Consider the following 72,089-nt stretch of genomic DNA (forward strand, 5'->3'; position numbering starts at 1 on the left):
TTTGATTTGATTATCAATTTCCTATTGTTCGTTTTAGTCTAAATCAAGCCCAAAAGGGAATTGAATTTGTATCTTGAGCCCAAAATACGTATTGTCTAAGATTGAATCTCGAGTTATCTGTTACTGTTCATCATTATGATTGAGCCCAATTGTTGAATTCATCACTATTCATTAATCAGAAATTTGAGTCCATATCTTGATATACGATTTTTTTTACATCTGGTTTATCATTCATCGGTAAGATTCGTGAATATCAACATAAATTTGAAATTTGTCGGTTATATGTTCTGAATCATCGATTGATGGATTGTGCATCGTAATCGAGTTCTTGAACTTGAATCTAGATCATTGACGTCTCATTCGATTTTAATTTCAAGTTCACAGATTTCTAATTTTTTTGACAAATCGGTTCTTCACTCATGTTGTAATTTAATTTGTTTGTTCTAAACGATAATCAATCATATTCTATCACCGATTTGGAATATTTGGTCTTTGTTGAGTATGATTCTGACCTAACAAGTGAAGAATTGAAAATTTTATTTGATTTTCAATGGCGATGTTGATGAACTCTTTGACAAACACAATGAATATGGCGATGTTGATGAACGAACAGGATGAATTTGTTGATTTAGCGAGTTTAATCCAAAAATCTATTTGAGAAAAAGGATTTTGGTGTTTGACAATAATCGATTTTGGAAGTTAACTGTCAAAACGTCAAAATTGGAGCATCAATTTTTGGATAATCATCGTGAATGTCAAATCTTCAGAATGAATGATCGAATGGTTTGGTTTGATTTTTAATTCTTACAGATTGTTAATCGATAATTTGGTTGGGTTTGACAATGAACTGGAAAAAGGTTTTGAGTAATCGATTTGAGGGTTGAAGTGAGAACAAATTGTCGATGCTTGGGTATCAAATTCGAATGGTTGTAAGCAGATGATGAATTGGAGTCGCAGGTTTATGAATGAACAGATGATGTATGTCGATTTGGGGTAATTTTGGATTTTGATCGTTGATTTACGAAGGGCTAATGATCGATTTGGGTTAAGATTCGAAGACTTGAATGTCGATCTTTGATTGTGGTTTTGGTGAACTGGAATCGACCTTAATTTGGATCGTTAGATACGAAGGTTTGGAACTGAGATGTGAAATCTTGAGTCTGTGGTCTCAATTAACGAAGGTTTGGTTAATTGTTTTCAGAGACTGTGATTGGTGATTTTGATTCGAAGGATGTTTGGATTTAGATTTGAAGGGTGTTTATGAATAATCTAAGGGTTGTTTCTTTGGGAAGAACTATAAGGAACTGACTGTAAGAAACGAACTATGAATGGATTGCAAAAACGAAGGGTCTATTGCAAAAAGCGAAGGGTAATAGATGATTGAAAAAATTTTAGGTTCACATCAAAAAGCGAAGACTGGGAAGTTTTGGGCTTTATTTTCGAAGGGTATGAATTTACGAAGAGGAGAGAGAAAGTGTCCGACACTTCGTACGTTTGTGAATTGGAGAAGAAAACAAATATTTTCGAATTGGGTCCCTGATCTTTTATCAAAGTGACTCAAACAGTCTAACTTCGAATGTTGGGGCAAGGCTTCGAATATTTTGGGGAATCTTCGTATGTTTGGAACACAAAGAGCAGAATTTTCGAAAATGGTCCCTGAAACTTCGAATTTTTGGCAGTTTGCACCCAAATTCGAAAAAGGACTATTTTTTGCTGAAAATTGAAGAAAGTGCATTTCAGGCCCCTGCAGTTTGTGCAAATTGACGCTTTCTACCCAGCTTTGGAAAAGGGGGAGAGTTTTGCATATTTTGTTGTTTTGGGCGCAACGGGTCACTGCAGAATTTTGAAATTGACAATTTCTACCCAACTTTGAAAAATTTTGTCAAAGGCGATCCGTGAACGACAATAAAAGTTGAATATTTTTTGGACTTTCCGGATTGAAGCACAAAGTTTATGCCACATGTTAAGGGGGAGTTTTGACACGAAAATTCCGAATAGAGCATGTTCTTTTTCCTTTGGAGTTTTATAATCAAATTTCGATTATAAAAGGGGGGGGGGAAGTTTTATATGGAAATTCGAACTTGAGTTTTTCATATTACGCGGATTTGAAGACCGAAGTGATCTTGAAGTTTTGAAGCCTACGAGATGATGCAATTGGAAGTTCGGAAATGATGTATTCGAAATGGGTATGGTTTTATTGAAGATTTTTTGGGGTGTGTTTTTATTCGCAACTTTTGGGTGATTATTTGGAGTTTGGAATACTCTTAATCATTCGTTGCTGCTCGGATTGTATGGTCTCACATCCTAGAGCCCAAATTGAAGAGTCATGGAAGAATTGAAGATTGAAGTTCGTTTCGACATGTGTCACCTTTGAGGCTCGAACTGCGTAGTGCTTGATTTTGGAAGATTTGAAGTGGGTCATTCATTCCTAACTTTGAGGGGGAGAATGTTGGGGTACAAAGTTCTTCATTCATGACTTTGTAAATGTTTGACTTTTGTAAAACCCACTTGCATGTGGTGCTTTAGCCTTTAGACCCATTTGTTAGAGAGTGAGAGAGAGACATGTAAACACCTCTATAAATAGTGGGTTTGTCCACTTGTAGAAGTGAGTGTGTAAGTGTGTGTTAATTATGTAGTCTAGATCTAGATCTTTTTTGTAACACCATATACATTCAATATATCTCTTAAACACCCAAATCACCATGTTCAATTGTGCAAGCTTTAATTCCGCATGTCAAACCATGTTCTTTGTCACTACAGATCCTCTCCACTAGAAACACTTAAAAGGACAGATATTAAACTCTGGAGTGCAACAACTCATAAAGCCTCAAGCTTTGGGATCAAAAACCCTAAAATGGACCATATCATGAACAAAACAAAAAGGATGGGAAAAGCTTTGAGCTTTATACCTTCAAATGAATCTTCTAACTCAGACATGCTCAGATCCAAGGCCTGGACTTCTCACTCCTTCTTCTCCAAGGCTCCTCCTTTACTCCAAGATCACATAAAATCACTTAAGGCTCTCAAATGCACTCACAAGCTTCATGAACAAAGGGTTAGGTTTTTATAGGGTTTATGGATTGAGGATGGTGGCCAGGAATAAGGCCATCTCATTCTTTATATAGGGACACATCCAAAGTTAAGGTTTCCACTGTGTGCCTAGTACACCCAACGTACTAGGTGGCTCCGATTAAAAATAACGCTCATGAGCACGCTAAGCGTACACATATGTACACACAGTGTACTCAGCTGCCACCTTTCTCAAATGAGGGACTTATCTTTTATCGCTTCCTCAATATAACCTCGATTCCCATGAACCTCATTCCTACATAAAGGTGACGAGATGCCCTATGCTTCTAGCAACTCGTTGCAACCCTAAGACTTCCCCATGCTGAGTTTGGAGCCCACGAACCCTAATCACAGACGATCCGAAACAGGATGTTCCAATAGGATGTTGTTATGCGGTAGTGATCTGTAGATCTTCCTGTTCGTCTGCTGACTGGTTATATGTTTATATGTTGTAAGATATATGTTATTTGTTATGTATATGTCGACATGATATGGTGCGGTTAATATTGTACTGCTCTATGCTATCAGTCAATAGACTGGGACATTCCAACGAAAAGGTTATGGGTCGGGGTAATCCAACCAGGAGGTTGTAGACCCAATATTTAGAAATCGAACCGAAAGGTTGTGGGACGGGGCATTCTAACCAAAAGGTTGTGGACCCGATATCTGTCTGGTCATATATTTGTGTGGTGGTACTTTGGGGGAAGTCACTAAGATTTGGCTTACAATTTCATTTTATTGTTTCAAGTACTTTAGATGATTGTGGCAAGGCGAAGGCGTAATCGTGCACATCCTTCAAATTTATGTTATTTGGATTTTGGGACATTCTGATTATTGATTAACACTTTTGAAACAATGGTTTTTCAAACATTTATGGTTATTGGGATGTTTTTGAAAATTTTAAATTTACTCTAATTTTTGGGATGTTGCAAGAAGAACTCAACATAAAATTTGTACATGTTATTAAGCTTGTTCGGAGTAGCAGGGAGAATGGTATAACATGGCCACCTTCCACCCCTCCACCACGTCAATTACTCTCCTCCTTCACCACTATCAAAGAGGTTTTAACATAAGAAAGACAGAGAGAGAGAGAGACAGAGAGAGAGAGAGAAATAGAGAGAAATAGAGAGAGATAGATAGATAGAGTGTGTGTGTGTGTGTGTGATGGGGGGATATCAAAGTCTCATCAGGATGTAGAGTCTGGGGATATAGAAGTCTCATCGGGATGTAGAGTCAATTACTGATCCTCCTCCATTGAGGTTGATGAAGCCTCCTCCATACTACAAGGAGGGAGTGCGACCTTGTATTAGACTCCATCTATTTAAATCTATGGCTAATCGAGGTGTTAGGCCATGGAAGTCTCATCAGGATGTAGAGTCTGGAGGGTGTATTATAGGCCTCGGCTCCTTGTCAGAGTCTTCTCTCATTTCTTCTTTCCTTTGTTTTCCTTTGGTTCCTCTTCCTCTCATTCCCCGTCTAATTGTCTCCAGGGTCTTCCTCCATTATTTCTTCAGGATCCTCTGTGGGAGTTGCTTCATTCTAACCTCCATTTTCCTGGTTGGGCGAATAGGGATCTCCTGGTAGTTGAGCTCTTTCCAGGTTGTTCTTGCGAGAATGGGGGTAGAAGAGATAGTTATTAGACATCTAATCCTTCAACAACTTATAGGGGGTGATCCTTATTAGTCACTTCTATAATCACATAGTGCATACCAGTTGTACATAATCTGAGATAAAATAGACTTTCGAATAGACGACTCTACTCTAAATCCATAACCAAACAAGGAACAGGAAGTCGAGCAATAGTCATAGATTCTGAGTCTATAATATCTTTGATTATGTATAACTTTAGCGTATGCACTTAGTCATTTTAGACCTACTAATAGGGTCTTTAGTTTTCACATAAGTTAGTTATAGTTCCACAAAATACTCCTATAGTATTTTAAATGTTTGACTTATGTTCTCAATGTTTCTTGGTAAGATTTATACTTGTTGCAACACCACAACCATTCTTGGGCGTATGCTAATCACTTCTAGGATAAACATAGTTGATCAGTCTATGTCATACCCAGACCTGACTATACATCCATCCCCAAGCCTACTTGTGCCTGTTCAACAATCACCACTTTTGTTCTGTCCCACCATGATACTGACCCTAGTGTGTATGCAGGTACTCATACTTTTTAACGAGAAACTATTTGTTTAAAAAAAGTATAGTTATTTGGAAAATGTTAAATCAGAGACTTTCAGTCCCAATGCATTTATACTTCGTATATCTTATATGGTTCGATATACTTAGTTCACTATAAACAATGCTCTGATACCAATCTGTCACACCCCCAAACCAGAATGACGGAAACGTTCGGGGGTGGATGACTTCATGTATAATATCATCACAACGAGTATAATAGTGAAGAAAGAAAACACAACCATCATCAATATAATTGAAAGAGTTACATCATATAGTAAGTTTACATGTTTCAAAATCAATTACTTCATGATGAAAAAAAATAAGTTTTAAATTTAATGCTTTAGTGTCCCGTCCTCGAAAGCAGTTGATTACCTATTTAGTGATTTCCTGAGAATACAAGTTGTTTGAAAAAGTGTCAACACAAAGGTTTGTGAGTTCATAAGAGTTTTAATTGAGAAATAAACTGTTTTCCCTTTGTAAAATCGATAAAGTTGTTCCAAAAAATCCAATATTTTCCTTAAAGAGTGAACTGAAAGTTTCTATGTTATGAAATAGTGCATCCTAGAATTCCCAATAATTTCCTTCCATAATCTCCAAGTGTATATAAGTTATATAAAATTAAAGTTAAATAAACCGTCGAATGTAATGGGTCTACCCTAGGCCCACAACCAAACAAGGAACAAAAAATAAAGCGGACCCACCAATTCTAAGTCGATCACGACTAAATTCTATATAACTCTAGCATATACCCTTAGTAATTATGGCTGAAAACTAACAATTCTAGATAGAATGTAGTCTAAAAAACCAAAGACCGAGACTATGCCTATCATAGTTCATCAAGTGGTGGTAATGGACATAAACTATACATATCATAATTCACCAGATAGTGGTAGTAATAGTGAACATGAATTATGCATATTATAGTTTATCCAAAAGTGGTGGTGGAAGTGAACATAAACTATACATATCATAATTCACCAAATAGTGGTAGTGATAGTGAACATGAATTATGCATATTATATTTTATCCAAAAGTGGTGGTGGAAGTGAACATAAACTATACATATCATAATTCACCAAATAGTGTTAGTGATAGTGAACATGAATTATGCATGTTATGGTTTATCCAAATTGTTTGTAATGCAATGCAACCTAACTATACCTACTATAGTTAGCGTATTTGTTGGTAGTGTACACTTATTACAGTTTATTGTAACTACTAGTAGTAGTGGCAAACCTTGGTATATGATTCGTATCTTCAAGATAAGGTAAATAATATGTATTATCATTCACATGTATTCAATTAGTACTATCCTTGTCATGGTTTACCAAATGCTTGTATGTAATGGATGTAAACTTTGTTTATGACAATTTATTATTTCACCATACTTAATATAGTAAAAACCCATTTGTTTTCTGATGTGTGTCTACATACCAAGACAAAATGACACATAATGTAATAATATATAATCACATAATGATACACACCTTGCTCAACAAGTTACAAGGTGTGAATGGAAGTTGTAAGCTGTCAACTTGTTTTTAACATTTCTGTACTGTTTTGGAAAAATCCCAGAAAAACCATACGAAGTTGAAAACTAAATCCGTAAACTCTGTGAGTTCAGAAAATGTGTCTAGTTTTTTCATAAATTTTATCATGATTTTTAGATGTCTCTAACATGTGTGAAAATGTCCATATTAACCAACTGGTCCGGATTCGTAGCTATTGTGTTAGGCAGTTTTGTAAAAATCGCCAAAAATTGTAGAAAAATCGTATGAACATGTGCAAGTAGTCATTTTAAAGCTATAAACCTGAACTATTTGCATCTAATATAGTTTTGAAAACTAAAATGCTTCAGTTGACCAAAACAGTCTGTGGATGGAGTTAAACTTTCTGATGAAAGCTGTTGGAAAAGTTTAGTTGTGTTCTTGGTGTTTTAACTTGTATTCCCCCCCCCCCCCCCCATTAAAACTTAAAAAAACATGAAAATATAGGGGTATGAACTCACCTTATGTGATTTCAGTGGATGAATGTCGAAGAAGAGAAGTGTTCAACTCAAGAACACTTAGAAGGTTGCCTTGAAGATTCGAGAATCTAACACCAAAATGATGGAATTTGTGTAAGCAATCCATGATTGGAGTATAAGGAAGTGTAATAATCATAAGGATGCTGAAGATACTTACCAAAAGTAGAAGGAAACCCTTGTAAAATGCCTTGGAAATCTCAAAATTGAGAGAGAAGAGTTGAGAGAAAAGTGTTTGGTCTTTTGGTGGCAATGAGAGAAAATGAGTGAAGTGAGGAGATTGGGTGTGTTTTCCAGCCCTTAGGACGTGGGGAAGGCTGGAAAATGATGAAAAAGTACATTGACATGACTTAGATATGGTGGAAGGAGTGTGGCTGGTCAAGGAGTGGGTATGGGTGGTTGCTTGTGTCATAAAGCAAAGAAAAGTCAACAATCCACCTCTTGTACTTCACCCACTCTTCTTGGATAAGATTTATCCCCAAAAAACGTGATTAATTAATAAATATGGGGACTTATATGTTAAAATAAAGTTTTGGGTGAAAATCCTGCGTTAAAATAATTAAAAACGGGCCTAAAAAGAAGTCGTAGTCGAAAACCGTGAAGAAATTTGCCTACCTGCAAGACCTCTCGGTTCTAGGTCAAGGTTCGGTCCTAATGCTGCTGGGCCTAAAGGCGAAATGGAGCGAAAGAGGTAAGAGGCGAAGGCGAAGGTAGGGTTCGGTGCTCAGGCGAGGTTCGGTCCGAAGGGACCTTTGGGTTCGGTCCTTGCGAGGCTCGGTCCGACAAGCAGGTTCGGGTTCGGTCCATTGGGGTTTCGGGTTCGGTTCCTTGGTTCGCAGGGGCTTCGGGTTAGTAGGGTTCAGTCCCTATAGGGGACTTTCGACTTTAACAAGGTTCGGTCCCTTAAGAGGGGTTTCGGGTCCTTAAGTCTATTTTACCTGTTTTTACCCCGTTTTAAGCGGTTTTTGACCCGGTTAAGGGTCGGGATGACCCGAATGATTACCAAAAGTTAAAGGAACTTTTGAGAGAGATTTGGGAGAGATTTTTACTAGAGAGAGATAGAGTGAAAGAGATTGGGAGAGGCTTCTTTTGTGACCTCTTTGAGTGCTTGGCTCCGCAACGCAAGGTCCGTAAGCCCCATTAAGCCATGTTTAAGGATCTTACACAGTCCCGATGAATATGCAACATTGTTTTATCGGTTTGGTTCATTACTTATGATAGTTTTAAGTTAATGAAATCTAGATATACGAACTTTTCAATTGATGATTTCTCATTAGGATAGCGAGTTGTATAGTAATTACATAACGTAAACCCTAGTTATACAAGGGTTAGTTGAGTTGACCGGTTTGACTTGTTGACTTTTCTTGACTTTGACTTGACCAGAATTTGACGGTTGTCAGATATACAATTTTAATATTAATACTTAATAGTTATATATATATATATATATATATATATATATATGTATGTATAAGAACAAATTCAATCTTACCGTTAGTAGGCCTCATTCACGAAGCCGGTCTATAAGGGGGATGTAACATCCCGAAATATCAAGAGTAGAGTGGAAGGGCTAAAAGAGTATTTGGGCATGAGTGACTTGGCAAGTCCATTGGTGGACTCGGCGAGTAGGGTCGCGACTGGGTCGCGTGTTAAGTAGCCGACTCGGCGAGTCAGCATGATGGACTCGACGAGTAGGCGCTGAGTGGAGAAAACCCTAATTCTCGGGGTTGAGCCCTATATAAAGATCATTATGTTTTCCTCCTAGCCTCTTTGTTCCCCCTTAAGTTCCAGAAACCCTAAAATCGTGGAGAAGCACCATTGTTGAGCAATTTGGAGCTTGAAGAGGTGGTTATTGAAGAGATTCCAAAGAAAAAGAGGCTTGGATCAAAGGGCTTTGCAAGGATTCGGGAAAATCTTCTCCTGGAGCTTCCTTTTGAGGTATCTTTCCATTGTTTGAGCTGCTATTGTCTAGATTCTTCATTTTAGGGTTGTTGAGATCATATCCTTTGGATGTATTGGAGTTTAGAGGCTACATCTGAGGTTGCTACCTTAGATCTGGGATGGAGAAGAGTTAGAATGCATAAAAGTTCCTGTGTTGAGTGTTGGATGAAGCTATCTTGTCCCAAACCTTAGCCCTAATGTGTTATATGCATAGATCTCTTTGGATTCACGTAAAGTTTGCCACTTTACGTGATGGATGAGTTGTAGGAGGCTAGATCTATGTTTTGGAGCAATTGCATGGCCTGGAATGCTTCTGATTGGATTCAGACCGGTGGTACTCGGCGAGTCACATGGGTGTACTCGACGAGTTGCTTGAATATGAGCTGGAACTCGACGAGTTGGAAGAACAACTCAGCTAGTTGGATGAGGATGGCCTGGAACTCGGCGAGTTGTATGAACAACTCGGCGAGTAGGTTGAAGATAGCCTTAGAATCGGCGAGTCTGTTCTTGGGCTCGGCGAGTCTTGTCGAAGAGTCCCAATATTTTCTGGTCGAGTCGAGAATCGGTGAGTCAAGGGATGACTCGGTGAGTTGTATGTGAGCGGACTCAGAGTTGCTGGACTCGGCGAGTCTCGGGGTGACTCGGCGAGTTGGGTCGCGGATTGAGTAAAGTTCTGAGTATGGGAACTCGGCGAGTCATAGGGTTGACTCGGCGAGTAGGGTCAGTCAGGGGTTGACTTTTACCTTGTCTTTGACCAAGGGTTGACCAGTGGTTTCCAGGGGTATTTTGGTAATTGCTAATTGTTGTTTTGAGTTCAGTGCATTGGCGGTTGTCCAGTGGTAGAGATCGTATCCGTGATCGGAGCAGTTCGTGTTATCTGTTCAGTCGGCAGTTTCGAGGTGAGTTATCCTCACTATATCAACGGGGTCTAAGGCACCAAGGCCGGCCCTTATCGGATTGAGATCCGGGTAGTTGTTGTTATGTTATTGATATGTTGTTGCTGAGATATGTTTGCATCCTGAGAGTTAGGATGGTATATGTTAGAGGCCTGATTGAGATCGGTATCCTGAGAGATAGGGAGGCGCTATGCTAGAGACCTGTTAGGTCAGTATCCTGGTTAGGATGATGTTATGTTATGTGATCTGCTAGATCTGCTTGTGGACTATGATTTGCTTTATGATTGTATGTATGTATGTGCACATGGTTGCTCGGACTGGAGTTGGGTTGAGGCGGGTCCTGCTGTGTGCAGTAGGCCAAGATACCAGGGCGGACCGGTTGTCCCATAGGCCCAGCGAGCGGTCCGGATAGGCTGTAGGTCCCGATAGGGGCGGACTAGATGTGCCGAAGGCTCGGAGAGTGGACCACACAGACTGAAGGCCTGGTGCGGGCGGACCAGTCATACTGTAGACTCAGAGAGTGGACCAGGTTGATTGAAGGCACGGGAACGGGCGGACCAATCACACTGCAGACTTGATGTATGCAGATAGACTCAGAGGGTGGATCAGATGGACTGTAGGCCGGTGCGGCGGACCATTCACACAGTAGACCCGGAGAGCATGGTTGTTCTGTGATCGGATATGTTATGGCATGTTATGCGTGTATGGTATTTGTGGTTGGTATTTTGGGGATATCTCACTAAGCTTTCGGGCTTACAGTTGTGGTTTCATGTTTTTCAGGTTCTTTAGGAGATCGTGGCAAGGAGAAGGCGTGATCGTACCGCTCCTCATGATTTTGTAGTGTTGTGATTCTGGGAACACGTTAAATGTTTTGTATTGAAAATCATTTTTGTAAAGAATTATTGGAATCGAGATGTTTTTGAAAAATTTAAAATTGGTTGTATTTTTCAGTCGTTACAAGTTGGTATCAAAGCCTTGGTTTGAGTGAATTGGAGAAACACTCGTGTGACTCCAGTCTCAAATCGAGGAGAGTTTTCAAAAGAGTATTTAAAAATGGTTTTCAAAATGAGTAAAGGAGGACGTGGAGGTACGATCAGCCGGAGCCAGTAAGTAACCCTAAAATACCATGCATGTTATTTGTTTTTGAGCTTTGATAGAATAGCATGCTAGTGATAGGCTAGGGATCTTCAGGATTTCATGATATGTTGCCTGATTTGTGATGCCTATAGCCTAGGGTCCCTTATGGGAGATTCTCAGTGTTCCTCTAGTAGTGAGGGTTGATCGTTGTTATGCATGTTCTCTAGGGTATTGTGGTAGTACTTCATGCAAATGTGGGTAGGTGTGGAAGGTAGTATGGGCCCGTACTACTGAAAGCACAGGACCCATACGCGTATCAGGGAAACCATGATCTCTTGGGTGGGTTGAGAGAGAGTTGGATCCCAAGGTGTGGGAAGAGTCTGAGATTTTGTGTGGTGTTTCTTTTCAGTATGGAGATTCTGAGGCATGATGAGAGAGGATCCAGGTCAGGATCGGGAGCTGGAGAGAGAGTTCCGGGCGAATCGGTGCCGCCCGAGGTTATCTGACAGATGAGCACGAGTGAGTTGGATGCGAGGATTCGTGAGATCCTGCGTGACGAGATTGCTGAGTTGTTCCGGGCTGAGTTGCCAGAGCTTTTTGGGTCGATTAAGACCGCCATGGTTGAGTATTTTTATGAGCGCTATGCGGCTCTCACCGAGACGGCTGCTGCGGCGGCTACAGCAGCTGTAGCAGCGGCAGGGGGAGGAGCTAGTCGGGGTTTTCAGTATCGAGACTTCGATAAGACGAAGCCTACCACATTGGACGGAGTTCAGGACCTGATTGTTGCTATGAGGTGGTTATCAGCCGTGGAGGGGTGTTTCTTCACGTGTTCATGCCCTGCTGATCATAGGGTGAGGTGTGCTCTGAACCTGTTGAGGCTCGGGGCGAAGGATTGGTGGAGATTGACCACGGGGTCATTTTCGGATGTGCAAAGGGTTGCGGTTTCGTGGGATCAGTTGAGAGAAATGTTCAGTACTCGTTATGTTCCGTAAGTTGAGAGGGAAAGATTGGCTCAGGAGTTCCTTGAGCTGAAGCAGGATTCGGAATCAGTGACTGAGATCACTAGGATGTTCACTGAGAGGGCGATGTTTTGCCCAGAGTTCGCTTCGGAGCAGGCCCAGATGTCCCGATATCTGAGCATGCTCAAGAGGGACATCAGACAGTTTGTGTCTGCGCAGAGGTGAGAGACCTTGTTGGAGTTGCAGGAGGCCGCTAGGCGGCGTGAGTTAGAGATTGAGTTGCAGATGTGTGAGTTGAGGCAGGCTCCGATGCAGTCGCAGCCGGCGCCAAAACGGTCCAAGACCGTTGATGTTAGAATGGGGGATTTGAGCAGCCACACTTGTGGGAAGTGTGGGAAGGGTCACACCGGGGTTTATAGGACCAGTGGTGCATGTCGCAAGTGCGGAAGGGATGGGCACTATGCGAGGGATTGTCGGCAGTCAGCGCCAGTTCGGGATTTGAGGATCTGCTATCATTGTCATCAGGTTGGACATTTGAGGGCCAACTGTCCACAGTTTGCTGCAGGATCAGTGCAGACTCCAGCATCGGCCACTTTGAGGATCACATGTGGAGGTCAGGGTGGAGCAGAGCCCCCGAGGGCTCAGGGTCGTGCTTATCAGCTTGCGGCAGAGGAGGTCAGGGCAGTACCGGATGCAGCTGCGGGTATGTTTCTTTCTTGATATCTTGTTATCATGTGATTATTGTGGTGTAATGTTCATGAGCCGGTATTTTGTTTGGTTTTCGTTGTGATATTCGTCGTTTTGCGGGTTGGAGTTTTTGGTTATGGTCTGGGTTTCGGGTTTTCGTTTTGGTATCCGTTGTTCCCTGAGGGTTTGGTATGGTTATAGTTTGGTGTTTGTGCTGTTATTGGTTATCTTTCGTGAGGGTTATTAGTGGAGATGCGGCATTGGGTTGAATGTCGGGTAGCATCTGCAGTCGTGGAGAGGATAATTGGAGATCGGATTCTTTTGAGCGGATTGATCAGTAAGGAGATGTGTTTTGCTGAGGGTTGTTTATGATTGTGAGAAGCAGTCAGTGTGTAAGTGTTCTCTTTGTGTGGATTGTTCTGGAAGGTCGTTAATGGCGACCGGTGGTTGTTGGTCAGTGCTTTAAGTGGGGGAGAATTGGAAAATTCTCCGGGAGATCGATGAGTATTTGAGGGTGCTTAGCTGTTGGGATTCAGTAGTGTTCTGTCAGCCTAGAGTATAGGCTGATAGGAGCGAGTGTCGAGCATGTGGGGCGGGATACAGACCTAGGGCATAGTATTGTGGAGGGCCTGGGAGCAGGCCGGGATCGAGTATGTACGATGGAGTTAGAGTTCGGAACCCCTAGAGGGCTAGAACGGTATGCATGGAAGGAATTCCGAGGGGGGTAGCTTGGAATGTTGGTTGATAGTTGAGCGGTCCGGATAGACTGAAGGCCGGAAGGCGTACCAGTCAGACCGAAGGCTCAGAGAATGGTCCAGCCAAACTGAAGGCACTGAGAGTGGTCCAGATTGGCTGAAGGTTCTGAGAGAGTGGTCCAGATGGGCTGAAGGCCTGGTGAGGCGGTCCAGTTATGCTGAAGACTCTGTAGGTATTGTTGGATCTGTTGAGGATATGGTTTGGGGTATGTTGCAGTGTGTTTGCATTAGAAGGTCTGGGCCCCGAGTAGTGATCTTGATGAGTTGAGATAGTGCATGGGCTTGAGAGCCCCTGCGATGAGAGCCAGAGTATGTGGATAGCGGATACGCAAAAAGGGTGGTGTCGCGTTGGGCGAGCACCGTGGCACCTGTTGGAGTGACAATGTGGCCAAGTGGATTCCTTGGAAAAGGAAGAGATAAAGGTGTAACTCCGAGAGGGAGTGCAAGTTCACGGAAGTGAAAGCGGCAGAGCAGAGTTATGATTAGAGTATTTCGAGTATGGTTTTTGAGCATCGTGGTTGCGGAAGTGGAATAGAAGCTCATCCGGTTTGGGATGTCTGCTGAGGTTGCGGAAGGAATTCCGCAGGTGTAGAGCCAAGAGGCTTGGAAAGGATGCAGGGGGAGAGTCCTGGACTCTCAGTGTGATTCTGTTCAGGGTATTGGGCATGTATTAGTGGTTCATCCTGGGGGATGTTTAAGGGTGTCATCAGTGTATCGGGTTTTCCCAACCTGAGGGTGCTAGAGCTAGTTCAACATGTGTATGTGATTGTAAGAGGAGGACTCGTGGGAGTTGCTCTGAGATAGAGAATGGGTCTCTCCGTCGTCACGGAATGGATAGAGTGGGATTCGGATCGGGGATCCGATGCTTCATGGTTTTCTAGCCTTTATGAGTCGAGTGATGGTTGTGATTTGGAGCAGTGTTGCATTATGGGTAGTACTCAGGGGTTAAGTGAAGTTATCAGAGGGTGAATCCGGTGCCCGTTTTGAGACGGTGGTCAGGGAACCGTAAGGAAGGGAAAGTGTGTTCAAGTTTCGATTGGGTATGCCCTGAGGGACCTGGCCTGGTTGAGGCCAGGTGGCACGTTGCGGGAGTAACTTTGGAGTTGAGCTACTGTAGGCTTCGAGGGCGAAGCCTAATTTAAGTGGGGGAGAATTGTAACATCCCGAAATATCAAGAGTAGAGTGGAAAGGCTAAAAGAGTATTTGGGCATGAGTGACTCGGCGAGTCCATTGGTGGACTCGGCGAGTAGGGTCGCGACTGGGTCGCGTGTTAAGTAGCCGACTCGGCGAGTCAGCATGATGGACTCGACGAGTAGGCGCTGAGTGAAGAAAACCCTAATTCTCGGGGTTGAGCCCTATATAAAGATCATTATGTTTTCCTCCTAGCCTCTTTGTTCCCCCTTAAGTTCCAGAAACCCTAAAATCATGGAGAAGCACCATTGTTGAGCAATTGGAGCTTGAAGAGGTGGTTATTGAAGAGATTCCAAAGAAGAAGAGGCTTGGATCAAAGGGCTTTGCAAGGATTCGGGAAAATCTTCTCCTGGAGCTTCCTTTTGAGGTATCTTTCCATTGTTTGAGCTGCTATTGTCTAGATTCTTCATTTTGGGGGTGTTGAGATCATATCCTTTGGATGTATTGGAGTTTAGAGGCTAGATCTGAGGTTGCTACCTCAGATCTGGGATGGAGAAGAGTTAGAATGCATAAAAGTTCCTGTGTTGAGTGTTGGATGAAGCTATCTTGTCCCAAACCTTAGCCCTAATGTGTTATATGCATAGATCTCTTTGGATTCACATAAAGTTTGCCACTTTACGTGATGGATGAGTTGTAGGAGGCTAGATCTATGTTTTGGAGAAATTGCATGGCCTGGAATGCTTCTGATTGGATTCAGACCGGTGGTACTCGGTGAGTCACGTGGGTGTACTCGACGAGTTGCTTGAATATGAGCTGGAACTCGACGAGTTGGAAGAACAACTTGGCGAGTTGGATGAGGATGGCCTGGAATTCGGCGAGTTGTATGAACAACTCGGCGAGTAGGTTGAAGATAGCCTTAGACTCGGCGAGTCTGTTCTTGGGCTCGGCGAGTCTTGTCGAAGAGTCCTAATATTTTCTGGTCGAGTCGAGAATCGGTGAGTCAAGGGATGACTCGGTGAGTTGTATGCGAGTGGACTCAGAGTTGCTGGACTCGGCGAGTCTCGGGGTGACTCGGCAAGTTAGGTCGCGGATTGAGTAAAGTTCTGAGTATGGGAACTCGGCGAGTCATAGGGTTGACTCGGCGAGTAGGGTCAGTCAGGGGTTGACTTTGACCTTGTCTTTGACCAAGGGTTGACCAGTGGTTTCCAGGGGTATTTTGGTAATTGCTGATTGTTGTTTTGAGTTCAGTGCATTGGCGATTGTCCAGTGGTAGAGATCGTATCAGTGATCGGAGCAGTTCGGGTTATCTGTTCAGTCGGCAGTTTCGAGGTGAGTTATCCTCACTATATCAACGGGGTCTAAGGCACCAAGGCCGGCCCTTAACGGATTGAGATCCGGGTAGTTGTTGCTATGTTATTGATATGTTGTTGTTGAGATATGTTTGCATCCTGAGAGTTAGGATGGTATATGTTAGAGGCCTGATTGAGATCGGTATCCTGAGAGATACGGAGGCGCTATGCTAGAGACCTGTTAGGTCAGTATCCTGGTTAGGATGATGTTATGTTATGTGATCTGTTAGATCTGCTTGTGGACTGTGATTTGCTTTATGATTGTATGTATGTATGTGCACATGGTTGCTCGGACTGGAGTTGGGTTGAGGCGGGTCCTGCTGTGTGCAGTAGGCCAAGATACCAGGGCGGACCGGTTGTCCCGTAGGCCCGGCGAGCGGTCCGGATAGGCTGTAGGTCCCGATAGGGGCGGACTAGACGTGCCGAAGGCTCAGAGAGTGGACCAGACAGACTGAAGGCCCGGTGCGGGCGGACCAGTCATATTGTAGACTCAGAGAGTGGACCAGGTGGATTGAAGGCCTGGGAACGGGCGGACCAATCACACTGCAGACTCGATGTATGCAGATAGACTCAGAGGGTGGATCAGGTGGACTGTAGGCCGGTGCGGCGGACCAGTCATACAGTAGACCCGGAGAGCATGGTTGTTCTGTGATCAGATATGTTATGGCATGTTATGCGTGTATGGTATTTGTGGTTGGTATTTTAGGGATATCTCACTAAGCTTGCGTGCTTACAGTTGTGGTTTCATGTTTTTCAGGTTCTTCAGGAGATCGTGGCAAGGCGAAGGCGTGATCGTACCGCTCCTCATGATTTTGTAGTGTTGTGATTCTGGGAACACGTTAAATGTTTTGTATTGAAAACCCTTTTTGTAAAGAATTATTGGAATCGAGATGTTTTTGAAAAATTTAAAATTGGTTGTATTTTTCGGTCGTTACAGTGGATATAAGGTTACTGCCTATAAAATGGCAGTTTAATGGGTGTCCAATCTCACCCACCGCTTCCTTGACTGGTGGAGGGTCGTTAGTCGAACGAGTAGGACAAGGACTATAATTCTCATTATAAGTATAATGATAAATATAAAGTAACTAAACCTTTTATAAATTCCCAATCTTAGTTACTTTAGGAAAAAGTGAATTTTGTGCTAACCCATGAAATTACACTTTGTACCTTACCAAGTCATTGGTGGAGCGTGTATGGGTAACCGACACACTAACATGGACTAGTAAGAGTGGCAAATGGTGATTTAATGTTTATCATAGATCGGTGGAGCACGTGTGGGTAACCAACACATCAATTAGGTGATAAAATTAAGGGTACCAAGTTAATTTGCATGGTTATTTGTCACACCCCAAAACCGAGAACGGCGGAAACGTTCTGGGGCGGAGGACGTCATGTAATGTATCACAACAATGCTAAGTAGTAAACAAGAAACAGCATCATCCATTGCTTTAATAGTATAATTGTAATTACATTTGAGTTCTTTCATAGTATAATTCTACAAAAATGAATATTCAGAAATAAAAGACAAGTCTTGATCGCTCCGTCTTCACAGAACCTGGTAGTCATACCTGTCTATCCGTATCCTGGGAATACAAGTTATTCTGAAAGCGAGTATCAGCAATAATGCTGGTGAGTTCATAAGTATTTATGTGACTTTGATTTGTAAAGCAGTAAAGAAAGACATGTAACTGTTTGAAAGAAAGTTCATACCAACGAATATGTTTGTAAGTAATTGTAAACGTTTGAAACTCCTAGAAAATCCCATATTTTCTACTAGTATAAAGTGTAGCCTTCTACCAAGGCTCAATTGTTTTAAATGTTTGTTTCAGAAATCCAATATTTGTTCGTAAGTAGATGGTACATTAAAAGTCCCAAAATGAAACTACCATGATGTTTTTCATGTCTAAAATAGTAGATTTGTGTACAGTTATAATTGCTAAGGTATATGAAAACTCCGTAAATCAACGTGTTTTTAAAACTCCATGTGAGTTTTATAACCATGCTATTGACACTGACGGCCTGTAACAACGTTCTTCAGGCGTTGGAATGTTATGACATTTGTCACCCCAGACCTGCCGGTCTAACTGTAGCTAACGGTTTAGGTGCGGGATTGTCAATCCCGTATAGATCAATACACAAGTATCACGCTCCCCCTACAAGGGTTAATGGTATATAATACATGACTTAATAATGCATACTCGAAAGTACGTGAAGCTGTCTCACAACCTAGTATAAAACAGATTTACGTATGAAAATGTCCATTTGTTTTTATATGAAAATACCTTCTTGATATGGTACTTGTAGTATATAAAACGTTATGAATATCTAGTATACTATCTCATGTAATTGTATTCCTTGAAATGGTATGTCTTGAAGTTGTATGCTTTTGTAATTGTATGTAATTGTACCTCTTCGCATAGTATGTAATGTATTTGTATTGACTCATGAATAGACTGAATCTTGTATGATTCCTGGTACTTGGAATGGTAAATAGTATGTCTTAACTATACCCATTATAGTTACTAATAATGTGTGTGTAAAATCGAAGTATGCCTTTGCTACCCAAAGGTACTGAACCAACTGGATAGAAAACTGTTATAGGCGTGCATTTGACAATTAAAATATAAAAGAAGTTTTATATAACCTTTGAGAAATTTAATTAATAAAAAGTGATGACTTGATGTCAGTTTATAAAACGGATTGAAATTAGTTTGTTTTGACAAGAACAAATTTTAAGTATCGGAAGACCTTTGTTTGAAATACGATTCTAACGGTGTTTGAAAGGAAACATAAATTATGTAAGACAGTTTGATAAAAAGTTTTTAACATGGAGAAATGTTTTTCGTAAACTATTATAGTTTTTCCAAAAGTTCGTTTCATTTGTATAGTAACCCTAGTATAATGCTCACTTATTATGAAATGTGTAACTTTTTGTGGTGACATAAATGAACACCTGTACTCAAAGTATAAATAAACTGTTTGATTCGTATACATATAACAACATATTTAATTTCAATATATATCAGATGATATCGTGTTATTTTTTCTGTACGAAAGATTCCATATAATGGTTATGAATCACATATGATTTACTTGATAAAAATGAGTATTTAGTGAAACTTTGAGTTACACACGATAATAATCGTGTGTTTACTTGTATTCCCCCCCTTAAAAGTGTATATTAAAACAATATTGATAACACATTTAAAATGTAGATTATAGGGGTATGAACTCACCGATGAAGGCGCGTGATTTGAAGAAAACGAGATTTTCCCGGGCGGCACCTCAACCGGAAAGTGACGAGATTTTCGGGAATCTCGGGGCTTCGGACTTTCGTCGGGGCTTGGATATGAAACCGGGAAGTCAGGATGTTGTCGGCACGAAAAACGAGGCGAAAATGAGAGAGAATTGAAGCATTTGTGTGTAAATAGCCGACACCCTTGCAATGTATTTATAGGGGCCGGAGGTCCTCGGTACGCAGGGCGTACTTCGGACTTACGTTGGGCGTTCTTCGTACTCGGGGTGTACTCCGAAGTTACGCAGGGCGTTCGTTTGCGTCACTGCTTACCGCATCCTCGGGCGAAGGGTCTATCGACGTGGTTGATCCGGAGCCTTGTATCCGAGTACGCGGGGCGTACGAGGGTACGCAGGGCGTACTCCTTCGAATAAGACTTTGAAGTGCGTGCCAAGAACTTCAAAAACCCATAACTTTCGCATACGAGCTCCGTTTTTGACGTTCTTTATATCCACGCGAAGGTGAGAAAATACTCTACAACTTTCATTTAGACTCCATCGGCTAATTTTGACTTTATTTTTAATTATATTTTAATTAGTAGGTCGGGACACGATATTCTCGTTAAAAATCCGTAATTTCTTCATCCGACGTCCGATTTCGTCAGACTTTTTATCGTTATACTCCTATTGTCGGGTTCTACAACTTTTGTTTAGGTTGTGTCGGCTATAGATCGCTCGATCTCTATTTCGAGTTTTTAGCTGTCTACTGCTAGGTTAAAAACTTCGAAAAATCATAACTTCCTCATACGAAGTCAGATTTGGGCGTTCTTTTTATGCATGATCACGGTTTAATGAAATCTATGACTTTCGTTTAGATACCTAAGGCTAAAATTTATTGTATCGAAATTTTGCGTTTTACGTCTATCAACGTTGTCGGTTTTTGCCGCGAATCTTAGATTGGTCATAACTTCTTCGTTATAACTCGGATTTTAGCGTTCTTTATATGTACGGAAACCTTGATACAAGTCCTACCACTTTATTTAACCCAAATATGATTTTAGGACAGTTAAATTTTGGCCTATATTTGAGAGGTGTTACATTCTATTGTCTCAAAATATCGGGTTGTCACATCATCCCCCTGTCAGAGGGAATTTCGAACCGAAATTCGAGTTTCAAGTAGTATTAACAATCTTACTACGGACAGGAGTTTTATTTGCTTCTCGTGTTCTCAGGTGAACTCTGGTCCTCGCTTGGCATTCCAGCGAACCTTTTACTATCGGGACACGACTTTGCTTCTGTCGTTTGACTTTTCTGGGGTGATAACTCTTCTTGGTTGAATGTATGTTGAATGTTTTTATGGTCTGTGAACATGGTATACCTTGTACTCTACAAATAGTGTCTCTAGATCTTCAGAGCAATCCCCGCTGCTCCTGAATTAGGGTCATGTGTTGAACAGTCAAATTCTTGTGTCTTAAGCTGTCTTGAGGTATAGGTAGTGATCTTTCCTCTTGCATAAGAACACAACCAAGCCCTTGGTTAGATGTATCACATTACACCATGCAATATTCTATCCTCTTTTTGGTAGGGATAATATTGGTGCGATGCATCAGACTTACTTTAGTGTTTGGAACACTCTTTCTTGTTTACAGACAATTACGATGCTCTTCCACGTGAGAAACTTGTACTAAAGAATCTCCTTCTGAGGAGTTTGTTAAGCTCGATAGGAAGTTCTCGCACCTCGGTTGGAGCTAGACAATAAGGTGATTTGGCTACTAGAACTAAGTCGATTCTGAATTTGACTTGACGCCGTGTTGGTAGTCTCGGTTGTCCTTCCGGAAAGGTGTCGGGAAAAGCCACATACTTCTTGGATGTTCTGAATGTCCTTCACTTTTCAGCATGTCTCGGCGATGTGTGCAAAGAATACATGATATTCCTTTCGTAAGCATTTCTGAGTATGCATACACGAAAAGATGAGAGGGTTCGTACTTGGTTTGTCGCGGTAAATAACTAGAGCTTCGTTGTTTTAGGGAGGTTAGGACGAAATGCTTTATCAAAGCACCTGATGTCGGTTCAATGTAGACTTAACCAACTCTTACTGATCATGATGTTGAAACCTTGGGGTGGATTAGCTGTCGTGAATATCTAAAAGAAGTATGACTACTCATGAATTAGGGGAAAGGATAGGTATTTCTAAGTTTATTCTTACGGACGCACGATCACTCGCAGTCTTGGGCAGTCTCCATCCTGAAGTTCATAGTAGAACTCATACCTGGTTCATCCATCACAGTCTCGGGTATACGAGTCGTTTATAATTAAGATTGAACAGGTAGTCGAATAAATGATTCTTCTTTAAGTCCACATCCCAATGAGGAAAAGAAGTTAAAGTGGAACCATCAATTCTAAACATGTAGAACCTTGATTATATACCACCCCTATGTATACATTCTTCAGCGATAGATCGACCGTATGGGTCTTTAGATTGAACTCGACGTACTATACGAGTGATACTTCAGGGAGGTTTGCTGAGGTTTCTTTGGAAAGGATAAGAAACATGAGGTACTCCATGCATGAGTACTTCGGTGTTCTGGAATGATGGTTTCGCTAGAAAGGCGTTTTCGGAGAAGGAGATGTACGTATGAAGTTGTTTTTGTGAGGATCAAATTGAATCAAGTCGTAAGATAATGTTGGAGTCATAAGGAAACTTAAAGACATTAGATTTGAATATGAAACGTTTACAGACAAAACACAACCGTGCAACCATTAACAGAGTTACAGTACTTTAGACTACTACAAGTCTATTGTCGTGAATAAGGTATACTATAAAAGGCAAGTATACACAGTACGAGCATCCCTATACTAACGGGATCCCGCAAAGGATAAGACTCTGATTGTGCTAGTTTTGGATGGTTTATAAGTCTGTTACAATGAAACGCCTAAATTACATTAACGTGGGTTCGTAGTAGGTTCCCCTGCAGCTGCGATCCTGAGAATCCTACCGTCTGTGCCAGAGTTCTTTGTTATAGGACAATACTTCTTGAGATGCCCTATCTCCCCGCATTGGTGGCATGACTGGCTAGTACTAGCCTTGGTTGCGGGAGTGAGGTGTTGAGCCAGAGTTATGTGGACACGAGTGCCTTCCTCATTACACCACCTTGGAAACTGCTTTCTAAAGCGTTTTGCAGGAGTTGCCATTTGTTGCTTTCCCGGTTTGGCATTACTATCGGAACTCTCGACTTCCTTGTCGGTCTTGCTTGTGTTGCCTGAGTTGATGTGTGTAAGGAAAGTTGTCACCGCAGCTGCTACTGCAGCTTGTAATGAAGCGGCGTCGATATGGAGGATAGGGTTTTCATTGTTCGGTTGATCGTTTCCGGATGACGACATGATTCTGTAACACGTAAGATAAAGATTTTTGTGAGCGATTCTGGTTGACTCTAGATGTACTTCGATTTCTTTAAGTAAAGAGTAAAAGTATGTTCTCGCAAGTTTGACCTACATCCCTATGATTCAGTCCTAGTACGGATTGGAGTATGTTCATGATGGTTTGATCTACATCCCTATGATGCAATCATAGTATAGAGTAGAAGTATGTTTGTAGAATGGTCTTTCAAGACGTTTGTCGTTCAAGCTGAGGTATCGTTGGTTGGTGGATAACATGATCTAACCACTAGAAGAGACATGGAAATGCCTCCGGAGTTAAATTACTATAGTCCAATGACTTGACTAAAGCATATTAACGAAGGTATGATGAGGGTTTTTGAACAAAAGGTGACACGGGAGTTAGCCGACTGTCAATATCATCGATACTTTACGATGTAATAAGTTTTAGGAAAATTTGTCCTTGAAGAAGGTCTTACATCTTATCCAGAGTAGAAAGGTTTTGGCCGCATAAAGGCCCAACTAACAGTACATACACTACAAGATAGTTTCTTAGAAAATGCTGCATCGGGCATAGACAGAAAATTTTATTTAAACAAGGTAGGGAAATAAAGCGTTTCTTTCTGGCGGAGGTCATCCTTCTGGTGAACTCTCAGATCTCTCATGAGTGTTTTCAAGATGATAGGTGTAGATGGTGTGCATTCTCGCGTTGGTATTTAACCTCTTTGATATAATGGAGAGTCGTCCTGCCTTGAATTTCATTTCGACCAACTCTGCGGATCAGGATTGTTAGAACTTTGTCTGCTGAGCTCCCTTCACTTAAGTTGTAGTAACTTCGGTCTCCTTTTGACGACATAGGTCGATCTTGTTCTTCTCTCAATGTTTCCAAGTATCCTTCCTAAGGAGGCGTCGGGCCATGAAGAGCTAGACGAGGGTTAGGGTTTGAATTGGGAGCCACCGGGGGTAGGTTCTCATTCTCGAGTTCAGAGTTATCACCATCCGAAAGGTCTTCAGTATGGTGATCAAAAAGGGATTAGATGATCAATCTCTGGTTCTTCTCTGAACCATCCAGCATTGCCTTTGTTCGGGTAGTACGGGTTGTCGTGGGGATAGGGTCTAGCTATGTTATCTAAGCGATAATTTGGGGTATAAGAATCTAACACATAAGTAGTTTATAGAATACACAAAATACTCCTATAGTATTTTAGGTTTACGTTCTATTGTTCCCATTGTGGTATTGTGGGTAGGTTTTTAGATTTGTTGTAACTCACAACCACACTTAGGCACATGATAGTCAACCCTCAGATAATATAGTTGATCAGGCTATATCATCCCAGTTTTGACTATATGTCTCTAAGTCTACTTGTGCTGCCCAACAAGCGTAATACTTTTGTTCCGTCCTAGTGATACTGATTTTAGTATGAATACAGGCACGTATACTTACTTAAATATTTTATTATTTAAAAGTATAGACACTTTATCAGAGTATTTTAATCCCTGTTGTATTTATAGTTTGTATATCTTTTATGGGTTGATATACTCGATTCAGTATAAACAATGCTCTGATACCAATCTGTCACACCCCAAAACCGAGAACAGCGGAAACGTTCTGGGGCGGAGGACGTCATGTAATGTATCACAACAATGCTAAGTAGTAAACAAGCAACAACATCATCCATTGCATTAATAGTATAATTGTAATTACATTTGAGTTCTTTCATAGTATAATTCTACAAAAATGAATATTCAGAAATAAAAGACGAGTCTTGATCGCTCCGTCTTCACAGAATCTGGTAGTCGTACCTGTCTATCCGTATCCTGGGAATACAAGTTATTCTGAAAGCGAGTATCAGCAATAATGTTGGTGAGTTCATAAGTATTTATGTGACTTTGATTTGTAAAGCTGTAAAGAAAGACATGTAATTGTTTGAAAGAAAGTTCGTACCAACGAATATGTTTGTAAGTAATTGTAAACGTTTGAAACTCCTAGAAAATCCCATATTTTCTACTAGTATAAAGTGTAGCCTTCTACCAAGGCTCGACTGTTTTAAATGTTTGTTTCAGAAATCCAATATTTGTTCGTAAGTAGATGGTACATTAAAAGTCCCAAAATGAAACTACCATGATGTTTTTCATGTCTAAAATAGTAGATTTGTGTACAGTTATAATTGCTAAGGTATATGAAAACTCCGTAAATCAACGTGTTTTTAATACTCCATGTGAGTTTTATAATCATGCTATTGACACTGACGGCCTGTAACAACGTTCTTCAGGCGTTGGAATGTTATGACATTTGTCACCCCAGACCTGCCGGTCTAACTGTAGCTAACAGTTTAGGTGCGGGATTGTCAATCCCGTATAGATCAATACACAAGTATCACGCTCCCCCTACAAGGGTTTATGGTATATAATACATGACTTAATAATGCATACTCGAAAGTACGTGAAGCTGTCTCACAACCTAGTATAAAACAGATTTACGTATGAAAATGTCCATTTGTTTTTATATGAAAATACCTTCTTGATATGGTACTTGTAGTATATAAAACGTTATGAATATCTAGTATACTATCTCATGTAATTGTATTCCTTGAAATGGTATGTCTTGAAGTTGTATGCTTTTGTAATTGTATGTAGTTGTACCTCTTCGCATAGTATGTAATGTATTTGTGTTGACTCATGAATAGACTGAATCTTGTATGATTCCTGGTACTTGGAATGGTAAATAGTATGTCTTAACTATACCCATTATAGTTACTGATAATGTGTGTGTAAAATCGAAGTATGCCTTTGCTACCCAAAGGTACTGAACCAACTGGATAGAAAACTGTTATAGGCGTGCATTTGACAATTAAAATATAAAAGAAGTTTTATATAACCTTTGAGAAATTTAATTAATAAAAAGTGATGACTTGATGTCAGTTTATAAAACGGATTGAAATTAGTTTGTTTTGACAAGAACAAATTTTAAGTATCGGAAGACCTTTGTTTGAAATACGATTCTAACGGTGTTTGAAAGGAAACATAAAGTATGTAAGACAGTTTGATAAAAAGTTTTTAACATGTAAAAATGTTTGTCGTAAACTATTATAGTTTTTCCAAAAGTTCGTTTCATTTGTATAGTAACCCTAGTGTAATGCTCACTTGTTATGAAATGTGTAACTTTTTGTGGTGACATAAATGAACACCTGTACTCAAAGTATAAATAAACTGTTTGATTCGTATACGTATAACAACATATTTAATTTCAATATATATCAGATGATATCGTGTTATGTTTTCTGTACGAAAGATTCCATATAATGGTTATGAATCACATATGATTTACTTGATAAAAATGAGTATTTAGTGAATCTTTGAGTTACACACGATAATAATCGTGTGTTTACTTGTATTCCCCCCCTTAAAAGTGTATATTAAAACAATATTGATAACACATTTAAAATGTAGATTATAGGGGTATGAACTCACCGATGAAGGCGCGTGATTTGAAGAAAACGAGATTTTCCCGGGCGGCACCTCAACCGAAAAGTGACGAGATTTTCGGGAATCACGGGGCTTCGGACTTTCGTTGGGGCTTGGATATGAAACCGGGAAGTCGGGATGTTGTCGGCACGAAAAACGAGGCGAAAATGAGAGAGAATTGAAGCATTTGTGTGTAAACAGTCGGCACCCTTGCAATCTATTTATAGGGGCTGGAGGTCCTCGGTACGCAGGGCGTACTTCGGACTTACGCTGGGCGTACTCCGAAGGTACGCGGGGCGTTCGTTTGCGTCACTGCTTACCGCATCCTCAGGCGAAGGGTCTGTCGACGTGGTTGATCCGGAGCCTTGTATCCGAGTACGCGGGGCGTACGAGGGTACGCAGGGCGTACTCCTTCGAATAAGACTTTGAAGTGCGTGTCAAGAACTTCAAAAACCCGTAACTTTCGCATACGAGCTCCGTTTTTTACGTTCTTTATATCCACGCGAAGGCGAGAAAATACTCTACAACTTTCATTTAGACTCCATCGGCTAATTTTGACTTTATTTTTAATTATATTTTAATTAATAGGTCGGGACACGATATTCTCGTTAAAAATCCGTAATTTCTTCATCCGACGTCCGATTTCGTCAGACTTTTTATCATTATACTCCTATTGTCAGGTTCTACAACTTTTGTTTAGGTTGTGTCGGCTATAGATCGCTCGATCTCTATTTCGAGTTTTTAGCTGTCTATTGCTAGGTCAAAAACTTCGAAAAATCATAACTTCCTCATACGAAGTCAGATTTGGGCGTTCTTTTTATGCATGATCACGGTTTAACGAAATCTACGACTTTCGTTTAGATACCTAAGGATAAAATTTATTGTATCGAAATTTTGCGTTTTATGTCTATCAACGTTGCCGGTTTTTGCCGCGAATCTTAGATTGGTCATAACTTCTTCGATATAACTCGGATTTTAGCGTTCTTTATATGTACGGAAACCTTGATACAAGTCCTACCACTTTATTTAACCCAAATATGATTTTAGGACAGTTAAATTTTGGCCTATATTTGAGAAGTGTTACATTCTATTGTCTCAAAATATCGGGTTGTCACATTATTCACACCTTGTTTGTGATCTTCGGCATCCTAGTCACAAACTTGAGAGGGCACAATTGAGATTTAAACATGCCATTGAATAGTTCAATGAATCTTAAAAGATCTAGGAGTTTCAATCCAATTAAAACCTAATACCTATTTTGTTTTTCATGGTGGAAATTGGTGAATAGTCATTCACCTACCTTCAAATATTTTGTAGCTTCGATTACGGTATCCATCTTCCAAGTTATAAACTATTGTGTTGGGTCCTAGCCTTAATATTTCTTATTGGGTGTTTTATCAAGGACTTAAATCAACTAACTTGAATTTCTCCCATTGTAGATGTCTGGTTTAGACAACTATGGTGTTCCCAAATCTCTTGGAACAAGCATTCCTAATGAAGATGATGTCCTGCGATTGGATCATGGAAATCATACTTCTCTTTCTCCACCTCCTCCAATTATTCTCCCTGACCCACAAGCTCGAATACTTGAAAAGTTTAAGATCACTCAAGCCCTACTTGAATTGAAACATAAAGATGGAAGACCTGTGTGCACTCATGTTTTAGAGACGAAGTCACACATTGACAGGTTGAGAATGTTGGGTGTCGTTGTCCCAAGGAAGTTGGCTATTGACTGGGTTCTTCAGTCACTTCCTGAGTCGTATAGTGAGTTCATTAAGGAATCCTATGTGAAAGATCACGACATGACCCTTATTGATCTTTCTTATTTTCTTGTTGCTGCTGAATCAGAAATGTTTTGGCGCACTGGAAAAGTAAATTAGGGTGGAAGGTCTCTTTCTCAAACTTCCATGGACATTGACAATGGTAACATTGGAAGTCCAGAAAAGTTTTCTCTTCCCAATGGAAAGGGATCAACCTTGGTCAACTTGGTTGACCAAAAGGTAAAGGGAAAGGCTAAGTCTATGATAGTCCTGTGTACCATTCCCAAAGAGTCTATATGTTTTTATTGTTCAAAGAAGGGGCATTGGTTGCGAAGCTACCCTAACTACCTGAAAGATCTGAGAGAATGAAGAATCAAAAAGTTTGACTCTGCTTCAGGTAAGTCCAATATCTAACTATGTTAAGTTCCTAATTGTTGATTCTTAATACATGATGTTACTAGGTTGCATTTTGATGCTTTACAGGATCAAGCAAAGGGAAGGAAGCTTAAAAGAAGAGTATGCTGAATCTGATCGCGAAGATCGATTTCAATCCCATGGTTCGAAGAGCAGATTTTTTAAGCTACTACTTAGGGATTCTGATAGATTGCTAGAAAATATATAATATCACAGTTTTCATTTAAAGTTGCATTGTAAGAAAAAAAATTCTGCATTTTATAAATAAATAAAATTTTGGTTTTGTTTTATTTTATATCTCCTTGCGATGGCATTTATGAAAAATTGATGTTTGTATGTTTCAAGCAATATTGGAAATATGAATTTGATTATTTCATTTGTGGTAGTGTCTAAATTTACCAAATAAGGAAAGATTCTCATCACCCAAGTTTTAATTGGACCGAAACTTGGAATCATGAAAGTTGTATTGTATGATGAATGAGAATTTTTATCTCCGGGAAATTAAGACTAATTCCTTGTTCACATGTACATGTGAGTCAAGTGAAGGACTAAGAGATCAAATACGCATTCTTGTGCGCTGGTCAAGGTCCACCACAAATATCGATAAGACTATTCGTCATAATTTACTAAAGTTTAGTAAACATGGTTACGCTTACAAGTTTAAGTATAATTCTGAAACATTGGAAAAGGGTTCAATGTATGGCAGAACGAATGAGAAGAATGAAATTAGGCCGAAAGATAAAAGTTTCTTCAATCTGAAAAGATGGGAGAGTACTTTAGTATCATGTTTTATGATCATCTTAATGATTATGAAACTATATCACAATTGATCCTCTAAGGACATCTTAGTGCATTCTTATGGCTAAGAAGAGGAGCCATGAATTGTTGAAGTGGTTAAATCAAGAAGATGAGTCATACTTCGTTCCAAAACAATTCTTGGAGTCGTACTCCAAGACTGTAACTTGAGTGACATATCTTAAAAAGGATTTATAACACTTGTCAAATGTAGAGTAAAATGTTTTCTACTCTTGTACATTTAAAATTGGTGAGTTGTGATGTTTTGGATAAAAAAAAGACCAACTAAGGCTAATTGTGTGAAGTTTTTGTCTTGATAAGAATCCGCACTATCTCTTGAACATTTGTTTTGTCAAGAAATGGTTCTTGGCAAGAGAGTCTTATATGTCAAGAGGACAGTGGAAGTCTAAATGATCCTGAAAGAGTTTCAAAAACTAATCAAAAATAAAAACATGTAGTTTATTACTAGCGCACGAGTTGAGGCTTGTAACCTATCGTGTTGAATTATTCTTATTTATGTGTCCATTCCAGTTAAATTTAACTATGCATCTGAGTTCTACAAGTTCTCAATTGTTAGCATAACAACCTGGAAGAAATGGTAGGCCTTGTGCTGCCAAGTTGAAAGAAGTTAAGATTGCACAAGTTCACTCCATATGAGTTTGGATTTGTCACTAACCTTGTCTTGTGATTGTGTTTTTGACAAATTCAGATGGATAGGAACACATACACCATAATATCTAAGTGTCATAAGGTTTCTCTTCGATTCATGAAAATAATGGTGAGGAAACGCTTTCACCTAAGTAGATATTAAGTAGATAGCAATTGTGATATTTGCATTCTCAAAACATTAGTGGAGCATGTGTGGTTAACCGGCACACTAACACTGACTTGTGAGAAATGGCAAAGGTCTAAAAAATTGAGACTATGATTACAACATCCATTTTCATAGTTCTAAAAATTATTTAGACACACATATGAGTTATCTAAGGAAAGGTGTATGATTTTGATAAAGTCTTATCAAAGCATCTCGTGTTAGAAATCTGAACTTTGGTAAGAAAGTCAATAAAATATTGATTTCTAAAAGTCCAGTTGATTTCTGGAAACATGTCAAAGCTACTGGGAGAATAAGTGTTATGCTAATAATTATCATGTTAGTGGGAGCATGATAATTATGATAAGTGTTTCAAGTTAGTAATGTTAATTATAGAAAACAAAAGTTTCAATTGGGAAAAGTTGTTTTGCTATAATTAAGGGAGAGGAAATTATACTTCATTTTAATTCTAAAAGCTTAGATTGAGATTTTAATCATCTTTAGTCAAGGATATATATATATATATATATATATATATATGTGTGTGTGTGTGTGTGTGTGTGTGTATGTGTATATATATATATATATATATATATATATATATATATATATATAGGAGTAGGATCAAATGAGAACGCCTAAAAGGTTGAGAACGCGAGAACAGATCTGGACCATCTAATTTTTAAGATGTGTGGCTATAATTAAGTGTTATGTTTCTAATTATTAATACATTTAAATTTTAATTTTTAAATTAAAGAAAACTATAAAGGCTATTAAGGTAAATAGAATTACCCTAATTTTGTAAACTCCTATAATTACTCTCTGTCTCTCTATTTCTTGACCTAATCTCATACAACATTAAATCGAAGAAACAGAAGTGGCCCCTTTCAACTCGATCATCATCAGACCTCGCCATCACCAAAACCCTCCAAGGCTTCAACGCCAAATCCGCCTCCTGCAACTCGATCTCCAATCGTTCTCCTACAACTTGATTTTATTTCATCGGTATTCATTGGAGATTCTAGACCTGCATCCTTGAATCCGATGAAATAGAAGCGGAAGGGAAGAGAAGATGACAACAAAGATGTTGAAGATGACCGCATTGAAGAAGAACGGAGAAGGAGAAAGAAATACAAAGGGGACGAAGAGAACGACGGGAGCAGGAGGGGCTTAGACAGCGAACGTGACCATGGCTGTAGCCGTAGCCGTGAGGAAAGGTCTTCCCGGTCGGAATGTCACATAAGTAGTGTAGGGATGGAGAGAATTCGTCGACTGTCTTCTCCAAGTACTCATACTCATCGAAGTCCATTATCTCACTTGTAGTCGTTCTCGAAGTCCTAGATTAGGGCTTTGGAGGATCGAATTCGATTGGTGAAGCTGGTGTGGATTCTTGGACAAAGATGATGGGTACGAAAGTGCAAACCCTAGCTTCTGCAGTCTACTACATCCTTCTTATCTTTAAGTCACCTGATCTCTCTTTATGATTACATTTAGAATGTGTATTTATTTATGAATAACATTGTATACATCTATGAATAGCAGTGCATTCATGTGTGAATGAATGTATTTATTTATGATTAGAGGTATTCATTTATTTATTTGTGAATAGCAGGGTACTCATTTGTTAATAGCAGTGTATTCATTTATGAATAGCAGTGTATTCATGTGTTAATGAGTGTATTTATTTATTATTAGAGGTATTCTTTTTATTTTCAGTTGATTATAAAAAGGAATTGGATTGCTTGTAAATTGATCTGTATTCATTTGTGATTGGAGTAGTTTCAGGCTTTTTGAAAAAAAATCATTTGTGAATATAAATATATTGATTTGGTGTTGGATTTCTATTCATTTTTTTTAAGAAAAAAACATGAAATAGGAGAAAATTTTTAATTTTTTTTTTCATTTTTTAAATAAATTCTGGTAAAAATGTTTTTTAAATTCAATTAATAAGAAAAATAAAAACTCGAGTATTTCTTTCTTTTTGGTAACCGATCCTAAATTTAAGGGAATTTGATTGAATTTTATTTTTTTTTAATTTAATTAAAATATACAATTACTTATATGCCCTTATATAATGATTGGTCCAGAATTGTTCTCGCGTTCTCAACCTTTTAGGTGTTCTCATTTGATCCTTTCCCTATATATATATATATATATATATATATATATATATATATATATATATATATATATATATATATATATATATATATATATATATATGAATTTACAATGGAATGGTTTGATATTTGCATATTTAGTCTTATATATATTAAGCATAGATTTTTATCATTTATTAGCTAAATTATTGCATTTTATGGACAAAAGATACTTAAAAGTGCTTGTATTATGTTTTCAATCCAAAGTTGAAGCTTGGAAGCAAAAGGAAGCAGGAGAAGCAGTTTGGAGTTCGGGAATTGAACAAAGAAGAAAACCACCAAAAACAACACCTACTCGGCGAGTAGGGACGACTACTCGGCGAGTTCGATAGAAGATTCGAGAAGATAACGAATCCATGACTTATCATATACGGGGATTAAGAGATGGACTCGGCGAGTCGGGAATGGACTTGACAAGTCGATTTGCATGTATAAAGATAACTTCTCAGATCGACAATCGACATTCTGGAACTCTTCTGGAGAGAATAGTTGCGATTGAAGAGTCAGAAGAACCCTAGAGAACGAAGATACAACCTAGAATCCAATTCCGAAGGAGATTTGAGGCAAATTCTCATCATTCTACTTAATCTTTTGTTTTCCATTATAGCTAGACAATTAGAATTCGTTTTGTTGTTGTTAATTACCTCAATCATGAGCTAAAACTCTTAAACTTTCTGTTTGGGGATACAATATTGATACTATGGATTGATTATTATGGTAGGATTAATTCAGTGTTGGTGATTTTGTTGATTTTAGCTTGTTAAAGAACCTTATGTGTGGATGATGACTATTTTTTTTGTTAATAGGAAGATAATTAGGTAGTATGAACATATTTTAATTATCAACCTCATATGTTATGTGACCACTTTGTCATATGTCTAGGATTAATGAACATGAAACTAGAATTAATAAGAAAAATAGGTAAATTCATGTGTGAGCTTGTTAGATGACCATCAACAAGAAGTTAACTAAAGGACCAAATTAGTTAGCTATTACAAGTCTAAATTAACCCGAAAAAATAATCTAGTGAATTAAATTAAATTAGACAACTGATCACTGTTTAAGTTAGTTTGTTCTCTAAGGATTAGTGCAGCGAATGTGAATCTAATCACTTGAATCGATAACCAATAAAAGAATTAATCCATTGCACAATTACCATAATATCAACCATAGGATCAATTGAGTTGAACTAAACAGAAGTCCTTCCCATTATTGAAACTAGTTAATTCTTTGCTTTTCTAGTTTTTAGTGATAGTAGTAAGTTTCTAGTCTTGTAAAACTAAAGAAAAACCCTTACTTATTAAATAATTTAGATAAAATTAGTTTTTAGTTCTAATTTACCGTTCCCTGTGTTCGATACCCTACTTATTTAGCTATACCACAATTGATAGGTCCACTGCCTTTGTGTGTTCATTTTATAATTAAAAGTAGGTTTAAAACTAAGTTGTTTTACACACGTCAAGTTTTTTGGCGCCGTTGCCGGGGAACGGTTCTAAATTAGCACTAATTTTTATTTTTATCGATCCTTTGTGTGGGATTTATCTCATACAAAGTTAATTCTTCGGTAATTCAGTTATTAGTATAGGTTTTAATAAATAGCCGTTTTATTAGTTAATTAGAAAAGTTTTTCTGTTTTTGCCTTGAACTCGCCGAGTGCACTCGTGCCAACTCGGCGAGTACGTCGCTATTACGGTTTTAATTTTTATTTTATTTTTGTTCTTTTTACGCGTTTTTTTGTTTTGTTACAGTTGTTTCATGACCCGAGGATCTGATACACCTCTGGTCCCTCCTCTCGAAGACCCGAAATTCGCACTAAGGAGGAGCAAAGGAAAAGCTGTTGGAGAATCCGTTTCTTCAAAGAACTCGCCATTAAAGAACCTCAAGTCCGTTTTCAGCAAGAAGAAGAGCAGCAAATCAGGAGCATCCAGCGCCTCTTTGACAATCGAAGAGCCAATTAAAGAAGACACCGAGTACGAGACCGAGGGAGAAGAAGATCTCACTTTTGAGCACGAATCCAACTTTGAAGACGATTTAGCTATCGTCATGGCTAACATCGATGAAATCCCCATGGGGGAATGGAAGAAGAGGATGCGTGACGACACCAGACCGGGACTTGTGCAGCCCGTAATTCCCGCTACCGCTACTTTCGAACTAAAGGGTCATATCCTCGCTCAACTTAAGGAGATTCCCTTCTATGGAAAAGACCACGAATACGCCTACAAGCACTTGGATGAAGTAAATGATGTGGCTTACTATTTTAACGTACCAAATGTACCACACGAGACCCAACTACTTCGCATGCTTCCAGTCACATTCAAGGGTGCTGCAAAGGATTGGCTCAAGTCACTTCCTCCCGGGTCGGTCACCACATGGGCTAAGATGAAAGAGGAGTTCATAGACCACTTTTGCCCGCCTTCCAAAATAGCCAAGCCAAAGAAAGCCATTGCCAACTTTGAGCAACAACCCGGAGAGTCTCTTTATGAAGCATGGGAAAGGTACAAAGGTCTTCTTAGAAATTTCCCACACCATGACCTTAATAGCCAACAAGAGGTCTCCATCTTCTATGATGGAGTCAATGTCACCACAAGGCAATTGCTCGACTCGCAAGGCCCACTCACAAAGAAGGCACCCCCAGTAATCAAGGAATTAATTGAAGAATTCTCTAAGCAGTCTAGAGAATACCACAACCCAAGAAATGAAGTAAATCGGGGGGTAGTGAACTCGGCCAATGATGGCATGGCGGCGATGAGGGCTAAGCTCGATAGTTTAGATAGAAGGATGACAAAAATGGATCAAACAATCCATGTTATTCGTGTTGAATGCGAGAATTGTAGAGGGTCTCATCTCACAAAGGATTGTGACTTAGATGAAAATGGAAACAAGAAAGCTCAAGTATTCTATTCAAGCGGCGATCGATACGACGAGAATTGGCGAAAACCCAAGAAGGAATGGCTCCCGTGTGAAGAATATAAAAAGGCGAAGGAGGAGAAATTAAAGTAGAAGGAGAGGGGTTTTTATCAAAAGGAAGAACCGGTTATGGAAAAGAAAGCCGATTTAGAAGAAATGTTCACTAGATTCATAGCCGCGTCCGAAAAAAGACACAATGATCATGATGCTGCAATACAAGAGACTAGAAATTTGCTAAGGAATCAGCAAGCATCTATTCTCAACATTGAGAAACAGCTAGGACAACTTGCACAACAAGTGAACGAGAGAAGACCGGGTCAACTTCCAAGTAAAACCGAGAATAATCCGAGAATGGAGAATGTGAGTGTTGTGACCTCCAGCTTTGGAAAAAATTTCACCCCTACACAGAAGATCTTCAAGGAGCATACAAAAAAGACAGAAGAATCAGATCCAACAAAATCCGACCAGACTCGCCGAGTCCCTCTAATGGACTCGACGAGTCCATGCCCTGCTGACAAAACTGTAGTTTCCTTAAGGACTTACAACCCTCCTCTGCCATACCCAATCAAAGCCATACCTACTGAGAAGGTCAGAGCATATAGAGCTTTCATGGAGCATGTTAGAGCCCTTCAAGTAAACATCCCATTTATGGAAACAATGCTTCAAACACCCAAGTATTTTAACTTGCTGAAAGGTCTCTTTGCTGCCAAAAAAGATTTAGCTGAATTCATGGAGATAGTAATGAGTGAGCTACCTAAAAAGAAGGGTGATCCGGGAAGCATCATAATTCCTTGTCAATTTAGAAATGTGCTTGCTACTCAAGCGTTGACCGATTCGGGTGCAAGTATTAACTTAATGCCTTGGTCTTTCTTCAAAAAGCTGAATTTACCGGAGCTGAGGCCTGTAAATATGAAGATCCATTTGGCAGATAAGACGAATATTAGTCCAAGAGGTGTTTGTGAAGATCTCCTCATCAAGGTAGATAAGTTTATATTTCCTGTGGACTTTGTGGTGCTCGATATGGAAGAAAACCCCAAAATTCCAATTATTTTGGGGAGACCATTCTTAAATACCGCGGGTGCATTAATAGATGTATGCGAGTCGACACTAACATTAAGGGTAGGAGATGATACAACAGTGTTTAAGGCTCTACCAGAAGTTAAGCAAGAAGAAGGAAGAAAAGAAAAAGTCTCATTCATTAATTTGGATGATGAAATATTACAAAAAGAACTTGCTATATTACAAGAAGAAGATCCAAGTAAGTTTTTGCTATATTCTGGAGGAATGGGTGATGTTGGAAAGGACCTGGAAGAAATAGAGAAGCTGCTGGAAGGAATCGATTCAGAAAACACGGTGGAGTGTGATGAATTTGCTCTGACTCGCCGAGTCACTCTCATGGACCCGACGAGTCCAGTCGAAAATCACAGCAGCTTAGTTGATTTTGATATGCTTGTTACCAGCTCCCTGCATGCTCTAGACATGAAGATTTTCCCTATATCTACAGAAGATCAAGCAACAGAAGGAGGATTGGATGGTGATTTTCAACACGTGCAAGTAGCATGCCTTGATACAATAATGCAAGATGATGAAGACAATCCACTAGAAGAGGAGGAAAGCTTTAGAGAAGAGGAAAATGCAAGGAGATATGATGCTGATCAACCATTCCATACCAAGCCTTGAGCCCGAGTTTTCACCAACTATGAAGTAATGAAGGTTAAAGAAGGAGAGGTACAAGAGAAGGTGCAAAAGAATGGGGTAAAGAAGAAAAAGATGACGAAAAGGGAAATTCATGCAACTGAGGATGATGCTATAAGGAGGAAGAGAGAAGAATTAAGACGGGCTTACAAGAAGAAGATACACGCTTAAAAGACAAAGTACAAACCGCAAAAGATTAGGCATGCGTTCCCGATGCAGGAAAATGAAGAAACGTAGAGGAGAAGGAGTCCAGCTAACGGCTCCATAAAAAGAATCGCTTGGCGGGATGCAACCCGTTATTAGAGTTTGCTTTCTTTTATCTTTCTTGTTTTGGTTTGATTCTCGTTTTTAGGATTTTATCGTCTTCTAAATCATCAGACATGACTGCTTGAGAGTGCGTATGGATTAAGTGTCGGGTGGAATGAATTTTTAATAACAAAATGATATGATTTTCTAAATTGTTTACAAGTGACTCGCCGAGTCTGACACTGACTCGACGTGTCCCTTCAGATCCCAGATAATTTTAGATTCGCGACCAGACTCGCCGAGTCTGAGAAAAAAAATTAATTTAAAATGATTTTTTTACAATCGGTAAAACTAGGGTTTTTAACCCTAAAGAGATCATTTTCCCCCATTACTCGACGTGCGCCTCCCTTTACTCTCTCTCTCTCTCAAGCATTCATCAAGTTCTACATCCTTTCTTCAAAATTCTTGAATTCTATCAACAAAGGTACTTAATCTCTTCCATAATTCTGGTAAAGTTATGATTTTTAGATGATCTAGAGTGTCAATTTCATATAACACCCGATTTTTAAGTTTAGTGAATTTTTAGGGTTTTGATTTAGTATTAATTATGTTGTTTTGGATGATTATTTTTGCTTTAATACATCTTAGAAACATCCAAGCACAAAACCCTTGAGAAAAATTGCAAGTTTTATGGTTGAATTTCAATCGACCCATCGGTTGACCCGCACAGTTCATACGACTCGTTGAGTCGTTCATGGACTCGACGAGTCATGTTGGGGACCCAGGTGGAATCTGTTTTGATGATTTTCTGTGTTTTCTGGGTTGTGTGTTCTTTGTTTTGCAGGGACAATGTTTTCAAGGGGACAGAGCTCAAGTGGACATCAAGGAGATTTTCCTTGGTTGAATTTCCTTCGAATTGAATCTGCTTTAACAATGACAAGATGGAAGAAGAAGCTGGCTGAGGTCAGAAAGAAAGAGGTTTATGTACCAAATAGGGTTGATTGGGATTGGTTGAAGAATGTTCGGTATGAAGAGGAGTTGGCGCCCTACCTTTTGAAAAAATTCACGTACGAGGGGTAGACAATGATTTGTGATGGATGGAGCAGGGTTTTTAGAATTCAAGAGTCGATGTATCGGGAACTTTGCTGGGAATTTTTCTCCACGGTGTCTTTCCGAGGAGGAGATGATTGCTACCACCCCGCGAGTTTTAGTTTTTGCCTTGGGGGCGAGTTCCATCAATGTTCGCTCATTGATTTGGCATGCCGATTGGGGGTGTACGACCGACCATTAGTTACTACTGCCATTTTTCGCGCTTTCTCGGAACATTCTCATAAGGTGTTCCCCGATGGTGTTATGAGTACGGGTTGGTGGAACACAATCGCCAACAAATTATACATTCCGAAGTCGGCCCAAGAAGGAAGTATTAGGTCACCCACACACTGTCTCATTCACCGCCTTATCTCCACCACCATCAACCAAAGGAAGGACGATGACAAGGTGTCCAACCTTGATGTCTTTTATCTTTGGAGTATTATCACGCCCGACACCTTTTGCAACATTCCGTGGTGTCTGGCTTCTTATTTGTCGGAGGGTGCGGTCAAGGATCGCAAAACCTCAAAAATTAATGGTGGCATGTTCGTGACCCAGCTAGCCAACTCATTTGGGTTGATGACCCGTGGAGCTTGGAATTTGATGACAATGGTTCCTGTCCTTCTCTTTAATCCTATTCTTTTTCGGAGGGCACGAATTATTGAGGATTATGGTGGTCCTCATTATGCTACCCCGCATGATGATCCGGTGGTTGGTCCCGAGGCACCGGGAAGGAGGGTTAGATCGCGACGTGAGCTGGACGTAGAGGAGGAACCGCCGGTGATTCCGGTGGACAATGAAGAAGTACCAATGGATTGGTACAATGTTGAGATGAGGCGGTTACAAGATCAAATGGCGAGGGGTATCAATTTTAGCAATGAATCCCATGTGCGGCTTTTTGACCATTTCCATATTCCGCACATTGATGGGGGTAACTTCCCCTACATACCGTCATGGGATGAGATAATTAATACAAGACGGAGTGGAGCTGGTGGAAGCGGGGGAGCTCATGGCAATGATGATGAGGGGGAGGATTAGTTTTTATGTTTAATGGAACAATTTTCAATTTATTTTTGTTTTGTTGGTGTGTTTGAATTTTTAGTTAAGACTTTTATTTTTATGCTTAATGTTTTATTTGCCTTTAGTACTTTCAGATTTTGGATTAGGAATGCTTGTATAAAGGGTCTAGAGTTTGAGAGAGAAAGGAATGGAAAAAGAGTGGAAAGAGTCAAGAAAGGGCGGAGTTTAGAGTTAAGGTGTCGAGTCCGGTCCTAAGGGATATGAGTGAATAAGTCTAGAAATTATGAGAAGTTCTTGATATTCATCAAAAGCTGGAGCAAGTGCAAAATGTTCATTTTTTCCATCCAGCGGTTAACTCGTCGAGTGCAATTAACGGACTCGACGAGTCGCTTTATATTTTCACACTTTTGAGGCTTTCTGCAACCATACTTGATGAGTCGACTATATGACTCGATAAGTCACTTGTTTGTTCACCATGGAGACTGTCGATTCGATGCTGATGGCTGCAATACTTGACCATTTTTTTTTTTGCAATCAATTCCTGTAGGTTTTGTACTATTTTTTCCTGCGCATTTGAAGCTACCCACATATGGTTTAATGCCCTAGACGTGGATAAGTTGTTTCCATGTCTAAAGTCAATTGAAGATGGAGCTGAAATAAGAGATATTGACCTAGCGACTGCTACCCCAGGGGAGTTTGTTCCAATTCTCTCTATATTTCATTTTTTTTATGCATAACATGCAATGAGGGCATTGCATAAAATAAGTGTGGGGTAGGGGGTTGATGTCATCTTAGTAAATTGAGAATCTTAATATCCTAATTTAGGTATATTTTAAAAAAAATAAATAATAATAAAAATTTTGCATACCAAAAATGTGACTTTGGAATTAATTTAGAAAATTTTGATAAAAAGTAATTAGGATTTCATGTTAGAATTGTGTTGATGATTGCATGAAAACCCAAATGTTTAGTTGAGCCCATATACGTTCTAGTGCATTTGTGGCTTCCTTATTCCAGTGAAATCATGGGACAAAAACACGACCTCGCTCAGCCTGAAGGATGCAATATGTTTAGCATCGTGTACCAGAAATATATCCAGGAAAATTATTATCGTTAACCAATAAAGGTTGAAGTTGAGCGCCCCTGCTTAAGCATGTAGGGTTTTGAGTGAAAAAAAAAGTGAGGTACATGTAAAAAAAAGGAGATAATTACAAGAAAATTTGTAAGAATTTTGGAGCAATCAAAGTGAAGATCAAAAGATCAAAATTCCGAAGATTCAAAAAGTTGATGATACCAAAAATCAAACAACAAGGTGGTCAATTCAAAGAAATCAAAGATCAAATGCCAAAGAAATGAAGAATTCCAAAGAGCTCCAATGTGGTATCATAAATTGTAATTATCTAGACTATGTATGCTTGGGTTGCTCAACCAAAAATACCTTAAGGTTAAGAGGTTTTCTGAGGATGGATTCGGAGGGATGCATAAAATGAGTATAGTTCGGGGTGAGTGGGCGAATGTTTATGAGGATTGTGAGTATTTGGAGTATGGGGGTACTTAGGAAAAAAATTTAGACACAAACGCATGCGTTGCGGTCTTGGCATAATGGTTGGGTTAGATTGGAGTTGTCATATGTGATTCTAATGTGCTAAAATTCAGTTTTGCTTGGGGGCAAGCAAAAGTCAAGTGTGGGGTATTTTGATATTTGCATATTTAGTCTTATATTAAGCATAGATTTTTATCATTTATTAGCTAAATTATTGCATTTTATGGACAAAAGATACTTAAAAGTGCTTGAATTATGTTTTCAGTCCAAAGTTGAAGCTTGGAAGCAAAAGCAAGCAGGAGAAGCAGTTTGGAGTTCGGGAATTGAACAAAGAAGAAAACCACCAAAAACAACACCTACTCGACGAGTCCGATCGAAGATTCGAGAAGATAACGACTCCATGACTTATCGTATACGGGAATTAAGAGATGGACTCGGCGAGTCGGGAATGGACTCGACGAGTCGTTTCGCATCTATAAAGATAACTTCTCAGATCGAAAATCGACATTCTGGAACTCTTCTGGAGAGAATAGCTGTGATTGAAGAGTCAGAAGAACCCTAGAGAACGAAGATACAACCTAGAATCCAATTTCGAAGGAGATTTGAGGCAAATTCTCATCATTATACTTAATATTTTGTTTTCCATTATGGCTAGACAATTAGAATTCGTTTTGTTGCTGTTAATTACCTCAATCATGAGCTAAAACTCTTAAACTTCTGTTTAGGGTTACAATATTGATACTATGGATTGATTATTATGGTAGGATTAATTCAATGTTGGTGATTTTGTTGATTTTAGCTTGTTAAAGAACCTTATGTGTGGATGATAACTATTTTTCTATTAATAGGAAGATAATTAGGTAGTATGAACATCTTTTAATTATCAACCTCATATGTTATGTGACCACTTTGTCATATGTCTAGGATTAATGAACATGAAACTAGAATTAATAAGAAAAATAGGTAAATTCATGTGTGAGCTTGTTAGATGACCATCAACAAGAAGTTGACTAAAGGACCAAATTAGTTAGCTATTACAAGTCTAAATTAACCCGAACAAATAATCTAGTGAATTAAATTAAATTAAATTAGACAAATGATCACTGTTTAAGTTAGTTTGTTCTCTAAGGATTAGTACAGCGAATGTGAATCTAATCACTTGAATCGGTAACCAATAGAAGAATTAACCATTGCACAATTACCATAATATCAACCATAGGATCAATTGAGTTGAACTAAACAGAAGTCCTTCCCATTATTGAAACTAGTTAATTCTTTGCTTTTCTAGTTTTTAGTGATAGTAGTAAGTTTCTAGTCTTGTAAAACTAGAGAAAAATCCTTACTTATTAAATAATTTAGATAAAATTAGTTTTTAGTTCATTTACCATTCCCTATGTTCGATACCCTACTTATTTAGCTATACCACAATTGATAGGTCCGCTGCCTTTGTGTGTTCATTTTATAATTAAAAGTAGGTTTAAAACTAAGTTGTTTTACACACATCATGGTTCAACATAAGGAAATTCTATATATATTGCGTTTTCAAATTTGATTGTGATTATGACATCCCTCTTCATAGTCAATTTATGAAAACATGGCAAATAAAAAAAAATATTGTAGCAAAAGACTGGTCTAGGATCATGTCTTTATCATGAATCGTATTCCATATGCTTCATATATATGATCAATTACATGCACTATAATATTTATCCTTTCTAAATTTTCCTAATTCCTAGGGCATTAAGAGGGGAAAAGGTCTAGAATTGGATATGACTAAAATGATTAAGCAATTGTCGAGGACAATATGAGGTTTACCAAAAGATTGGTTGTGCATGGACAATTGTAAGTATGGTGTAAATTTTTGGAAAAGACCATATTGACATATTCTGAAAGGAAGCAACTCTTATTTAGAAGTGATAGTCAGAATAGGAATGTGGAAATGTTTTCATAGGTGGAAGTTATCCATTAAATCTATGTAAGATTAGAAAACTTAATGCAAGAAGGATGTTCAAAGGAATGTACTTTGAATTTGAGACTTCATTTCCATGGAATTAATCTCCATTGGAATATTTTGTAATGTCTGTTGCCAAGTCTTTGTGACTTTTGTGCATAGTCATTACAAGCGAATCAATGCATATGAGTTTAAAATCTAACATATTACAGTAAATGACAAGAATTTGATATTCTTACATTTACAGTAAGGATTTGGGTTTATGAAATGAGCATCATTGAAATCATGTTCAATTGGTCTATTTCACAAAGTAAGGATCATAGACAAACATAGTTTGCATACTTGGAGTATGGCATGACTATTGTTTAGAAAACATAGTGCACATGCTTGGAGCATGGGACAACTATTGTTCTAATTCAAGTATGAATTAAGTTGATAAATCAAAACATTATGCAATGAATAATGTGTAATCAATATGGTGATGAATAAAAGGTCTTTTATTTATATTCATAAGTTCTGAGACCATATTGGATTTGATTATTCTTGTGTTTCACATTGCATGTTTTGACTTCCCGAATAACTAGGTTATTCAAACCATCCAAAGTCGATCATACTTTGGAAGTATGTATTGAGGTGAGACTGTCATGAATGGGTCTGTAGTTTGTCTGGGACAAAGTGGTTGCAGTGTTCATGCATACTCCTGGAATAAGATTCGAGTACTGGATTCAACCCACGCTCATTTGAATCACTTCGTGGATTTTATCACGGGTGAATCATGAGACGATAATATCTTATATTCTTCAAATGGAGACATGTGAGTTGTAGTTACGTGTCAGTCGCACATTGACATATGTAAACACAACCAGTAACTTGGTTGTTATAAAACATATCATTGTATGTAATTTGATGGGTAAGTACAAGCGAACATTTGGGTCGAAGTTTATCCAATCCTTTTACCCTTGGAGGGATAAAAGCGATATCTGTGGGCTCCTCGATGATTTAGTGATGACACCCCTAAGTGCTTGGCCAAGCCTGGACTGATTTGATTTGTTCAATTAGTCAGTCGTCATAAATCGGAAATCGGGAAACAACAAATGGATAGAGAGAATGATTATAATCCATGTATCAGTCCATATGATATCTAGAATGGATGAATATATGATCCCTTATCTAATGGACACATCATTTGACTAGGTCAGAGTTCGACAGTGGCTTTAAGAGCTACGATTGCTAGTCGGGATCTTGGAGTCATGCTTGAATAATAGTTTTAGACTTATCCAAGTGGGAGACTGTTGGATTAGATGTCTAAGCCCATAACTATTATTAGTATGTACTCCACCCGAGAGTAACATGGTGCATTTGGGTTGAATGGCATCGGAACAATTGGATAGAAAAATGAGAAAAAAGTTATTCATGATTTATATTAATATATTATAAGTTCTAATATATTAATATGAAATTATATTATTTAATTAGTATTGATATAGAATTAATTTTGTGATAAAAAATAGACTAATTAAATATATGGGGATTGATTATGTAAATCATTCATTCTTATATATGTGGGCTTGTGATGCATTGTCCTTCATGTTGGGTTTAACCCATGTGGTAACCCATGGATACTCCATGGAGGTTAAAACCCATGGATCATGAAGGAAATGAAAATTCATGAGTTACATGGTGTAACCCTAAATGAGCCAGATTATATAAAGGACCCATGATTCATGAAATGGCACTAGTGCATACACAAAAGAGGGCACGACTGATTTTCATAGAGTGAACCTAAGTAACCTTCTTTTCAAGTTATTCCAATTGTTGGTGGTGTCGTGTGAACCATTTGAGGTGCAACACTTGGGGCACTAAGCTCTTAAAGGTTGAAGACTTCAAGCTCTATCAAAAGGTATGTCATCTAACTAGACTTTTGTAGTATAGTTGCCCCATGGTATGTTCGTTAGGATGAGAACCTTGGAAAAATCATATTTGCATGTATAATAGAGAAAACATAGATCCAAGGTTTCTAGGGTTACATGTATACCATAGGAGTGTTAGAATGCTCAAAACCCATCAACTTATACTTTAGCCTTACTAATACTTTTTACCCTAAATTTATTTTTATGCCACATTGTACTACATTATATATTTATTTTCTTTAACAAACTATGCTAATGGTTGTATCACTATCTAGCAACATCTTTTTTGATAACTTGCCTAACATTTGGTAATCTACCTCCTCCTTTATTCATTCTTAGTATTTTATTGTTTATAATTTATGCATATGTGTCAATAGTTGTATATAGTGTTTTTCATATTTGATGTTAAGTTTATCGACACATTTCTATTTTTGATTGTTTGTGTAACACCCGAAATCTAGAAGAGCAATAAAGAAAGGAAAAACCCTAAATGATGAAGTCAACTCGCCGAGTCCATGGAAGAACTCAGCGAGTCGGAGCAATTTCTGAGTCGCGAGTTAAGTGGCCGACTCAGCGAGTCAGGGGACCAATTTGGCGAGTTGGTTAGGGTTTCGGAACCCTAAGTTCGAGCCTTGTACTCTATTTAAAGAACATCATAACACTCCCTCAGACTCCTTAATGCTCTCTCAAGTCCAGAATGAAACCCTAGTGCCTTCCATGAGCTTGTGAGCCATTATTGAGCATTCTCGAGTGCTTTGGAGCTTGAAGAAGACGGTGAAGCCTTAGGGATACAAGAAGAGACTAGTAGATCCAGAAACCTTTTTCACCCTTCTCTATTTTCTGGTAAGAAAGCTTCAACCTTGATCATCATGCAATTAGATCTCTTCTTTGTCACTTTTGGGGGGTTTTGGTCCAAGAACCCTAACATGTGAGGAATGGATGTCCCAAGGGCTTATGCTTTCAGATCTAGAACCATTAAGGGTTGTTATGGCATAAAAGTGCAAGCTTTATGCCATAGGAATCCCCATGCAAGCATAAGAAGTGTTCTTTTGGCCTTTTTAGCTCACAAGGCCATGTATGGAGGAAAAAAGCAGAAGCTTTGCATGGTTATGAGGTGATTGGGTCCAGATCTATGTTTGGATGCATTGGTTTGGGGTTGGATGGCTTGTAGACCAAGATCCAAGTCCTCAAGAGTTAAGGTTTGCATGGAAAACCATTAAGTAAGGATATTAACGCATAAAGTTGGAAACTTTACCCTTCCAAGGTCATTTCCAGTGTATCTTCGAAGTTTAGAGCATGGATCTATAGAATAGTGGCTTAATCCATTAAGATAGCCCAACAGACTGAGGGACTCGGCGAGTCCAGGAAGGGGCTCGATGAGTCGAAGTGAGGTGTCCCGTTTCTGTTCATGCGAGGACTTGGCGAGTCTGAGGACCGACTCAACGAGTAGATTTGATATCGTGACCCAGAGTAACCAGGGAACTCGGCGAGTCAGGGGCTGACTCGATGAGTTGTTTCGTGATTTCAGTGTTCGGAGTTTTAGCACTCGACGAGTTGAGGGAGCAACTCGGCGAGTTGAGTCAACTCGGAGCATTGACTTTGACCGTTGACCGTTGGCTTTGACTTAGACCAGGGTTGACTTAGTTTGACTTTTGGAGGGTATTTTGGTCTAAGTGTCAGTTTGTTAATTGATAGCTCGGGGAGTCGAGTGCTCAGGAATTCAAGGATCTGTCAGCTAGCACCAAGGGGCTATTCGCATGATTCTACTGTCAGCTTGTGAGGTGAGTTCTCTCCATTAGGAACGGGTCTAAGGCACCAATGCCAACCCGTTTATGTATGTTAGTGTATATCGGATTTAGATTCGATGACGGGAAAGGCCCGAGGAAGGATTATAGGTATGTTTCCAAACTACGGTTCGATGTCCGGTGGTACCCGAGGCAGTAGTGTATGTTTATTTATACTTGTTGTCTTTATGATACTTGTATGTGCCTGGTAGGGGGATGTGTGTGGGCGGGGGCCCATATCTCATCACTAACTGAGTGTGGACGGGGTTCCATATCTCATTAGTAGCAGAGTAGAGGCGGAGCCCAAGATAGGTGGGAGCTTAAGACTAGCAGTTATAGTATAATGATTGTTTGTTATGTATTAGCATTATTATATGTTATTGTTTGTATGTGTATAGCGAGCGGGGCCTGGAGACAGGTGGGGCCTAGTAGAAACAGATATGTATACCGAGTGGGGCTCGATGCCAGGCGGGGCCTGATGCCGGACTCGTCCGATGTTGGGCGGGGCCCGATGTAGCGGGCTAGGCCCAATGTTTGTAGTATGCGATTATGTGTATGGTATGTGGTAGATTGGGGAACTCACTAAGCTTTGTGTTTACAGTTTTCAGTTTTGGTTTTAGATACTTCTGGTAGCGGAGGGAAAAGCTCTGAATAACTGCATGGCACACACCAAGAATTTTTAGCCTGGGATGTTTACTCTGATAAAAAGATCATATTTTAAGATGATACTCTGATTTGATATAACGATTTTTGTTTACGAATGAAATGGTTGATAATTATGATTTTTATTAATGATTTAAAAACGAAATTTTTAGATTGTATTTTTGGGATGTTTCAGTTTGATCTTTTTTGTGAATGTAGAATACCAGAATTGGTACATCGACCTTCGCGTAGTTGATAGTGTTTTCATTATATTAAAATTGGATACGATGCCATCTATAGCAACATACTTTTAGTTGTATTGAACCCAAAAACATAAAACCATGATCCATAAACCCACAAGTTCAAACCGAAAACCCACAAACCCAAACTGACCAATGTTGAAATTGAACCCATATAGGTTTTGAAACGGAACATATATAGGTTTTGAAACTGAAAAAAATGACATCTGCGTTTTGGGTTTGGGTTTAGCCAAAAACACTTATCCAAAACAATACATGCTCATCTGTAGTGAAGCTAAAACTCCTTAAATCACTAGAATACACTTTCCATCTTGATAATTAACCTTTGTGTGAAAAATTACTAGGGAATTCTTATGCGCAAAATACAAATGATGATTTCATTCTTATCATCAAAAATAGCTTTGGAAACATTTCATATATAATCCATTATGTATAAAGGTTATGTATGACAAGACATTATATGATAAACCATAATAACCTCATACTACGGTTGGCATGCATCAGACTAAAACATATATCAATACAACAAAAACTATAATTTTTATCCTACATAAAAATAAGACAAGGTCGATAAGAACTCACCATCGATCTCTTATTTGCACAAAAGACGTAAATGCCCTTGTCATCATTGTCATAAAACATAGTCATAGAAAGATTATAGTCTTACCTCCATAGAAATACACGAAACACATAACAAATTTGCATGAAGTTTTAAATAATTGAACGACTTTTAAATGAATTCATAATTGATTTCTACTACTCATAATACACTTTAAAAGAACATACAAAATAAGCTACTTGGGCTTTCTAGCCAAGAAGAAGTACATTGGTGTGAAGATCTCCTTCCTGCCACACCACAAGATTATGTGATGTTAGTAAGACTATGCTACTATGTTTGTTGTGTAAAAACAATGCTACAAACATGAATGACTTTCTTCTTTACTTATTTAAATGAGGCATCTAAAGATAAAAAATATGAAATCTTACTTTCCGCCTGCGAAAAGCCCTTCGGCAGCTTTCTCTAAAAAAGCTTGAACCCTTTGACTCCCTTTTGGAGCAAGCCCCATCCATTCAAAGGCCTTAACCTATTATTAGAAAAACATAATGCAATAATACAACATATTTGGTGAATATATGTAATAATAATAGTCGAAATTAATTCATGTCAATGTATATTACCATGTTCCTTGTAAAAAAGCGTCCAACAGGTGTAACACGAAAATTGCCAAGAGAGAATTGACTTGTATCGAGAGGTAAGTACCATGGAAGTGGCGAATCTTTAGCTAGATCTTTCTCCCATATAATCTCCATAAAGACACAAACTATTAGATTCTTTGTTATGCAAAACAAAACTGAACATGTTGTATTGTTTGATACCAATGGGACAAAAAAAATTAATTTATTGTTCTACAAAAGGAGGTGGGACATATATTTGATATTAATCTCCCATTTGTTTAGAATACCTAAATGCTTTCCTAATCATTGTTATTAGTTAGTGCCTAAGAAAGTAAGTCCAAAAAGGTGAGTTTGTTACATGGGACAATGATATAATGCGACAAGTTTTATAGGACTATTGATTCTTGATGATGATGATATTGACATCTTTTGTACAAATGAGAAATTAAGGAGCGTGTTTATATTCCAAATTTTTTGGTAGAAAAAGAAATTGCAATATTTTTCCTATTAACATCATTATTAGTCCTAATCTAATGGATGCCAAATGCAATATAAGAGGTAAGTAAGGTAGTTACAACTCACTTCAAAACCGACTTCTTTCAATGCAGCAAAACATTGTCTTGTGGATCTAATGTCTGGGAGGCCATCACCAAGCTCAATTTCTGCCTGTTGATATAAAGTTACATTAAAATACCCTTCAAAAGTTATGTAACTTAGAGCAACCCCAACTATACTACAAAATCATCAACTTTCTTTTGGTGTTGATGAATAGAGACACATTAATTTGGTAAACAGAAAAAACTGGTTTTAAATATAAAATATTAAATAATTTAATATAAAGATAAAACATTTATCTACACAAAATATATTATTACAAAACATTAACCAAGAGCTTTAAGATGAGGACAATTCTGACTATGATATTGAATATTTTATGATATACAATATAAATTTATCATTTGTTCTATTTCGGCAAGTTCTCATAGCATAAATGTAGTTATAAATTAAGTAATAATTAACTATGTATTGTAATTGTTATATTTGTATTCAATCAGTCGAATGGGATGAGTGTCATTATACCTTAATTTGTTGGTGATCTTTGTTATTTGGATCAAATACATCAGTCATGCACCACTCATCTGCAGCAAAATACTGACCAGGCTTCAAGACTCTATATATCTCTTTATAGCATCCAACCTTTAAATCATAAATGAAAGGTTTGATAAAGATGACAAAAAGAAAACAAGTAGATGAGAGAAAAAATTTATAATTATTGAAAAAACATGAGCAATTATTTAAATACCGCATCTGGAGCATGACAAGTAGCTTCAATTGCATACACTGCATCAAAACTGTTATCAGGAAAAGGCATCTTCATGAAATCACCCTGCAAATAATCATTTAATAGAGAAAATCAAGGAAGGAGTTATGGTTTCCTTAGTAAATCCTAACTTTACCATTAATAAGAAAATATGAGTAACTCTCATCTAATCTCTAAAAAATTAATAAGAAACTATAAGCCATTAAGGTTGTGTTTTCGGTAGTTGAAAAACTAACTTTTTAGTTTATAAGTTATCAATATTAAGCTATCTCAAATAACTATCAAAAAGTTTACTTTTAAAATAATTTATAAGCCACTTTTGTGGTCTCACCAAAAACTAATTTAATAAGCTTTAAAATTATTCTAGCTTTTGCGCCAAACACAATTTATGAACTAGACTGCACTTGATGCTCGACAAAAAGTTACCTTCTCAAAATTGCAGTTTTGCTCCACTCCTGCAGCACGGTTTAGTACCTTGAGATAAAATAGAAATATATGTCAGCAAAAAAATCAAAATCAAATAATTATAGCAACATATCTCATGATGTCTTGAGAGTGATGCTTCAAATATATTTAACAAAATTACGTCACGCTAGAAAAAATGGAAGGAAAAGGGAAATTTCGTAAAAACCTAGGTCTTAAAGAGGAATGCCCTCATTTCCATGAATTTCTTTATTAAATCATTATCATTTTTTCTTTTGCATCAAGTAAAAAAGAACCATTTATATATATATATATATATATATATATATATATATATATATATATATATATATATATATATATATATATATATATATATATATATATTACTAGATAAAATTTTTGTTTTTTTTATTTTCTGATTAACTTTTGTATGGATAAATGATGTTAAATTTAACTTGCGAATTTATGGCCCGAATAGATATAGACCCACCCGAACAAAATAAAGAAACTTGTTGACACATGATACCAACATGATAATTGTGTGGGATTGGTTGAGGATCGGCCAATCTAGTTAGAGTTACAGTTTGTACTTTTCCGATATAATACAATTGTTAGCTAGGGTTTCAAATGTACTATCGTTTTTCAAGATCATGAAAAGTAAGACTCCCTCCTATCCTATAGACATATATCATATTGATCGAACCACGTCAAATATTGTATTCTTATGTGCATGATTTATTCTTATTTATTCCTAACAGATATGTGTCTCGATCAAGTGTTTTTATGAAGAAACGTTTTTTTTGGGCCGAATAAACTGTTTGAATGATAAAAAATGGCTAGTTTACACTTATGTATAGAAATCTAATGTTGATAAGAAATAACTATTTTTTTTTATAATTGTTACAAATATATATTGTAAATGAAAATAATTAAAAATTATGAACTACTCTGAAAAATATATGATATTAATTCAAATTATATTACTTAACTTAAACATGATATTTTACCACAATGTCATTAATAACTTAAAATGAGTCCTGTTTTGTGTTAACTCAAAAGAAACACCCTTATATATCTCTATGAATTAAGTTGTCCCCGTCAAATAAAAAAAAAAAAAAGAGACAACACATGAAGTAGTTGAAGTAGATAAATAGAACTAAACAAGAACGAACCTTTCCTCTTGTTATCTGATATTCATTGTTGTTTATTCCTGTCACATATGTGGAACTGCGAGGAGTATAACAATTCAATTTCTTATTTATGAGACATATATAAAGTATGTGATGCCAAAAAAACGAATGTGAAGAGAAAAATAAATAAATAAATAAAGCATTTCATGTCAGAAGTACAAAGTTGGTTACCTAAATCTAGCGATTTCTCTCAACGGTCCACCAATTCCACATCCTACATCCAAAACCTTTTGCCCAGGCTTTAAGCCAAGTTGTAAAGCAAGAAAGTGTTCATGTCGCTTGATGCTCTCACGAAGAGATTCCCCTTTCCATCTGCAACCAGAATAACTGTAATTTTTTTTTTCAAAATTAATAAAATAAAATAAAGTAAACAATAAGTTATAACCTTGGGGCAAAATGGAATGATTCTCCCCAACCGTACTCATAAAAGCTTGTAGCAAGATCGTAATATTTGTTAACCTGAAACAAAATTATTTTGCGTTACATGCAACAAAAAAAAATAGCAACACCCTTTTACACGTGTTATTATAGTGTTGATTATGTTATAAGTATTATTGTACCTTCATTTTTTTTTGTTAAGACAATGTACTTGGAATAACCTACTCGATTATATCAGTGAAAATTATTTTGTAGTTAGATGACATCGTTATAATGGGTATATTTTTCAAAGTCTAGTGTTGTGACAAGAAAAATTAAACTAGAACTCTAAGTATATATGTGAATGTTGAAAAAAGAATTATTAGCTAGGCTGAAAGAAGTTATAATACATTTATGTTTATGCATAATAAGCCTGGAATGCTTGGCAAAGAAGGATATACTAGTACTCCTATATGATAAAATGGTCCTTAAAAAAGCAAAATAGTTTTTACCATGTCCATGTAGTTTGCCTTCCTCTCTTCATCAAGACCTCCAAAACTTGCATGATACTTTTCATATCTGCATTAAACGACAAAAACTATCAATAATAAGATTATATAGATCATTATGCCACATCATATTTGATAGCAACATGAACATCCAACCGATCGATCATTTTGAATAAGTTTGAATCCGCGACTCTTTTCATAGTGAAACCTTAATAAAGAGTGAATGACCTAAATCGTTGATCATATCGTTTCCCAAAAATTATGATTGCGTCCCCACCCTCAATATTTACCACAATATTGGATGATGTTAAAGATTAACGATAGGGGCATAATACATAATATTTGGTAAACCATATAGAAAATTTACGTGATTCACTCTTTATTAAATAAACACATGATAGGTAAAAAAAGTGATTTTATAGAATTATCAATCAAGTCCATAAAGTCTATAAAGTCTTATATCTATTGACATCAATGATTGTTCTATTTGCAGTACTACTTGTTATAAAATTAAATATATTTGACATTTTTTTTCCTTTGAGTAGCCTAAAATACATGTCAATTTGAAGTTGGGGGGGGGGGGCTCCTCCACCTCCAAATCGAGAGTATCAATGAAAAGAGGGTAAACTTATATAAAAACCATTATATTATTATTATTATTAGTAATATATTTTTTTGTTTAACCATGGAAAGGCTATTTGTTTTACAAAAAGAATCCTTATAGTTCAGTCTAACCATTTGAAGAATTTTTCGTTTATGATTTTGCCGCTAAAACTTTGAATCTTTTTTAAAAAAATCCATCTTTAACTAGAAAAATATTTTCCCGATTTTTTTTTTCAAATCGTTATAGGGGGGAAACAATTGTAGTTTCTTAATTTCAAGTAAAAAATAACTAGAAAAAATTATTTCATTGATTAAAACCAAAGGAAAACCAAACTGAAGCGTTAATTATGGAATTTCGCTTCAAAAGAAAAGAAAAATAATTATCCGATAGCTAAAGATAACTAATCAATTCCAGATCGAATATAGTAATATAATATATTGATTTAAAATATTGAGAAAGTTTTACTACGTTTAATATACATACCTGTCGACAGCAAAAAGGACTTCATCTTTTTTTATATTGCCACTAAGTCCGGATGTAAGATCCAATGATCCAACTTTCAGCATCTCGCTTTAATTTCCAATTCAAAAACAAACAATCCAGGAGATTCAAAATTACTATAAGTTATAATCAGAAGTAGTGAAATATGAATCATAAGATATATAGAAAACATAAGTGTGAAAAACAATATCGAAGGATATTCAATATCGAAAGTCAAGAGATCTTACTAGTGAAAAACAATATCCAAGGAGAAATGGCAAGAATGAGGGAGAGTGAAATATGTCATAAGATATATAGAAAAACATAAGTGTGAAAGATATTCAATACAACGTTTTAGGTATGAATATTCAATGGTATTTAGATACATACCAAATTAGAAGATACCCATTAACCATACATCCCTTCTTGATATCTTTCCCCTAACATCCCTTGTAATTCTATCCATCTGTCTTCATTGTTCATCAAGGCTTTATCCAAATCTCCACACACTTCAGCAGAGAAGTTTGTGGGATTTATCTTCATTGCTATGCACTTCAAACAATGCACCTTCGTTAATTTTGTCATTGTTGCAAATGTTAACTCTATAGACAAATCCTTAATTTTGTCATTGTCGCAAATGTTAACTCTATAGACAAATCCTAATATCAAAAAAGGAAAAATAACTTAAAATGGTAACCAATCATCCAAAATTTGTTATTTAAGTCATTAAACGTTTAATTATAACCAATAAGCAAACTAACTTTTCATTTGGTTTTAAAATACCATCGATTAAGATTTTTATTGGTTAAAAAATGACAGCGAACACCGTCATTGCCTTTGTCAAGTCTAACTAATAGCTTATTCTAGTCATTTTTCTCAAACCGTAACTTTAAAGACATAAATTTTTACCGATTAAAATAACAAGGTCACAAAACATTATGGCGTTGCTAATGATTATCGGTTGTGGTTTGAAAAAATAATTACAAGAAGCTTTTAATTAGATGTGGAAAGGGCTGGTATTCGTTATCATTTTAATCAATAAAAATCGTAACCGTTGGTATTTTGAAACCAAAATAAAAAGCTAATTTCCATAATGGATGCAATTAAAAGTTTAGTGACATAAAAAACAAATTTTGTATTATAAATTGCCATTTTAAGTCATAATGGGTTCCCATCCGCCCACAGCGGCTCCTCACTTTGCGAGGATAGGGGAGAGGGATCGCTTTGAATTTGAAACCTCCCCTAAGGTACCCCAAGCTTTATCCGACGAGCCACACCAATGTGATGGTTCAACAACATACATAATAATCGAAATTAATAACAAATAAAAATTGAAAACTTTGATGGATCAAGTATAATAAGAGATATAGAAGAACCTTAGAATAAAGAATGGAAGTTGTTGAATGGCGTGTGTTGAAATGTAAAAGAAGGTCTAAGGGCATCTCCAAATCCTCTCCAAATCCCATTTTTTGCACCATTTTTCACTTAAATCTTAGAGTAGAGGTCAAGTCCATTTCTTGCAACATTACGATCAAAATCATGTCTAACTTCCAGTATATATTTTTTCATCTTAGGCTTATACATTTGAAGTTTATTTTAAGTGATTAGTTATAATTTCAAAAAAAAAAAAGAAGAAAAAATAGTTATTCACTTAAATGACAATTTTATATTACTTACAAACAACTTTGTTGGAAAATACAAGCTCGCAAGTCTGCATCGTGAATTAGCGAGAATGTACTTTATCTGACAAATTTGTTTCGCAAGTGTATATCGGCACGTGCGTTGCTCTCATGCTATTACTTTTTTCAACTACCATAGTTTCACCCTAGTGAATGATGATCACTAAATTATTTTAAGTCCGTGAAGTTGGAGTCTATAAGTTGTTATGCTTTTTAACAATTTTTATCACTTTCCTATCTCTTTCCATTGAAGGAGTTTTATTTCAAATGTTGTTTTCATAAAAGTGTCACTTAGGCCATCAAATTTGAACAACAAAGGGAAACGATTTGCAAGATTTATCGATACAAATTTCTATCATTGGAAAAATGAAGAATGTTATTGTTTTGATCTTAATTGATCATCCGGACTTCAATCATGGTTGACCATATCCACACATGATACTCAAATATAGTTTTTTCAGGTATGAAGGGTTAAAGATTGTATGATCCATTTGAACGATCGACTATGTGCGCAATAAGAGGATATTGTGATTTATCGATTAACAAAAATATGAATAATATAAGATGAGTAATATGATGATTATGAGAGAAAGAGATATTACAATATGAAATGAAGAACACTTCGGTGGGAGAGATCCTGTGACAACCCGAAAACATTTTATTTTTAAAGTCCAGTCAATCAACTCAACTGAGTGTCAAACTCATTAGTATTGAGTTCCAGCCCGGTTAAAGGTCATTCTAAGGAGTTTTAAGCCTAATACACTTAAGGAATAAGTGTTAGAAAGTACCTGCTAGAACCACAGTGAAGCAAATCGAACCATAACCTCATCTAAATGAGTTCACGGCCACAAGACCATGATTTTACGGCCGTAAACTCATGTGGCCGTAAACTCAAGAGCATATATAAGGCATTTGGTCATTTCTAGTCATTTCTCTCATTTCGTGGCCGATTTCTTCAAATCCTCTCAAGTATCATTAAGAATTTCTTCCTAGATCTTCAAAAGATGTAAGTATTCTTCCTAGATTTGTTGATACACCTCTTAATCTAGTATCCTTACATGATTGCATCCATAGAAATCACTCTTTTCTTAGAGCTTCAAGTTTCACCAAAAACACCAAGAACACACACTAGTGTTCTTGGCCAATATCAACCATTTCAAGCTCCTAGATAGTAAGTACTCTTCCTTATACTTCATATCCAGTTAGGAATCATGCTTAGAGACTTGAAACACACATTTTCCCAAGAACATCATGATTTTATGGCCCAAGATCTTCCTTGGCCGTAAACTCAATGTTAGGGCATGGTTAAGCCCTAAACCGTATAAGATGCAAAGCTAGTGACCCAGAACCTTTCCTTGATGATTGTAAGACCTTAAAACTACTCTCATAAACATAAATGGTCATAAGTTTACAGCTATAAACTCCTTTGGGCCGTAAACTCATCAAAAGCCTCAATGAAGATGGTCTTTCTCATCCTAGTGTAGAGCAAAAGTCCCTAAAGCTTCCCTAGCCTTCAAACTTGCACTTATACATGAGTAACCATGAGTTTACGGCCGTAAACTCCCTTGGGTCGTAAACCCATGGTAGTAAACTCATTTTAGTGCCATTTCACATTCCTTGTTGAATCACATGTGATTCCAACCCTTGGTCAAGGCATTTCCTAGTCCCGGAAGGTGTTTCCTTTCATATAGTTGTTTATAAACACTATATTCATGTCAATATATGTCCTTATATGTCATTTAGGACTTATTGTGTCTCGGTACTTCATTCGAGGAACTTCTCATCCTTACACTCATACCCGTCTGAATCACCCACATCAGGTGAGTTCATACCCCGTAATGAATCTTTTAACTGTTTTAAATGTTTTAAGGGGGGGGGGGGGGAATACAAGTTGAACACAATTATAATTGTGTAAAATGTTTGTTATATACATCTTTCAAAAGATTGCTTATGTCCTTTATAAGTGATCAAAACATTTCAAAAACTCTTTTTAAGTTATGTTGCTCTATAGTTAACAAAACTCCATTTTTAAAGTACAAGCATAACTTAGTAGATAAATGAGTCTTTTCAATAACAAGTTCAAATAAAACGTTAGTAAACTATAATAGGTATAGTGTAGGAAGATATTATTCATTACTTCTAGTACAATGAAGCATACAAAGAGTCAGTTCATACAGGAGTCAATACATACTGTAAACAATACATACTACACACTAGACAGAGAGAACATACACTAATACATACTATTCATACACACTACATACTATACAACAAAACATACTATATAAGAAACAGAACATACTAAGATACTATAACAAGAGAAGATACTAAGGTACTATAACAGAACGAACATACTAATTTGCTATAGCATGGAACACTTACATGATCTAATTATACCAATGAATCACTAACGCATTGTTCTAAACAAAAGGTGATAGTTATATTGGGTATACATGATCATATAATTTTTAATGTGGATGTTCACGGCTTGCAATTATTACATAGGTCGCGTTTGGTTCCCAGAATCTTTTGACAGGGAAAGTGTTAGTATGGGATCTAGCCATCACATTATACCTTAATAACCAAATTTAAGAAAATCAGTACAACAATAGTACTATTTATAATGCTATAGTACTTACATTTTCCCATTTATTTCATAAAGTGACATTACCACTTGAAAGTCAAATACAAACTATTTTCGAGTTAAGATAGTTATAAACTAAGGAAAAATTACATTTTACATACATACATAACATTTGATGCCTTGTGTCACACCCCAAAACCGGAACGGCGGAAACGTTCTGGGGTGGATGACGTCATGTCAAGTATCACAACACATGCATTATAGTAATCAAAGTACAACAAAACATTGCATTAATAGTAATAGTTTTACATGATTTACATTACAATATCTCAAAGTAATACAAGTAAATATATAGGTGCAGCTTGGCACAAAATAGTCTTCAACAGAAGCTACTGGATTGTACCTGTCTAATGCTGACCTGAGAATACAAGTTATTTGAAAAGCGAGTATCAGCATTTTTACAAATGTTGGTTAGTTCATAAGCATTTAGTGGCATTTTTATTCAAATAACTTTAATAAAAGTGGTAGTTTTCAAGTATACAGTGAAATAGAGTCCTTTCCAGAAAATCCTATATTTTCTATTTAAAAAGCAGTCTTCTACCAAGACTAGTCAGAGTTATGTGGTAAAAAGGTAGTTTTTCCCTTAATCGTTATCATTATCAAAATACAAAATTTGATTATTAAGAAGGCAGGAGAATTCAGGGAAATAACGTATGCCTCAGTAGTGAGGACTACTGACTAAGGCAAAGGAATCATAGACTCCAGGAGAGTATCGAATGAACGACACGTCTGGCTCAGTCTAACAGAAAGAGACATAGACCCCAGACGGTATCAAATGAAAGATACAGCTGGTAAGGTCCAAAGCAGAGAATACAGACCGCAGACAATATCAAATGAAAGATACAACTTGCAAGGTCAAAAACAGTGTGACTCTGAGAATGAGTTACCAGCATACAATGTAAATTGCTGGTGAAATACCGTTACCTTAAGGCCATGAATTATAAGGCAACCTGGGATACTCGTAACCATACTAACCGACACTAGAGTACCTGACGCCCTACAAGCGTCTATAAAATATGACATTTGTCACCCCTTGGCTTGGTAGGTCGTGGACTGTAGCTAGCAGTCAGGGTGCGGGGGTGCCAATCACGTATAGATCTATACACACAATGTCCGCTCTCCCTACAGGAGACTCTGGTTACCAACTAGACGACAGAGAAGGCCGTGTCCCGAAGATGCATCCCAATTAGTGGGTAGTGGGTTTCATATGTAAGTGCTGAACTAGAGGTAGAGACTCATAACTGGACTGACTAGAGTAAACCTATATGTCTATGCTCATATACATAACATATAACTAATGAATCAAATGATCTTCGGACGGCCATCCGATCCCACCAGACCACATCTCAATGAAGAAAAGGAAATAGGGCGGACAAGCCTTCCTAAGTCCTTCAATCATTACTTATATGCATCTAAACAAGCACATACATACATCTAACTACGCTTGAGTGTGTAACAAGTGGATTCATATCGTGAAGTATAAGTGTACAGTGTGGAATAACCGAATCGTGAAGTATAAGCGTGCCAAATGTAAGTGTATCACGAAGTAGAAGCGACATCAAGTGAAGTAGGAGTGTATCGAGTATAAGTGAAGTAGAAGCGATACCAAGTATAAGTGAAGTAGAATCGTATCACTAAGTAAGAGTGTGAACAAGTATAAGCGTCCAGCAGGTATAAGTGTATCACGAAGTGGAAACGTTATCAAGTATAAGTGTATCACGAAGTGGAAGCGAGAACTGGTGAAGTAAAAGCGTCTAACAAGTATAAGTGACTACAAGTAATAGGCGAAATAGAGGCAATAACAGGTATACGCGTATCACGAAGTGAATGCGTTATCAAGTAGGATTTTAAAATAAGTGAAAGCGAAGCAGCAGTAATTAACAAGTAAAAGTATACGTCGTGAAAGGGAACTTTGATGAAATCTTGGAAAAACCTTTATACTCGGGGAAAATCACATTTTGGTATTCTTTGGAAAAATAAGTGTGACAACCTTTAGAAATATTTGGAACCTTTATAAACCAGTTTAAAAATGAATTTAGATAAAACAGTATAAGTAAGAGTTTTGAAACAAATGAAAACCTTTTTGAAAACCATTATAGCATCCTACTCGGTAAAACAGTGTACAGTGTGGTAAAAACCTTGTGCATGCGGGTTATCAATCACATGTGATTGGTATGATAACTGGCATGTTTAACTTGTATTCCCCTCTCCCCTATAAAACATGTAAAAACATTTAAAAGGTTCATTCAGGGGTATGAACTCACCTGGTGTAAGTAGATCCGACGAAGGTGCCGGTTGGGTGCTCGGTGTCAAGTAAAGACTTGGACACTCTTAATGACCTATTTAACATATGATAACATATGTTCACATATAATTAGTACATTTAATACTAATCGAACAAGTATACGCACCCTATAGAGCGGAAAACACTTTGGTTAAGTGTTTGGGATGTCCCGGGTAACATCTAAGGGTGTGTATGGCTTAGGAATGGAGTTTACTCTCCGAGAGTAAACTCTCTACACTTAGTTTACGGCCCAAGGACAACTCCCCATGAGTTTACGGCCGTAAACTCATGGTGAGGGGTTCTAGGGTGTTTTAAGGGTTCAATCTTGTTCGTGGGATTTTTCTAGGTCCAAATCTAAATGGCATGAATGAGTTTAAGGCTTCTAAGGGCTTCATTAGGGAGTTTACGGCCCATGAACCATCCCTAAAGGAGTTCACGGCCGTGAACTCCTATGTCATGAGTTAAGTGAAGTTTTAAGCCCTTAATACCTTCCTAGCATTTTATACTAATAGCCTAAGGCCATTTGGGGAACAAAAACCAACATTTTGGCATCATTGAGGGTGTTTACAGCCTTGACATATGTCTGGGCTGTAAACTCCTTTTATCCCCTTAAATCTTTGTGTTTGAATGATCTAAACCCGAAATATCAAGTCCCTAAATTATGTATTAAGCCTAAGGGTGGTTTGGGAGTGTTTTTGGGGCATTTTGACAAGGTTTAGAGGTGTTTACGGCCTAAGCATGTGCTTGGGCCGTAAACTCTCTTTTATGCCCTAAATTGATTGTTTTAAATGAGCAAACACTCCTAGGCTAAATCCTCAATTTATTTCCAAGCCTTTAGGGACATTTAAGGGTTATTTTGGCCTTGTTTAAGGGGTTTACGGCCTAAGGAGGATCTTAGGCCGTGAACTCCTTTTCAACAGCTTAAATGGTCGACTTTTAAGCTATAAACATGAATCATAATGTTTAGAACAAGTTAGGATAAGTGGACTTACGATTTGGAAGCGTTTGGTTGCGGATTCGGGTCGAAAACGAGTCTAGAGAGAGAGTATAGAGAGAGAGAGAGGGTGGAAAAGGCTCAAATGGAGTTTACTCCCCCTTATATATGGGTGGGAGTTGGAGCTCAGTGGAATTCTACCCAATATTTTCGTTATATGGGGCTTTTGGTCGCACCCGATTTAGTGGTTGTGATAATAAAAACTAACTTTTCCAATTAAATGGAAATGTGTATTACGAGTTTTTATTTCTCTTATCACGACTTAACGACATAAAGATATAAATAAATGAAATATTTATTTAATTGGCGGCCTCTAATTAATGAAACTTTTACAAAAGGGGATATTCCGTTAATAGTAACGGGGAAATGTAACGGAACAAACTTGGGTTGTCACACCTTGGTAGAAGGCTACGAAACATACTTTTCAACGAGTACATTTCGTAACCATAACTAGAAACTTATTAGAAAAGGGTTTAATCCATTTTATTAAACCATCAAAGCTTAAAGTACCTTAGGTTGTTAACTCTATAATACATTAGCTTATACATCATGGTTGTATATCATTAATACCCAATAGGTAGTTGGATGAGTGCTTTCCGCCTTACTTCCTGTTCCTTGTTTGGTTGTGGGCTTAGGGAAAATTCACTCAATTAACTATCTATTCAAGATTAGATTATATATAGCCAGTATAAACTAAGTAACTATAGAAGTAATCATAGTGGTCACCATTTTCTAATAAGAAATAAGGGTTTTCTTAAAGAATCTTTTCCATCAAATATAAAGGAACTATTACAATTAACTACATGAGTAGTAAGTGAATATACCAGGGTTATATACAACGACGATCAAACCAACAATGGGATGTGTGTTTTCCACATTAGGGTAGATATGCACAATAGATTGTTTGTTTACTCTAAGTCTTGTATAACTTGTATCCACTTAGTACTCATAGAAAGGATTGTAGAGCCATTTTCACTTATCTTTCATTAAAGTAGGAAATATAGGACTTTCTAGAGTAACATGTGAACTTTTCTAAACAAAACCTACAACTTACTACATTTTTCAATTGCATTTTTACAACAACTTTCCACAACATACTTACATCACTAAAATCTTATGAACTCACCAGCTTAATTGCTGATAAACTCTTTCAAATAACTTGTATTGTCAGGAGACTATTAGACAAGTACTCATGCTGGGAACTCAGAAGTTAGAGCATAGTAGCTTCAAGTCTTGTTTTGTTATTTGCTTATGTATTCTATGTTTTGTGAACACACACATTGTAAACACTTTCTTTCTAATGAAATTGTTGTTCATTACTTGCTTACTATGATACATGTCTTGTGATACTAAACATGACGTCCTCCACTCCCGAACGTTTTCGCCGTTCCGGTTTTGGGGTGTGACAAATTTGTATCAGAGCATTGTTTATAGTGAACTAAGTATATCAATCGATAAAATATATACAACTATAAATACAATGGGGCTTAAGTGCTCTGGATAATGATATATTTTAAGAGTATAGCGATAAGTTATAAAAATATACCTACTTGTTTATACATGTACATACTAGAACGAGTATCACGAGGAGAACATAACTAAAGTCTTTAAAGGTTGAACACTGTCGTCAAACCTGAATAGTTATGTAATCATAGCTAGGATCAATATAGTCTGATCAACTATATTCATTCGAGATGTGACCGACATGTGCTTGGGAGTGATGTGGTGTCGCAACGGTGTTAAAACTTACCTAACTCTATACAAAGGATCTCTAGATCAGAACATGAAAGTTAGAATACTATAGGAGTATTTTAGGCTCTATATAAATAACTTATGTGATAACTTAAAAGACCCTTGCAGATAGATCTATAATTTTGCAATGTATACTCCCAAGGTTATGTACAATTGGGGTTTTATAGACTTAGAATTTGTGATCTACGCTTCATTACCTGTTCCTTGTTAGGTTGTGGTTTTGAAGTAGGATCACTTATTCGAAGGTCTATTTAATCTTGAATTATATACAACTTGTATACATTATACAATTATAGAAGGATTCTGTAAGGATCACCCCATAAAGTTACCTTAAATCTCATAGATTCTCTAGTCACATCCATTCTCGCACGACAAACCCAGATAGATGTAACCACTTCCTCATAAGGGGTCAACAGAAGATTCAAGGAGGAACAAGGACAAGTTCATGAGAAGTATTCAAAGAAGGACCAGCCGAAGTAACCAAAACGTCTTACACGTCACACTAATAAATAATAATCTTGTTAAATTATTGAGCGAGTGGAAACACTGCTCACATTATATGTTAGGATTATTTGCTTACATGCAACTGGTAACAGTTATTCAGGAAACAGATATTCATTCGAGGATAGTTATTTCAAATTCATAGAGTTTATTAGGTATAGACTCTTTTATGAATTGTTTGTAGAACCCTGTGGAAGTTAGGACCCGATACATCCAGAACTAGGATAACCTTGTCTTTTCAGCTTTCGGCTTGTGTCCATTGCTTTAGACTTATTTTGTCTCATATTTGTATTCTTTTAGCAAAGATGCCTCCTCGCAGACCTATCAGACGCACTACTCTGATAACTCCAACGTCTTCCCCACAAATCGATGCGGCAACTTTAAATGCTACAGTAGCTGTGGCTGTGGCAACAGCCATGGCTCAATATCACCCCGTCAGTACCAACGGAGGTGGAACGCCTACTGATTCTACTCGGTGTGAGGTCCCCGTGCGCTCGAGAGAGTTCTCCTACAAGGACTTCACCCAATGCCAACCATTGTCTTTTAATGGGACTGAAGGAATCATTTCCCTCTTGCAATGGTTCGAGAAAACAAAGTCGATCTTCGAAATCTGTTTATGCCTAGAAGGAAGCAAAGTGAAGTTTGCTGCCTGCACCTTCTCTGGAAAGGCCCTAACATGGTGGAACAGCCATGTTAAGTCACTGACTCTATCAGTGGCTAACTCAATAGGTTGGAGAAAACCTAAAAGAGTTAATACGGGAGGAATATTGCCCGTTAGGCGAAATTCAAAAACTAGAACAAGAACTGTGGGATCTCACTATGGTCGGATCAGACATAGTGACCTACATGGACCGGTTCAGCAAGATAGCAGCTCTATGCCCTAGGATGGTTACCCCGGAGAACAAGAAGATAGAAAGATACATTTGGGGTCTGACTGCTCCGACCCAAGGAAATGTGTTGTCTTCTAACCCAGCCACGTTCGATAGTGCTAAACGCCTGACTCAGCAACTCATCGACCACGAAGTCCGCCATGGTGTAGAAGTCCCTATTCCCGAGCCATCGAGAGAAGAGGACTATAATCAGAAGTCGGGGAACAAGAGGAAGAAGAAGAAACCAACACAGGACACCCCGCAAGAGCAACAAGCGAGTACTATGTACGCCGCTACAACACCTACTGCTTCAGCACCTGCCAGTAGGTATGTTGGAACCCTTCCAAAGTGTGGAAAGTGCAACTATCACCACACTGGAGTATGTCGGGAAATGCAGTGTATGAACTGCCACAAAAAAGGACACACAGTCCGTTTTTGTAGGGTACCGGCTCAACCGATCTCCCAAGTCCCCGGAGTAGAAGAAAACCAAACCTGTTATGGCTGTGGAGAGACTAGTCACTACCAGAGGGACTGCCCGATAAAAAAGAACTCAGGCGCAGACGGACGGATCCTGATGATCACCGCATGAGAATCAACCCCAGAGTCGTCAACGAGCAGCGGTACGTCTTCGATCTAGTAATTACTTTAAAAATTAATTTATATATGTATAAGATTAAAACTTGGGGAAAACACTTAAAAGTAATTATAATAACTCACATATTGAAATAGATCACGGTATTCAAGAGAACTAAAAGATCCATTTAGAGAAGCTATGATGGCTTAGCATATACATCAGGGTTGTGCATAACTAAGATGTTGCAGAATTAGAGTGAGTGATTCCGCCTTAATTCCTGTTCCTTGTTTGGTTGTGGATTTGAGGCAGAGTTACTTAGTCGACTGTCTTATTCATCTTAAATATTCATAACTTGTATATGACAGGCGATCGTAGTGGTACCGAGGAGGATCATGATATTCAGTATCATCACCAGTTATCAAAGCACTTTTATTTGTATGTATGCGCACATAGCGGTACGATACATAGGAGTGTTAACATCAAAAGGGAAAACAGAAAGCACTAGAACATTTACTAGGAGTACAGTGTCGAACATACTAGGAGTACAGTGTCGAACATACTAGGAGTACAATATCGATCATACAAGGGGTACATCATCACATAACAAACGTTTCTTTCAATTGACCAAAACTTTGTTCAGTAAAGAGTCCGTTACTATCTTTCGTCATGAGTTGGCATGGTCCTCACCATACTAAGTTCATATGTTTCTATCGCCTCGACCGTCAAGTTCTCGAAACCTTCGTCATTCGTATCAACAGTCCGACCTAAACCTCAGTTTTATCTTTCATATTCTAAACCCCAAAGTACTCGTGTGAAGAGTACTTTGTCCTCCGAAACCTTATTGTCAGATGTTGCAGACCGTCACGAAATACCGCTCGTCCAGCAGACCAAGTCCGAGCACAGAGGCTAAAGACGAATACAGCCCACCTATCAATATTCAGTGTATACGCGAGGGTGGTATATGATTTGATTACGCAGATCTAGTATGTGTGCTTCCGCCCTATCTCCTGTTCCTTGTTTGGTTGTGGACCTGGGGCAGAGTCGCACATCCGACCGTCTTACTAACCCTAATCATATACGACTTGGATGCACGAGGTAATGATAGATGGACCAAGTATGAATCCTATCATGAACGAAAGGGCAAAATTATCAGGTCTACGAGTGGGTATTCTGCCAATCAGAGGAGCGCATACCCAGTAGTAATGCTAAGAAAGCTAATTTCGGGACGAAATTCCATCTAACGGGGGGATGATGTGACAACCCGAAAATTGTTTATTTTTAAAGTCCAGTCAATCAACTCAACTGAGTGTCAAACTCATTAGTATTGAGTTCCAGCCCGGTTAAAGGTCATTCTAAGGAGTTTTAAGCCTAATACACTTAAGGAATAAGTGTTAGAAAGTACCTGCTAGAACCACAGTGAAGCAAATCGAACCATAACCTCATCTAAATGAGTTCACGGCCACAAGACCATGATTTTACGGCCGTAAACTCATGTGGCCGTAAACTCAAGAGCATATATAAGGCATTTGGTCATTTCTAGTCATTTCTCTCATTCCGTGGCCGATTTCTTCAAATCCTCTCAAGTATCATTAAGAATTTCTTCCTAGATCTTCAAAAGATGTAAGTATTCTTCCTAGATTTGTTGATACACACTACATACTATACAACAAAACATACTATATAAGAAACAGAACATACTAAGATACTATAACAAGAGAAGATACTAAGGTACTATAACAGAACGAACATACTAATTTGCTATAGCATGGAACACTTACATGATCTAAGTATACCAATGAATCACTAACGCATTGTTCTAAACAAAAGGTGATAGTTATATTGGGTATACATGATCATATAATTTTTAATGTGGATGTTCACAGCTTGCAATTATTACATAGGTCGCATTTGGTTCCCATAATCTTTTGACAGGGAGAGCGTTAGTATGGGATCTAGCCATCACATTATACCTTAATAACCAAATTTAAGGAAATCAGTACAACAATAGTACTATTTATAATGCTACAGTACTTACATTTTCCCATTTATTTCATAAAGTGACATTACCACTTGAAAGTCAAATACAAACTATTTTCGAGTTAAGATAGTTATAAACTAAGGAAAAATTACATTTTACATACATACATAATATTTGATGCCTTGGTAGAAGGCTATGATTAGTAAAAAGGGGACCATAATGTTAACCTTATGATTCCTTAATGCATACATCAAAGGATATATATATATATATATATATATATATATATATATATATATATATCAATAGGATCCAACAGATAATAGGATGTGTGCTCTCCACTTCACTTCCTGTTCCTTGTTTGGTTGTGGGCTTGGAACGGATTCACCCAGTCTATCACCTATTTGATTCCAGATATATATATGTTTCGTATACATTAAGTCATCATAAGGGTACCAAGTATGGGTCAGGTCATAAGACACTAATTTAGTGCACAGTTGTTCTAGTACGAAAGATACTTTTCAAAGAAAACATTTTGTAACCATAACTAGAAACTTATTAGAAAAGGGTTTAATCCATTTTATTAAACCATCAAAACTTAAAGAACCTTAGGTTGTTAACTCTATAATACCTTAACTTATACATCATGGTTATATATCATTAATACCCAATAGGTAGTTGGATGTGTGCTTTCTGCCTAACTTCCTGTACTTTGTTTGGTTGTGGGCTTAGGGCAGATTCACTCAATTAACTATCTATTCGATATTAGATTATATATAGCTAGTATAAACTAAGTGATTATAGAAGTAATCATAGTGGTCACCATTTTGTAATAAGAAATAAGGGTTTTCTTAAAGAATCTTTTCCATTAAATATAAAGGAACTATTACAATTAACTCCATGAGTAGCAAGTGAATACACCAGGGTTATATACAACGACGATCAAACCAACAATGGGATGTGTGTTTTCCGTCTTAGGGTAGATACGCACAATCGATTATTTGTTTACTCTAAGTCTTGTATAACTTGTATCCACTTAGTACTCATAGAAAGGATTGTAGAGCCATTTTCACTTATCTTTCATTAAAGTAGGAAATATATGACTTTCTAGAGGAACAGACGAACTTTTCTAAATAGAACCTACAACTTACTACATTTTTCAACTGCATTTTTACAACAACTTTCCACAATATACCTAAATCACTAAAATCTTATGAACTCACCAGCTTAATTGCTGATAAACTCTTTCAAATAACTTGTATTGTCAGGAGACTATTAAATAGGTACTCGTGTTGGGAACTCAGAAGTTGGAGCATAGTAGCTTCAAGTCTTGTTTTGTTATTTGATTATGTATTCTATGTTTTGTGAGCACACATGTTGTAAACACTTTCTTTCTAATGAAATGGTTGTTCATTACTTGCTTACTATGAGACATGTCTTGTGATACTAAACATGACGTCCTCCACCCCCGAACGTTTCTGTCGTTCCGGTTTTGGGGTGTGACAGATCCCAACTGAGAGTTTCTCTCTAACTAAAACAAAAGACTACATTTTAGGTGCACACAAAATAAAATGATCATTCATCTCTATATATAGATAGAGAGAGAGAGAGAGAGAGATAACTTACAATACAATAAAAGGTAATAAAATAACCTAACTTATCACTTATAATTTGTATAGCATTATCATGCTCCGACAATCTCTCCCTAAATGCTTGCAAATGATGAGGGATACAAATACAATGATAAAAGACTAAAATACATAATAACCAACTAGCAAGTGCGGTAATAAAATGATACATAATGAGAACCAAATATTGAAATTTCTCTGAAATTATGTAGTGCTTGTGATATCTAAAACTGAGCGATAAAATCTATATAGTCAAAGTCTTCTAAGAAACAAAGCCAGTCATCCCCAGTGTTGAAGAGTGAGATTCCAATCTATAAATCTGATTAGTAAACCAAGTTGATCAACTTCAAAAGTGTATCAATAACTCTTGAACAGAACGTCGCATAACAAGTCATACTTCAGTTTCAAAAGTCTGAAACATGTCTTGTTCTCGAATCATAATATACCCATAATTCTTCAAAAGAATAACTTGCTAAGAACATGAAAACATCTTGTGATAGAGTTGGAATAATAAACAAGTCTGGATCCAAGAATAGAAGTTGCAGTGATCCATAGGCATGCATCGGACTTCAAACTTCAATGAGAACTGTCATCATGGCGTCGGTTTGACTAAACAAGTACATGATAAGCCAAGATCAACTAGCACCTCAAAATACTAAATAATCTCCTTTTCCCAGATATCTTCAAAATCCACACTCTGTAAAAACATACCCAATAATTCGAATGCTCATAATATATTCTCCCTATTTTTGATAACCAATGCCAAAATATCAAAAAAAATAAATCAATCAAGATAGAGAGTGTCGGATACCAAGAACTTCACATGCTCTCCCTAGATGTATGAAGGGTCTCGATAAAACACGAGAATGAGAGTAAAATAAATACTCTCTGGTCATAAGTAGCCGGTTGATTCTGTTGCTGAAAACTACTTGAACAAGTACCAAAGTAACAAATAAAAACTCTGCATGAAAAATCTTTGCTCTGCTGAAAAATGCTAATGTACCCAAATTGCGGTGCCGAAACTCTTGAAGTGGTCTTCAATAAATAAAGCTCACTTGCTCAAGACACATGGTATGTCAACCGAAGATCAAGAGTGACAAGTCATAAAAAGTCTTCGTGAAGCGAATATAACTTTGTTGATCAGACGTTGATGCGGTGCAAACGTTGTGAAGAGGAATATGATGTCCGACTGCGATATGGAGGATCATTGGTCATAAGACACTGGTCCAAGGAATGTTGGTCGAAAGACCTTGATTTAAAGAGCAATCTTCATAGAAAGAATAAAATTCTTCCAATATAATCAACAAGAAGTTATCCATCGTGACGATCAAAGCTTGAATAAATATCCAATAATGAACGCTTTCACGAAGACAATAAATCGAGTCTATAAAAATTATTCTTCACAAAAGTGCTTCAGATCATGGGTTGCAGTGGTAAAAATTGGTTTTAAAAAGAGTGGTAAAAAATTGATGTTAAAAAAATGGTTTTAAAAAAAATAAAAGGCTAAGGTATTTGTTTGGTTTCATAAAAAAAAAGGGCTAATAAAAAATGGTGATAAATAAAATAGGTTAAACGAGTGTTAAAAAAAGCCTTTAAAAATAAAAAGAAAAGAGGGGGTTGCGATGAGAGTGGAGGGATAAGGCTGAGGAGGGTAAAATCCGAGGAGGTGATACAAGGACATGTCTCCGGTGAGGAGATAGTTTGCAGTGGGGATGGGATTGAGACTGAAGACCGAAGTCTTTAGTGAGTTAGACGAGATCATGGAAGGGTGGGCACAAGGTCTGTAGTGAAGGTGGGTAGCTACCGAAGTCAAAGGTATCCAATGAAGGTTAAAGGTTTTGTAAAGAGGAGTGACGGATGGGATAACGAGGAGTTGGAATGGAGGTTGATTGTGAGGAGGTGGGTAACGAAGAAGGATAGCGACGAGCTAGAGGTAGCGAAGAAAAAGGTCTATGGTATGTGAATCGGGACGGACAAGGAACACGGAAGTAGCAGCTGCAGGTCTTCGACATCTCAAAGTGAGAAGGACCATAGAGTTTCATGCGAGGACCTCTCAGCAGACAACTCTCTTAATTATGGCCTTTAATTCTTTGGTCAGCCCAAGGCTTTGTGTAACATTCATAAAATTCTTGAAAATTTTAAACTTTTTAAACAATCCAAATTCATCATTGTTTTCAAAATAAGTTTCACATCAGAGAAATCCCGAAATCATAAAACCAAAAACATGAGGAGGTGCACGATCACGTCTTTGCCTTGTCGCAGTCCTTTGAGGTACCTGAAACACAATCCAAAATTGTAAGCCCAAACCTTAGTAAGTTCCCCCAAAATACCAATACATAGCAACAGTATAAACATAATAACAACATGTAATGGGTCCACAACTTAACAGACTGGATTACCCCTGAGCCCACATCATAAGTCTGGCTTGCCCTTGACCCATAGCTTATATCTGGCTTGATCCCCGACCTGATCAGTCTGTTGACTAAATACCGCTAAGCCCTCAGTACGAGTCTGGCATGCCCTTCCCAACCCTCATCTCGTATCTGGAATGCTCATGAGTCCTCAGTATGAGTCTAGAATGCCCTCCCTGGCCCTCAGCTCATATCTGGCATACTCCAGGGTTTGTTGGTACAACACGGAGCAGTACAACCTCAACCTAACCCATATAATATGTCAACATATAAGATATAATAACATATATAGACAAACAGACAATATCACATGTAGTCCTACAAATCCACCATACTAGCATATCAAAATTATCATACATATCTATACTATACTCAGGTTATCAACAATATCAGGTTATCAAACCAATGGGTCGGCCTTGGTGCCTTCAACCCGAAAGTATAGTGAGGAAAACTCACCTTACAAGTAGTTCTGAACTGATAAGATCTAACTCCGAGTCTCAGCACCCGGTTCAAATGCCTACAACCATCATGTGACCAATTCCATCAAAACCCCAAAATACCCAAAATGCCCTCAAAAGTCAACTTGGTCAACCACGATCAAATTCAGAGTCAACGGTCAAGGTCAACAGTCCATGTTGACCTAACTCGTCGAGTGCATCAATGAACTCGTTGAGTTTCTTTAGTACTCAGAAGGTCAGGAAAACCCTAGCCAACTCGCCGAGTTGGCTGGACAACTCGCCGAGTTTTCCCAACTTAACACATTCAGATGATTCTTCGATTCTAGGGACCCTAAGGCTCGTATCTAATACTCAAATGGTGTCTAAAAGGACAAATTTTCCAACTTTATCCTTTGGGGTTACTCCAAGCGCTCAAAAACCCCTCCACAAGGCTTGAAAACTTAAGGGCTTAACCATTAAGCACAAAAATCCTTGAGATTTGAAACCCAACTTCCAGAAGAGATTCTAGCTTCAAAAACGTTCCAAACATTGGTGCTTTATAGACATGCATGTCCAATGCATGTCTTGAACCCAAAATGGGTAAAAAAAAGGGAAATATGACCTAAACTCCATGCATGGCATCAAGATTTGGCTAAAGACTAGATCCAACCTACTATAAGGTCACCTTGACCTGGAGATTCATAAAGTTACAACCTTTATGAAGTCCATCCGTAGCAGAATCCAAGAATAAGGAGAAAAGGGACAAAACTCATGATCTAGCTACATAAAGGAATAAAAATTAGATCTTGGACACTTACAAAGGCCCAGGAGAGTGCCAAATTGAAGATGAGAGCTTTGCTTGTTAGATCCTTGCTTCCTTCTTCCAAATTCATCTTCTTTTGCTCCAAAAATACCACACTATTTCACAAAATAAGAGGGGAAAGTGATTAGGGTTCACAAGGGACAATATGGGGGTTTGGAGGCTGATAAAAGATCAGCCTCAAGGACTTAAGGAGATTATATAGGGTGCAAAACCCTCAAATTTAGGGTTTCCCACTCAGCCATCAACATGTCGAGTTCTCCTCACCAACTCGATGAGTTGGTCCACAAAAATGTGTGGCCCAAAATCCCTTCAACACA

At 37.7% G+C, this 72,089-nt stretch overlaps 1 protein-coding gene and 1 non-coding gene across 2 annotated transcripts; both read right to left on the reverse strand.

The window, feature by feature from the left end:
- Positions 1–34,515: 34,515 nt before the first annotated feature.
- On the reverse strand, positions 34,516–34,622 carry LOC145080826 (small nucleolar RNA R71). The gene has a single exon (XR_013695408.1). It is a non-coding gene; the product is annotated as a small nucleolar RNA R71 (small nucleolar RNA).
- A 13,186-nt stretch (positions 34,623–47,808) lies between these two features.
- Positions 47,809–53,284, reverse strand: LOC145072141 (cycloartenol-C-24-methyltransferase-like). Its single transcript, XM_079018529.1, has 12 exons — positions 53,202–53,284; positions 52,118–52,184; positions 51,634–51,707; positions 51,420–51,560; positions 51,231–51,285; positions 50,059–50,106; positions 49,615–49,698; positions 49,392–49,508; positions 48,894–48,977; positions 48,315–48,440; positions 48,123–48,220; positions 47,809–47,981 (listed from the first exon to the last, which is right to left on the reverse strand). The coding sequence occupies exons 1-12, from the start codon at positions 53,282–53,284 to the stop codon at positions 47,930–47,932; spliced, it is 1,029 nt and encodes a 342-aa protein (XP_078874655.1). The 3' UTR covers positions 47,809–47,929.
- Between the last annotated feature and the right edge of the window lie 18,805 nt (positions 53,285–72,089).

The sequence above is a fragment of the Lactuca serriola genome, chromosome 1 (assembly GCF_051521515.1).
Source record: "Lactuca serriola cultivar US96UC23 chromosome 1, Lser_US96UC23_V15, whole genome shotgun sequence".
Lineage (NCBI taxonomy): Eukaryota > Viridiplantae > Streptophyta > Magnoliopsida > Asterales > Asteraceae > Lactuca > Lactuca serriola.

Bases quoted from the DNA above. Each gene is read 5' to 3' on its own strand.
- LOC145072141 (XM_079018529.1), bottom strand. From the start codon at position 53,284: ATGCTGAAAGTTGGATCATTGGATCTTACATCCGGACTTAGTGGCAAT. The intron at 51,708-52,117 runs GTAAAAACTATT...ATTTTGTTTCAG, and splicing joins AGGCAAACTACATGGACATG to GTTAACAAATATTACGATCT. The intron at 48,441-48,893 runs GTGAGTTGTAAC...GTCTTTATGGAG, and splicing joins TGAAAGAAGTCGGTTTTGAA to ATTATATGGGAGAAAGATCT.